Genomic DNA, 72,089 nt, shown 5'->3' with positions numbered 1-72,089 from the left:
ACCCCAGGCTGCAATACTGGTGAACTATCTACCTGTCTGGTAAAAGGACTAAGTCACAGAGGATTTCTACAGAGTTATATCTCCCAGAGAGGGACTTGTAAGGAAGTCTGGGAGCAACATTTGGTTTGACTTTACACTCTTTGGCTTGCAAGCTAACTAACCATTATACTTGCTTAGTTGTACTTGGTTTGGGGGGAATTTAGTAGTATTGTGATAAGATTGTAAACCCTGGTGTTACACCACCGGATGCCTGTGTCACACACACTGAATTGTTCCTGTGTAATAGGGTAATAACAGGTAACAGGCAGCTGCATAGGCGCAGCCTGCAGGTAGGTAAAAGCTTGGAGTATATTGAAGGCCACACTAGTGGGCACCGTGCTGTATAACACCAGGGTCCCAGCCTCTAGACTGTGTAAATGTAATACCTGGGAGTGTTCTTTTGGACAAAAGAGGTTATCTAAACTAAGTAAAGTCCTATCTTGGTTAAATTGAATTGGACTCACTTCCTTTGTTCGTGACTTCGCTGTATCCTGGGGAGCCCACCTCGGTACACGGCTTACACTAGCACCATCTGACAGTCTCTCAGCCAGTAGACAGTGGTAGATGGACACCTTACTGTACGGATGTCTCATATACTCTATAGAAGATGCTGAAAGCATCATCACAAGAGAGTTGCAGTAATGGTGGAGACAGTGAAGTGTCTGTGATTCATCTCACTGCATCATACAGAGCACTTTTCTGAAAAACAATGGGAATTCAAGCAATTACACAGGCAAAATAGTGATATAGGATAATAGAAGGGAGGTCAGAGCATGTGCTGCTGTTTGAGCTTTATTCCTGGTCTAATAAAGCATTACAGACAGGACGGTTATTTTTCATTGTTGATCTAATTTTGTCTGTCTGTTGTGCAATAGAGCAGTTTCATCTCTATACATTTTATTTTTACTGACAAAATCCTGTTAGCGAAAAGTTCTTTGTTAATGGCATTTTTTTGGGCAAGTTTTTTTCCCCCCATTAAATACATAGCAACTGCAGTCCTAACACAAAGCACTAATTCCGCCTGCACAGATCTGAAGCAAACACCTTTACTATAAGCAATTTTTTTTTTGTTCATTCAATATATAGTCTAGCTTGTGCTACTCTGAAGAAAGCTGGTTATTTAATGGGCTTTATATCATCTACTCTGCTCACCACCAAACACAGTGCAATGGAATGAAAAAAAATATTTAAATATTTTTTTAAGTGTTCTTTGCTGCATATATATATATATATATATATATATATATATATATATATATATATATATATATATATATATATATATATATATATATATATATATATATATATATATATATATATATATATATAGTGGGGAATCGCTCAGGTAGATGCTTGTAGCAGTGCAGGAAACAGGGACCCAGACACTGGATTGCACACAAGTTCAGGCTTTATTCACATGTAGCGCATTCACTGCTTTTGCAAAGCCACAGGATAAACAAAACAAAATCCTTCTTGCCTGAGAAACTAACTTAAACATAAGGAAACTTTTCCCTGACTATACAGGAGACTGGCTACCAGTCCCCCACCTTGGCAACAACAATGGGTGGCACAGTACCTGCTCTGTAGGTCCGGTTTAGACAGGTCAGCTCTGTCAGTGTGGTGCCACCCTGCTAGTCTTCACACTCAGACTGTTATTAGGGCCTGATTAGTCAGCTGACCTCCCTGGTGTGAGTCTTTACCAAACACCCTTTAGGTGCCTGGCTGGAATATACTTGTCTTCCCAGACCATACCCTTCACTCATACACCCCCCGCCCAGTTCTGACCCCTCGGGGCAAACTCCAGACACCAAACAATAAGTCCGGGACAAGGCATCCGCATTGCCTTGCAGTTTCCCGGCTCTGTTCTCCACTGTGACCTTAAAATACTGAAGTGATAAGAACCGCCTAGTCACCCTGGCGTTCTTGTCCATGGTCCTGCTCATCCAAGTGAGAAGCGAGTGGTCGGTCACCAGACAGAACTGCCTCCCAAGCAGATAGTACCTCAGGGCCTCTAATGCCCATTTTATGGCCAGGCACTCCTCCACTATGCTGTAGTTCTTTTCTGCTGGTGTGAGTTTCCTGCTCAGGTAGGTGACCGAATGTTCTTCTCCATTCACCTCCTGAGACAGGACAGCTCCCAGCCCTACATCTAATGTGTCCATCTGGACCACAAACTCCCTCCTAAAGTTGGGCGTAATGAGGACAGGTGATCCACACAAGGCCTGGTCATTCCACTGCACCATAATGGACTTCTTACCCTTTAGAAGGTCCGTCAGGGGAGTAGGTACTGTGGCAAAGTTGGGTATAAGCCGCCTGTAATACCCAACTATGCCCAGGAATGACCTAACTTGTTTGGTGCTCAGAGGTTGCGGCCATTCCCGGATAGCGTTGACCTTGTTGACCTGGGGTTTGATTATACCACGGCCAATCACATACCCCAAATAGCGTATCTCCTCGGTATAACAACTCCTGGTTAACAACCATGCAGGGGAACACCTCATCAGCGCCTGGGCGCTGAGACACACCATTGATAACACTAACATTTTCCCAGGCCCTTTGCAGAGTGGGATCCTGGTGTTGTGCAGTACCAAAGTTATCATGAGACACTTTCAAATCTGGCATCTAAAGTTCAGTACCAGCCTCCTCGGCTCCATTACCTCTAGCAGAGGCATAGAGCCACAATCCTCTTTTAACATGGTCACCCCTACGGCAGGAACCCTAGAGTCCTGGGCATTAGGTTCAGGCTCAAGGACCTGACCAGACAACACTTGTGGCATTCTTGGGGTTGAATCCTCTGACCCTTGCTTTCCCCGCCACAGAGTCCAAAATAGGGGAAAGTCCCGTTCCAGAATGAGGTCATGGGGCAAGTTCTTAACAACCCCTACCTCATGTCGGCTCTCTCCACAGGGGTCTGGATGGAGACAATCATGGTTGGGTAGTCCCTTATATCTCCATGTATGCACAGGACCCTGACTGTGTATCCAGTGACAGTCCCGTGGTCAATATAGTTCCCATTAACAAGGGTCACCCGACTGCCAGAATCCAGTAGTGCCACCACTAAGCACCTAGCCACGGTCACCTGGCACAGGCGGCGCTCATCAACAGTGTCTGGGGTGGGAGCAGTGTCTACAGATGCAGCATAGAGGGACACTCTCCGACCCAGGCTGCAGTCCACGGGTTCAGTGGCACGGGGACAATTAGCCACAACATGGCCCGGCTCGTGGCACTCCCAGCAGATGACAGTCCTTCTCCCCTGGGTCACTACCTTATCCTGGGGAGCCCGAGATAAATTGGCCCTCTGGGCCTTGGGAGTTTGTGGGATTTGGGGGTGCCCCTTCCCAAGGGACTGTGTAGCACAGTATCGCTCCACCAACTCCACCAATGCATTGGCGTTTCTTGGGTCACCATACTCCACCCACCTCTGGATCTTTAAGACCTACGGTACCGGTCTACAACAACCCGCTCCACAATCTGCGCTGGGGTCAATGTCTCTGGCTGGAGTCACTTTCGGACAAGTTGTACAAGGTGGTGCATTTGTGACCTTGGTGGTAACGCCTCCTGGTATTCCCAATCATGGACTCTTTGAGCCTGGACATTCTGGTCCACACCCAGTCAGGCCAGGATCTCTGCCTTCACGCGCTGGTAATTACATGCATCCTGTTCACTCAGGTCGAAATAAGCTTGCTGGGGCTCAGCAACTAAGAAAGGGGCCAGCACCTCTGCCCAGAGCTGCGGTGAAAGCCTCTCACGGGTGGCCACTTTCTAACCCAGTCAGATAGGCCTCTACGTCGTCCTCCGACGTCATCTTGGTTAGCGCTTTACGGACCTCTTTTTTGGCATCCTGCTCTGGCTTTGCTGGGTCGGCCATTTGCTGAGCAGCCAACAACATGGACATCTGCTTGGTCAAAAGACTGTTGGTCTCCTGTTGTGCTGCATTAGCTTGCTGCTGCTTCTAGGCCTCTGCATGTTTCTGCTGCAACAGCCTGTTAGCCTCTTGTTGCACTGCAGTAGCCGCCGCGTGTCTCTGCTGCTGCTGATTAGCCAGTACCAGCTGCCTCACAATCTCCTCCATAGCTGTGGCTTTCTATTTCAGCTTGTGTATGTCTCACTACACTTCTGCCCGCATCTGAAGCACCATATGTGGGGAATCGCTCAGGTAGCTGCTTGTAGCAGTGCAGGAAACAGGGACCCAGACACTGGATTGCACACAAGTTCAGGCTTTATTCACATGTAACGCATGCACTGCTTTTGCAAAGCCACAGGATAAACAAAACAAAACCCTTCTCGGCTGAGAAACTAACAAACGTAAGGAAACTTTCCCTGACTATACAGGAGACTGGCTACCAGTCTCCCACCTTGGCAACAATAACGGGTGGCACAGTACCTGCTTTGAAGGTCCGGTCTGGACAGTTCAACTCTGTTAGTGTGACACCACCCTAGTCCTACACACAGACTGTTATTAGGGCCTGATTACCCAGCTGACCTCCCTGGTGTGAATCTTTACCATACACCCCTTAGGTGCCTGGCTGGAATATACTTTTCTTCCCAGACTACACCCTTCACTCCCTCGCTATATATAATATAATTGTAGTCTCTGCTAATGTAATAAAATAATCTGTTATTAAAGTAGTTTCTTTTGTGTTGCTTACACAAGATACAGTCTAGCCTGATGTAATCTAAAAAAAAAAATTAAATAAATAAAAAAATAATAATTTAAAGCTGACTGTTCCGGAAATACTATTTTGTAAAAAAAACAAACAAACAAACAAAAAAACAACCCCCCTCCCCCCAAAAAAATAATGCCATAATTATTTCTTATCACTGTAATTAAATTAAGCAGTGGGTGCAGTAAAAAAATAAAAAATCACTGTAAAAAAAACAGGGCAGGAGACAAACAAGTACTAACAGAAGGAAAGTGGATGGTAACAGTTTCAGCAACAATACTTCTTCTGGTCTTCACAGCCTCACCCATAGCCATGGTGTTCTCCTACTTAACTCCTTCCCGACATGCGCCGTAATAGTACGGCGCATGTCGGGTCTGTAACTATGGTGACCGCCCGGGAGCCGGGCGGCCGCCATAGCCGCCGGGTGTCTACTGCTTTAAGCAGTGGACAACCGGCTCTAATGCCTCAGATCGGTCCCCGGACCGATCGGAGGCATTAACCCCTCCGGCGCCGCGGTCAAAGGCGCCGGAGGCGCCATTTTCCCGGTGGCGCATGGGCGCCGCCATTTTGGCCGGGATCGCCGGGGCTGACGTCCCATTGCCACGACAGCCGGGAGCCTTGTACAGGCTCCCAGGCTTGTCTGCAAATCCTCTCTTTTGCAGGCTGGTCTATGCAGCCTGCAAAAGAAAGGATGCTTTTTTGCAATGCATTAGCATTGTAATGCATTGCATTAGTGATCAGACCCCCTGGGGTTAACACCCCTAGGAGGTCTAATAAATGCCAAAAAAAAAAAAAAAAAAAAAGTTAAAAAAAAAATAAAAAAATATAAAAAGAATTAAAAGTTCAAATCACCCCCCTTTCCCTAGAACAAATATAAAAGTAGTTAAAAACTGTGAAACACATACATGTTAGGTATCCCCGTGTCCGAAATCACCCGCTCTACAAATCTATAAATATATTTTTCCTGTTCGGTAAACGCCGTAGTGGGAAAAATAGTTGAAAGTGCCAAACCGCCGTTTTTTCACTGTTTTGATTCTGATAAAAATTTGAATAAAAATTGATCAAAGCAATCGCATTTCCTGAAAATGGTAGAACTAAAAAGTACACCCGGCCCCGCAAAAAAAGACGCGCTATGCATCCCCGTACACGCACGTATAAAAAAGTTACGGCCGTTGGAATATGGCGAGTTTTAGAAAAAAAATTTTTAACACAGTTTTTGAATTTTTTTTTAGGGGTCAAAATGTCAATAAAACCATATAAATTTGGTATCCCTGGAACCGTACCGAAACACAGAATATAGAAGACATGTCATTTTGGCTGCACAGTGAACGCCGTAAAACCAAAGCCCGTAAGAAAGTTGCAGAAATGCATTTTTTTTTAAAATCCACCCCATTCTGAATTTTTTTCCTGCTTCCCAGTACATTATATAGAATAATTAATGGTGGCATCATGAAGAAAAATTTGTCCCGCAAAAATTAAGACCTCATATGGCCCTGGGAGTGGAGAAATAAAAAAGTTACGGAGTTTAGAAGGAGGGGAGTCAAAAACAAAAAACGAAAATCAAAAAATGCCATCGGCGGGAAGGGGTTAATGAGAATAAAGAAGTTTTTGAAAGCAGTGACCAACAAATATTGAGTGAGGGTTTTGCGTATTCCTCCACATCATGTAACTTACCATGCTGTCCTTCTGTACTGTCAACCATGTCTCCTTTATCCTCACCGAGATGCCATTCTCCAGTAGTCATGTGCCACCATTAATTTGAGGTAGAAGTGGAAGACATGAGTGTTGGCGGAGGTAGTAATGGCAAGGAGGGTGCTACTGATGGTAGTGGCACTAGGGGGAAATCTGTTAGGAATTGTCCCATTGCCATGATGAGTCACAAAAATAAGTGGGGAAGATGATGACATAACTGAATCTGATAATGAGATGATTACAGATAAGACCGGGCACCTGAGTCAGGGTAACATCAGAAATAGAGGGTGGGGACTGCTGCAATAGTATGAACTTGACCAATGCACAAATTGATGTTAAGGTACAAGATTTGCAACAATAAGCCATTGGTATACAGGATCACGTGTAGGAGCGAGGTCTCTCCACACTCATATGAAATGGCTTCAACAGCATTTTTTACAAAATGGAAGTGGGAGAGGAACCAAGTGATCCCTACCATTCCATTCATTCTTCAGCCGATCTACACGTCTTTGTCATCTAGAACATGGTCATCAGCATTATCATCTCATCTGCTTATCTTCTTCCTCCTCGTCCATACCAATATCAGACATCATCCATAAAGCAATCTGTGTCCAGTCATCCAACTGGTGTGCAACTTTACCCCCCACCTGACCAAGTGAACGGCGGTGCGGCACATACTGGAGCGTCACTGAACAGCAGTATATGGTGAACGATTCCTGCGTGCAGCAAAGCACAAGATACAATGGAGGATACACAGTAACGGAGAGGTGGTTGTGTCGTTAGTCATAATAATCACATTTACTTTAACTGAAATACTTTAGAGAACTAGAAAATGGAGAGATAAGTCTCCTAGGAACCTATCTATAAAACATAGTGTAGAATACTCTTAGGACTCCTAGGAACCTATCTATAAAACATAGTGTAGAATACTCTTAGGGCTCCTAGGAACCTATCTATAAACTATAGTGTAGAATACTCTTAGGGCTCCTAGGAACCTATCTATAAAACATAGTGTATAACACTGTCAGGGCTCCTAGGAACCTATCTATAAAACATAGTGTAGAATACTCTTAGGGCTCCTAGGAACCTATCTATAAAACATAGTGTAGAATACTCTTAGCACTGCTAGGAACCTATCTATAAAACATAGTGTAGAATACTGTCAGGGCTCCTAGGAACCTATCTATAAAACATAGTGTAGAATACTGTCAGGGCTCCTAGGAACCTATCTATAAAACATAGTGTAGAATACTCTTAGCACTGCTAGGAACCTATCTATAATACATAGTGTAGAATACTGTCAGGACTCCTAGGAACCCATCTATAAAACATAGTGTAGAATACTCTTAGAGCTCCTAGGAACCTATCTATAAAACATAGTGTATATACTCTTAGGGCTCCTAGGAACCCATGTTTTATAGATATTTTCCTAGGAGCCCTAAGAGTATTTTACACTATATTTTAAGTCAATTTAAGATGTGATTTGTACCAATTTTTTTTCGACCAAAATGAATGTGGGACCAAAGCCAAACATGAAACAAATCTTGTGAGGTTTCCCATGTCTAGTTCTCACCTCCCACAGATTTTATGACCAGGATATAAGCTGTAATTATGCAGCAGTCAGGATCACTCAGCCCCCAAGCAGTTATCTGCATTATTATTAGTGGATCTACAATAGAGAAAGTAGGGCAATATTCCAAATTAGAGGTGTCCCCCCGCCCATAGACAGTGGATACATTACTGATGCTAGGTTCACAGTAGCATGGGCCTTTCCATTATTCTGTCCGAGACTTCTCCACTCTTGCGGGACTTTGGCAGGTCGTCCCCCGCAGATGTTCCTACTGTTTGTTGACTCCAGAAGGTCACACTTTTTTCAGGAGCATTTCGGATGTTTCAGGAGCGTCATCAAATAAGTCATATCCAAATAGGGATAATAGCAACAGCTCTAAAAGCGAGACCAACAGGTTTGACATGGATTTTTGCAACCGTCGCAGAGGAACTGGTTTTCTGGGTGATAAGACCAGTTGATAGTATCTGGGACATGTAAATATAGCCCCTATTGTTGTACACTGCGCCGTAGTGAACTCTGTGAATAAAATGCGACAACTACAGTAAAGACTGACACCCAGGCAATCCTAGAATGCTAAGTAATTTGTCCTTCGGGCATTGAGGTAGGTGAATCAATATCGCTTATTGACGTCACAATCCTAGAGCAAAACAAACAGACGTCATACGAGAAGAGGACAACGCGAGGAGCAGCACTGACAGGTGCACATTACAGTAGTTTGCTAATGACCTCGGCAGCCATTATGGCATCATGTGACCGGCGGACGCCCCCCATTAGCACACAATTTAATGATTACAGTAATGAGACATTTCCGGGCTGCGGTTGCAGCAGTGGATGTGATTAGAGCAGATGTTCTCCGCTAATGACTGTTTTCCTGGCATATAAATGGGCAGAGTCTCCGCGAATAATTACATTGGTCAGAGACGACGATTAACCCTCTCCTGCACAATCCACAGCAGTATGTGGCGGATATAGGGCCCATATGCAGAATAGGTCTCCTGGCTTCCAGACTATTCGTAGTCTTTACATAAGGATTTGTTCTGCAGCTGACCCCAGGGCTAGGTCACCGCAGTCGCTTTAGTCGCGTGACCAAAAATATAATGACGGTCACAGGGTGACTGCTGCGTTGCAATGCAACCCCACTATCCATCAAATGACATGTCGACGTGTGCCATAAATATCACCGCAAACTATAAACTGCTTATGGGTTGTGTAGTTTACAACTGTGGCCACTGTGTGGCAGCATTCTATTGCGCAATGTTTGGTACAAAGGTCGGTCACCTGAAGCTCGGGAGCGGGCGTGCAGTGGTGTAAGGGCACATCATAGTAGTGCCCTCCATAGGGACTTAGAATGGTGCAAAGAAACCAAGATTCTACATAGTTTTTGCACCATTTTACACTTGCCCTATTTTATGTTTGATAACCCTATAAGTGTAATGTTACGCCCCTCCATAAATCATATAGAGCCCCTATATAAATTCACACCCAAGACCTGACTCCATAAACACCCCAGAAACGTATATAGCGACTTACACTCTGCCTTATAGCCTTTGCCCTCTGGCTTCAGGACAAAAATCAGGAGACCATAAGCAGCAGGTTCTACAGTAACAGGTCCTGCACCTATATAATCATGTGACCATAAGCAGCAGGTTCTACAATAACCGGTCCTGCACCTATATAATCACATGGCCATATGCAGCAGGTTCTACAGTAATAGGTCCTGCACCTATATAATCACGTGACCATAAGCAGCAGGTTCTACAATAACAGGTCCTGCACCTATATAATCACGTGACCATATGCAGCAGGTTCTACAGTAACAGGTCCTGCACCTATATAATCACATGACCATAAGCAGCAGGTTCTACAATAACCGGTCCTGCACCTATATAATCACGTGACCATATGCAGCAGGTTCTACAATAACAGGTCCTGCACCTATATAATCACGTGACCATATACAGCAGGTTCTACAGTAACAGGTCCTGCACCTATATAATCACGTGACCATATACAGCAGGTTCTACAATAACAGGTCCTGCACCTATATAATCACGTGACCATAAGCAGCAGGTTCTACAGTAACAGGTCCTGCACCTATATAATCACGTGGCCATATACAGCAGGTTCTACAATAACAGGTCCTGCACCTATATAATCACGTGACCATAAGCAGCAGGTTCTACAGTAACAGGTCCTGCACCTATATAATCACGTGACCATATACAGCAGGTTCTACAATAACAGGTCCTGCACCTATATAATCACGTGACCATATGCAGCAGGTTCTACAGTAACAGGTCCTGCACCTATATAATCACGTGACCATAAGCAGCAGGTTCTACAATAACAGGTCCTGCACCTATATAATCACATGGCCATATACAGCAGGTTCTACAATAACCGGTCCTGCACCTATATAATCACGTGACCATATGCAGCAGGTTCTACAGTAACAGGTCCTGCACCTATATAATCACGTGACCATATACAGCAGGTTCTACAATAACAGGTCCTGCACCTATATAATCACGTGACCATAAGCAGCAGGTTCTACAGTAACAGGTCCTGCACCTATATAATCACGTGACCATAAGCAGCAGGTTCTACAATAACCGGTCCTGCACCTATATAATCACGTGACCATATACAGCAGGTTCTACAATAACAGGTCCTGCACCTATATAATCACATGACCATATGCAGCAGGTTCTACAGTAACAGGTCCTGCACCTATATAATCACATGAGAATATGCAGCAGGTTCTACAATAACCGGTCCTGCACCTATATAATCACGTGACCATAAGCAGCAGGTTCTACAATAACCGGTCCTGCACCTATATAATCACGTGACCATATGCAGCAGGTTCTACAATAACAGGTCCTGCACCTATATAATCACATGACCACATGCAGCAGGTTCTACAATAACAGGTCCTGCACCTATATAATCACATGAGAATATGCAGCAGGTTCTACAGTAACAGGTCCTGCACCTATATAATCACATGACCATATACAGCAGGTTCTACAATAACCGGTCCTGCACCTATATAATCACGTGACCATATGCAGTAGGTTCTACAGTAACAGGTCCTGCACCTATATAATCACATGACCATATGCAGCAGGTTCTACAGTAACAGGTCCTGCACCTATATAATCACGTGACCATAAGCAGCAGGTTCTACAATAACCGGTCCTGCACCTATATAATCACGTGACCATATGCAGCAGGTTCTACAGTAACAGGTCCTGCACCTATATAATCACATGGCCATATACAGCAGGTTCTACAATAACCGGTCCTGCACCTATATAATCACGTGACCATATACAGCAGGTTCTACAGTAACAGGTCCTGCACCTATATAATCACATGGCCATATACAGCAGGTTCTACAATAACCGGTCCTGCACCTATATAATCACGTGACCATATGCAGCACGTCCTACGTATACTTTAATCCAGCGGTGCGAAACTGCAGGCAGTTTATCCGAATTCTGCAATAGTGACGAGAGTCCTGCTGTGTGACAGGCTGCACAGAACAAGGCCCCAGCTGTAAGTATATATATATATATCTTTATATATCTATTTATTTCAGAAAGGATTCAGAATATCTTCACATTTCAAAAAAACCCCAAAAATAACCTAAAGTTCATTCATGTGATTCTCAGACTCAGTCGCATAGATCCTAAAATAAAAAAAAAACAACCCCCCCTCCCCCCCAATATTTCACATATATCTACACATCCCCCAAAATATCTTGGCATATAAGGCACTTTGGATTGAAGTTAATACTGGTTATTGTTCCTTTGCATTCAAGTGTCTTCGCGTTCCTACGAGGTCCAAGAAAATATAAAAAGTTTCAGATTTTTTTTTTCTTTTTCATTCAACTCCCCCCATTCGTCCCCTCCCCCCCACCCCAAACAAAAAAAACTTTAGAAACTCCAAGTCTGACCGCGTCAGTCCACTCAAAGATCCGATAAGATTCCCGACCGAAGCGGAAAAAAAAAAAAAAAAAAAAGAAAATTCCAAAAATTGCACTTCTAGAAATGAGCCAAAGGGATGGACAGACCTCAGCACCGGAGGAGGAGGGGGGAAGCGCTCCGTAGCTATCTGCACAGCACGACAGCCATGGCCTCTGGCGGCTTACAGGGATCGGGTGGGTGGTGTGAGTGCGCTGACCTCTAGGGGCCAGGAGGTGTGGTTGCGGCTGCCGCGGGATCCAATCTTTGGTTTTGCAGGACTTGCTTACAGTATAGTAGAAAGATAGAGAAAATAGATTGATCTATTGCAATGTCTGGTCGGGTGTCAGGCCTCGCCCCCGTGGTTCCGATTGAGGGGGCTCTGCCTGGAGGATAGGGCACAGATGGTTGATGGGGAGCGGGGCGGTCTCACGTGTGTGGCCGCAGGCCTTTGTCTGTGCCGATGTCTACGGTGATGTTGGTGTAGAGAGGGAGCAGCTCCTTGGACATGAGTTTATACTGCAGCGAGTTCATTCCGTCTTGTTTCCAAGTCCGTCTCGTCTTGGCTAAGAGATTGAACCTGAAACGAGAAGGTGGTCAGAAGATTTGTTACAATGTGTCAGACCTCCGCCGTGCACCTGTGCTAGAGGGACATGGTCAAGGCTCATAACTGCTTAACATTTGTCTTGATCTAGTTCTGCAAACACAGCTGAAGATTTGTTACCATGTATCAGTGCAGCTAAATGCAAATCAGTGTGGAGTCCTGAGTGTTCATAGGAATGCCAACTGTAACAAAACCTCAGCTGTGAGAACTGGGAACCACCAACCTGCCAAATAGGAAGTCATGTGACTGGTTACCGCAGGACTTGGTGCAGGTGATTGGTGATCCCGGGGGGGGGGGTCAGGTGTCAGGTTAATGCCCTATATTGTTCCGTGGGGCGGGGGAGGGAGCGGCCGGAGCCCTGATCTCGGTAATAACGGTATAATCTCCGAGTGGTAAATCCTTTAATGCGACATTTTTCACATACTGGACAGAACAAAACAAAGAGATCAGCGGGAGGAATGCGAGGTGAAATCTACAGGGCGGGCCAAAGCACTTTGCAACCCATAAAGGGAACAGGGCGAGCAATCCTCAATGTGCGCCCCTCACTTCATGTATCGGGGTAGAAACAAGGGCGGTATGTATAGGAGGTGACAGGCCCAGAACAACTGCTGGGGACATCAACAACTCTGCGCACATTGTGGTAGCAAAAACAGCTGTTCTGTCAGCAGACCTCACACCATCCCTACAGCTCCAGACAGCAGACACCACAACCTCCCTACAGCTCACCTATCAGAAGACCCCACACCATCCCTACAGCTCCAGACAGCAGACACCACAACCTCCCTACAGCTCACCTATCAGAAGACCCCACAACCTCACACAGCTACCGTCAGCAGACCTCACACCATACCTACAGCTCCAGTCATCAGACACCACAACCTCCCTACAGTTCCCCTGTCAGAAGACCCCACACCATCCCTACAGCTCCAGTCAGCAGACACCACAACTTCCCTACAGCTCACCTATCAGAAGACCACACAACCTCACACAGTTCCCCTGTCAGAAGACCCCACACCATACCTACAGCTCCAGTCAGCAGACTCCACAACCTCCCTACAGTTCCCCTGTCAGAAGACCCCACAAACTCACACAGCTACCCTGTCAGCAGACCTCACACCATTCCTACAGCTCCAGTCAGCAGACACCACAACCTCCCTACAGCTCCCCTATCAACCTCACACAGCTACCCTGTCAGAAGACCCCACACCATACCTACAGCTCCAGTCAGCAGACTCCAGGAGTAGTATTATAGTAGTTATATTCTTGTACATAGGAGTAGTATTATAGTAGTTATATTCTTGTACATAGGAGCAGTATTATAGTAGTTATATTCTTGTACATAGGAGTAGTATTATAGTAGTTATATTCTTGTACATAGGAGGTAGTATTATAGTAGTTATATTCTTGTACATAGGAGTAGTATTATAGTAGTTATATTCTTGTACATAGGAGTAGTATTATAGTAGTTATATTCTTGTACATAGGAGTAGTATTATAGTAGTTATATTCTTGTACATAGGAGGTAGTATTATAGTAGTTATATTCTTGCAGATAGGGGGAAGTATTATAGTAGTTATATTCTTGTACATAGGAGTAGTATTATAGTAGTTATATTCTTGTACATAGGAGTAGTATTATAGTAGTTATATTCTTGTACATAGGAGGTAGTATTATAGTAGTTATATTCTTGTACATAGGAGTAGTATTATAGTAGTTATATTCTTGTACATAGGAGTAGTATTATAGTAGTTATATTCTTGCACATAGGAGTAGTATTATAGTAGTTATATTCTTGTACATAGGAGGTAGTATTATAGTAGTTATATTCTTGTACATAGGAGCAGTATTATAGTAGTTATATTCTTGTACATAGGAGCAGTATTATAGTAGTTATATTCTTGTACATAGGAGTAGTATTATAGTAGTTATATTCTTGTACATAGGAGTAGTATTATAGTAGTTATATTCTTGTACATAGGAGTAGTATTATAGTAGTTATATTCTTGTACATAGGAGGTAGTAATATAGTAGTTATATTCTTGTACATAGGAGTAGTATTATAGTAGTTATATTCTTGTACATAGGAGGTAGTATTATAGTAGTTATATTCTTGTACATAGGAGTAGTATTATAGTAGTTATATTCTTGTACATAGGAGTAGTATTATAGTAGTTATATTCTTGTACATAGGAGTAGTATTATAGTAGTTATATTCTTGTACATAGGGGAAGTATTATAGTAGTTATATTCTTGTACATAGGAGTAGTATTATAGTAGTTATATTCTTGTACATAGGAGTAGTATTATAGTAGTTATATTCTTGTACATAGGAGGTAGTATTATAGTAGTTATATTCTTGTACATAGGAGCAGTATTATAGTAGTTATATTCTTGTACATAGGAGTAGTATTATAGTAGTTATATTCTTGTACATAGGAGTAGTATTATAGTAGTTATATTCTTGCACATAGGAGTAGTATTATAGTAGTTATATTCTTGTACATAGGAGGTAGTATTATAGTAGTTATATTCTTGTACATAGGAGCAGTATTATAGTAGTTATATTCTTGTACATAGGAGCAGTATTATAGTAGTTATATTCTTGTACATAGGAGTAGTATTATAGTAGTTATATTCTTGTACATAGGAGTAGTATTATAGTAGTTATATTCTTGTACATAGGAGTAGTATTATAGTAGTTATATTCTTGTACATAGGAGGTAGTAATATAGTAGTTATATTCTTGTACATAGGAGTAGTATTATAGTAGTTATATTCTTGTACATAGGAGGTAGTATTATAGTAGTTATATTCTTGTACATAGGAGTAGTATTATAGTAGTTATATTCTTGTACATAGGAGTAGTATTATAGTAGTTATATTCTTGTACATAGGAGTAGTATTATAGTAGTTATATTCTTGCACATAGGGGGAAGTATTATAGTAGTTATATTCTTGTACATAGGAGTAGTATTATAGTAGTTATATTCTTGTACATAGGAGTAGTATTATAGTAGTTATATTCTTGTACATAGGAGGTAGTATTATAGTAGTTATATTCTTGCAGATAGGGGGAAGTATTATAGTAGTTATATTCTTGTACATAGGAGTAGTATTATAGTAGTTATATTCTTGTACATAGGAGTAGTATTATAGTAGTTATATTCTTGTACATAGGAGGTAGTATTATAGTAGTTATATTCTTGTACATAGGAGCAGTATTATAGTAGTTATATTCTTGTACATAGGAGTAGTATTATAGTAGTTATATTCTTGTACATAGGAGTAGTATTATAGTAGTTATATTCTTGCACATAGGAGTAGTATTATAGTAGTTATATTCTTGTACATAGGAGGTAGTATTATAGTAGTTATATTCTTGTACATAGGAGCAGTATTATAGTAGTTATATTCTTGTACATAGGAGCAGTATTATAGTAGTTATATTCTTGTACATAGGAGTAGTATTATAGTAGTTATATTCTTGTACATAGGAGTAGTATTATAGTAGTTATATTCTTGTACATAGGAGTAGTATTATAGTAGTTATATTCTTGTACATAGGAGGTAGTAATATAGTAGTTATATTCTTGTACATAGGAGTAGTATTATAGTAGTTATATTCTTGTACATAGGAGGTAGTATTATAGTAGTTATATTCTTGTACATAGGAGTAGTATTATAGTAGTTATATTCTTGTACATAGGAGTAGTATTATAGTAGTTATATTCTTGTACATAGGAGTAGTATTATAGTAGTTATATTCTTGCACATAGGGGGAAGTATTATAGTAGTTATATTCTTGTACATAGGAGTAGTATTATAGTAGTTATATTCTTGTACATAGGAGTAGTATTATAGTAGTTATATTCTTGTACATAGGAGGTAGTATTATAGTAGTTATATTCTTGCAGATAGGGGGAAGTATTATAGTAGTTATATTCTTGTACATAGGAGCAGTATTATAGTAGTTATATTCTTGTACATAGGAGCAGTATTATAGTAGTTATATTCTTGTACATAGGAGTAGTATTATAGTAGTTATATTCTTGCACATAGGAGTAGTATTATAGTAGTTATATTCTTGTACATAGGAGGTAGTATTATAGTAGTTATATTCTTGTACATAGGAGTAGTATTATAGTAGTTATATTCTTGTACATAGTAGCAGTATTATAGTAGTTATATTCTTGTACATAGGAGGTAGTAATATAGTAGTTATATTCTTGTACATAGAAGCAGTATTATAGTAGTTATATTCTTATAGATAGGGGCAGTATTATATAAAATCTACTTTCCCTTTAACACTGCCCCTTATAGCTCAGTTATGACAACATATGGTAATGATCATATAATCTGGTTTCCGTGGACTTTCCCACTGCACATTATTATTTCTGCATGTCGCCCTTACTGACATAGGAGTTTACTCCTGTCACGGTACGATACAGCTCAGGACAGACAGGTAACAATGAGTAGGATTTGTCATTACCTAAACAATCAGAGCGGCAGACAAGGTATGCGATTTATTTTTAGCACAGCCCTCATTGTTTAGATAAGGTACAGGTTTGGGACTCGGGTTACAGCTGCGCTTCAGGGTGGACGGCAAGGATGAGTAGAAGGAAATGTATTGTGTGACTTGTGAGACAGCGACACCAATCTGGACACATGAACAACTTTCCAGCTTGTAAGGACCGTTCTGGGTTTATAAAGGGGGTGGGACTGATAAGGGTGTGTAAGAAAGCGTCCTGTGGGGGGTTATCGCTAGCCCCCCTGATATTACTTCAGGGGATTCAATGTAAGACTAGATGCTCCACTCTCAGTATGTGTACTCACCATAGGTGACTCACAAGATTCCTGTACGGTTTGTGATGTCGAAAACCTGTGTGCGATACGTCTCACAGCTGAGGATTTGTTACAACTTTCCCCAGCCCTGACAATCCCCTGAGCTAAGCAGACAGACCGGCTCAACTAGAGATGAGCCAAACGGTTTGCTGCGAGAGGTTAGGACGTATCAGAAATTTGTAAGGGTTCGCCATCTACGAACTGTTATTATAATTTAGGGTCTCGACAGGCCCAGACGGGTCATGAGCTTTCACAAAACAAACCTCGCAAGCTTGGCCCATCTCTATGTACAGCCAAGTCACAGCCTGTCAGTAAATAGAGCACTGGAGACCCCTTTACTGGGACAGTCCTGAGCAGCGAGACCCCCACACCCTGGTCATTGGTCCTGGTCTTACCTTTTAGGATTTTGCTCGTTGCCTTTGTCGTGTCCGTGTTTTATCATCTTATACTTCCCGTGTCGTACGGACGGCCGAGATATTAGCTGCCCGCTGAGCGCCACCCTGACATGGAGGAGAAACACAGCGTTACAAGTCCTATACGTTCCTACCCATCAAAACGGCATTCGATTTCTGTAAACCTAAGCGATATAATCACAGAAACCAGACGGCGCCCCCTGCAGTGACTGTAGATATTAGTCATACAATTACGCAGAGCGCCTGACACGTTTCAGGACCGGGATTTCCTGCTCGGTGACTCTGGCCCTATTGATGTACGACTAAACAATACGAGATGAAGACCTATCACCTAATCCGCTGTGACCACAATTTCGCAAGTGAACCCCAGCCAAGATAAACCACTACCCACACAGCCGTCCCCATGTACCTGACTGCGATGTCGTCGTCCTCGCCGCCCCACCCCCAGTAGTTATTAGGAAATCCATTCATCTTCATGTATTGTTCGGGGGTGAGGGCGGAGACCCCTCCGAAGTACGACTTGTAAGGCAACCTGTGAAGGGGAACACACTGGGTTAGCTTAGCAATATGGGCAAGTTAAGGTCTGGATTGTCACACAGCTTTCCCAGACTCCTGAACGCCAAAACAAACCTTTACCTCTAGCCATTTGGCGATGCTTTACATCGTGTCTCCTTGGCATGTAACCCAGCTTTTCCAGATGCCTGAAATGTAAGCCAGCCTGACTATGCAGCCATGGATGATCTGTTAAAGTGTGGGTTGTTTTCCATTCAGGAACAAGGGAAAGATGGGTGTTTAGCACTCCAGGTGCTAATGCTGGTTTTATACTTCTATCTTAGATGGATTGGTATTTGGGAAAGCTGGGTGACAACCAATAGGCCCGCCATTACAGTGCCAGGCCAAAATTTGCAAGAGATGAAGATCATATGCGGCCTTAGTAAAAGCTGGGCAAGTGTTGTGTGTGGGAAACGCAACTGCATACTTGGCCCTAACAAATCCCATGGAGTATACATGCTACCTGTCAAGACGCAACGGCGTCTCTCCACGCTGGATTGAATGAGAATACATAGACAACCCCTTTAAGAAGGTCTGCTCACTCCTGATACAATTCTGAGCATCCTTTAAGCCTGCATTGTGCTGTTCCTCTGTTATTCCTCCTGGAAATGTATGACTACATTTATAAACGGCGCTTGCCATGTTCCGTAGGTAAAAGTGAGTGACACACTCCTAACCAGCTGACAAATTTGAACAAACTTCCAGGAGGAACAACAGAGTAACGCCACAGAGTTGTAACAGAAGATACTTCAGAATGGCCAATTAATGTGGAATATAAGGATTTACTACACCAGATATGTCACGAGAGGTGATATGAACTTGGCATACCCCTTTAAGACCCATCTGGGCAGGCAATGGAGCCGTACGGACCCCAGTGACTACAATACCCAATGCAGAGGTGAATGTAACCTTAGTTTCATCGTTCTTAAAGGGATTCTACCGTTAAACTACTTTTTTTTTCTAATTACCACGTCGGAATAGCCTTAAGAAAGGCTATTCGTCTCCTACCTTTAGACGTGGTCTCCGCCGCGCCGTCCCGTAGAAATACTGGTTTTAACCGGTATGCAAATGAGCTCTCCGCAGCAATGAGGGCGGGCCCCAGCGCTGAAAGGCCGACGAGCGCATCCCCATTGCTGCCCGAGAGCTCTTTCCTGCGCCTCCTCCTTGTTCTGCAGCAACTCCGCCTCTTCTGGCTTCTCTTGCTCTTGTAGTTCTATACAGGAGCATAGAGAGGCCACCCCAAAATGGCCGGCTCCTGTATTGAACTGCAAGAGCGGCTACCCAAAAATGGCCACCGGCTGGCTCCTGTATTGAACTGCAAGAGCGACTACCCAAAAATAGCCTCCTTCTTCTGAAGCAACTCCGCCTCTTCTGGCTTCTCTTGCTCTAGTAGTTCTATAGAGGAGCATAGAGAGGCCACCCCAAAATGGCCACCAGCTCCTGTATTGAACTGCAAGAGCGGCTACCCAAAAATAGCCGGCGGCCATTTTTGGGTAGCCGCTCTTGCAGTTCAATACAGGAGCCGGCCGCCGGCCATTTTGGGGTGGCCTCTCTGCTCCTGTATAGAACTACAAGAGCAAGAGAAGCCAGAAGAGGCGGAGTTGCTGCAGAAGAAGGAGGCGGCGCAGGAAAGTGCTCTCGGGCAGCAATGGGGATGAGCTCATTGGCCTTTCAGCGCTGGGGCCCGCCTTCATTGCTGCAGAGAGCTCATTTGCATACAATTTAAAACCGGTATTTCTACGGAACGGCGCGGCGGAGACCACGTCTAAAGGTAGGACACGAATAGCCTTTCTTAAGGCTATTCCGACGTAGTAATTAGAAAAAAAAAAAGTAGTTTAATGGTAGAATCCCTTTAAAGGGATTTCCCAGTCCTGTGTAAATAAAGCAGAATAATATCACGGAAAGTTCCGTCTAGTCCTAACAGCCTTTACTTTTTCTCCATTTGCATTCTTTCACAGTTTACAATGGTGTCACATGATCTGTTCATGGACAGATGGATGACAGAGAGGAATTCCTGAGTACAAGTCGTACTATTTAAAGGGTGTCTCTCATCACCTCCGTCTTTTTACATCCTTCAATAGACGCTTCTCTGCCGATTCCAGCCCAGTTGGAATTTTTTCTGTAGTCTTCACCGTTCCCGAGCAAACACGTCTGTTACTTTTAGCACAGTCGTGCTCTCTGCTGTCGGGTGGGCGGTGCCTGACACTCTGCTCCTGTCTAGGACCGCCCACTCGACAGCAGAGGGCATTACTGTGCTGAAAGTAATAAAAGCGATTGCCGGGGAATGGTGGGGACTACAGAAAAAATTCCAACTGCGCTGGAATCAGTGGAGCGGCATCTATTAAAGGACACATTTGGTGGAGGTGGTGAAAAGTCTTCTTTAAAAGGGATCTCTCCCATTGGCTGCCCCCCTAAACCATTGCACATACTTGTATCCGAACTTGTCCATGGCGATGGACGCGTGCTTTGGGAACCTGTCGCAGATGTACAAGTTGCGATCGTCCTCGGGAATGAGATCTACGTCGTGGAAGAACATGCAGTCCCAATCCTCGTCCTTCATCGCTTCCTTAAAGCCGATGTTCAGCAGCTTTGCCCGATTGAAGGTGTAATTACCTGCCTGGAAACAGAAGAGGGCATGGGTCAAGAGAGGAGCCCCGACATCATGGGGCGGTGGCACGTACACTTCTAGACAGGTGATAAGCGGCTGCTACTCCGGCTCTTACCGCTTATCTCTAGTTTTTACAGGACAGCCACATCTGCCCATATGTTTATGAGCCCCGCTGAGATTTACGAGAGGCGAGGACGTATCTATTTATAGCAATACTATTAAACTATTTGGAGGACACGTAGAGTGTAAAATAATCCTGCGCGAGTACACCGCAGCATCGCCGACGGCCACACGGGAGCGGAACATCTGACAGTGCAGAGACGGGAAGTCTGCCGGCTATCGGAGACACCGGGGTATCAGGTGTCTATGGTTAACTTGGGTTACACAGTGTGTACGTCTTAGAAGGCTGTTGTCTGAACACTTATCTATCCCTCGGCTATTCCTGTTGGCCGCTCATAGACATGTCTACCTTACTTGGCTGAGGGTGCAAGTTTCCCCCTCCTACAATAGAGGATGGAGGGAAGAAGGGTCGAGCTGCTGGATTTCATCTTCTTCTCAAGGGAGATAAGCTTCTTCCAGAGTGGTCTGGCAGTGGACTACGACTCTTTCCCTGCTCATAACACATGCATGCTCGGCCAGGCTCTTGGAATGACCATGTATGGCAGGGACCAAACATGAGATAGCTCCTTTCCATTACAGATTCCACCTCCTATACATAAGCTATGTAGTCATGTAGCCATCTCTACAGGTCGTCCTACACACATGCATTCTGGGCTCCGCCGAGCATGCATGTGTACCGAATGGAAAAAATGGAAGTAACCTGACATCTCTGGAGGAGAGATTCCCCAGCTCAGGACCATTCCCTTTCTTAAAGGGGTATCCTAGGACTATGATATTGAACACCACTTCTCACGTCCATTGGCCACATGACCATGCTGTAGCTCAGCCTCATTGGAATGAATTGGGTCAAGTTGCAATACTAAGCACAGCCACTGTGTACTGTACGGCGCTGTGCTTGGTAAGAAGTGACGAGGGTCAATATTGCAGTCCTGGAATACCCCTGTAACCAACAAGGAGGGTCAGATATCAATGCCTGGTGTTATCATATGGGGGGAGGGCGTCCAGATCTGTACCTGATGGATGATGTAGATGCCGTAGTTGAGCTGCTGCCTCTGCAGGAAGGGGTGCAGGTAATACAAGAGATACTTAAGGTGCTGCTCCCGGTTGCGGTGAGGGATGATGATGGCCGTCTTATGGTTAGACTCGCAGTCAGGGGGCTTGTATCGGCCTCCTTTGGTCACATATGGGTTCTTGTGGACCACGTCTTCAAGTGTCAAGACCTCTGGCAACTGGACTCGGATAGGTCCTCCTGGAAACAAGAAGAGGCAGCCTGGTCAGTACTGTAGATTGCGATTATTAACTTGAAAGGTGCATGGTTCTCCACTCCCTTCCAAAGCAGCATTCAAAATTCCACATCAAGATGGGACCTATCATTGTAGAAGCGGTGTATGATCTGATAAGGGTGGTCTTGTGAGCCTCTCCTACATTACTAATACTCCAGTCACATCCAGAGCTGCAGTCACAATTGCTGCATGCACGCTGCTGTTCCGCGTCTCCCGCACCGGTCTCTACTCCAGGACATGCCAAGTACCCGTGGTCTCTGACTGGGCGAGAACTACGACCCCTAGCCGTCAGCAAGGGGTGAATGAGAATGTAAAGCCAGAGTCAATCCTCGCTGCTGCTGTGGAAGGCACTGGAGTAGAAGACAGACCAGCATTGCCGTTCTATGACAATGTATATGAGGATTAGGACAATGCCGATCGCAGTCCTGTGGGTCGCTTTATTATAGCGCCCCCGCATATTAGGACAATTAGGCCGTTTTATGACCGCTGACATTATCGCAGCCATTACTTACACTCATCTCCTTGATGTGTTTTGGCTGCAGTCAGGGTTGTAGGAATTCAATATGAACAGGCGCCAACAGGTAATAAGGCAACCGGAGTGTTGGGTGGGGCTAATAGAGGTTAGGAAGAAGGGGGAGGGGAGGATTCACCTCTGACACACTTCTTCAGAAGTTCTCAGTGATCAGGAAGGAAAGGAAAAAGAAAACTTTACATAAGATGTGTCGATAAGGACTCCATTAATAAAACCTCACGGCGCTGACGGCCAGGAGAGAGAGAAGGAGACATCTTATTACAGGTGACAGGAGCCAATGTGCAACGCAAGGCCAACGTGCCGGCCAAAGAAGGTGCCATCTCTTATAGGACACCTCCACCTATAGAGAGTCTGAGATGAGGACGTTATAGCAGGACAGACCCCCCCCATCTGACAATCTGCTTACTATGGATACATAAATGAATGGAAAAGTCCAGTAACATGCCCCTAGCAACTGGACCACCCCAAAGGCAGATACCACTAAGGGCGGAGAAGAGGGGGCTTTATAGAGTTATACTGAGAACATTTTGCTGAAATTAACTGTAGGCTCCACTTTTATGAGCCAACGTATACATAAAGACAACCTGTATTATACTCCAGAGCTGCGCTCACTATTCTGCTGGTACAGTCACTGTGTACATACATTACATTACTTATCCTGTATTATACTCCAGAGCTGCGCTCACTATTCTGCTGGTGCAGTCACCGTGTACATACATTACATTACTTATCCTGTATTATACTCCAGAGCTGCGCTCACTATTCTGCTGGTACAGTCACTGTGTACATACATTACATTACTTATCCTGTATTATACTCCAGAGCTGCACTCACTATTCTGCAGGTACAGTCACTGTGTACATACATTACATTACTTATCCTGTATTATACTCCAGAGCTGCACTCACTATTCTGCAGGTACAGTCACTGTGTACATACATTACATTACTTATCCTGTATTATACTCCAGAGCTGCACTCACTATTCTGCAGGTACAGTCACTGTGTACATACATTACATTACTTATCCTGTATTATACTCCAGAGCTGCGCTCACTATTCTGCTGGTGCAGTCCCTGTGTACATACATTACATTACTTATCCTGTATTATACTCCAGAGCTGCGCTCACTATTCTGCTGGTGCAGTCCCTGTGTACATACATTACATTACTTATCCTGTATTATACTCCAGAGCTGCGCTCACTATTCTGCTGGTGCAGTCACTGTGTACATACATTACATTACTTATCCTGTATTATACTCCAGAGCTGCACTCACTATTCTGCTGGTACAGTCACTGTGTACATACATTACATTACTTATCCTGTACTGATCCTGAGTTACATCCTGTATTATACTCCAGAGCTGCACTCACTAATCTGCTGGTGCAGTCACTGTGTACATACATTACATTACTGGATCTGGGACTACCAATGAATTTAGTATAAACAAATGAAGTGCCCCCCAAAATGAAATGATTAAAACATCACTTTAAATAAATTCTGTTAAAATTGGGCAATATTGGGCCCCTAATGTATCAGTCACAATAAGGGTGTGGATACTATACACCTCTCCTAATGAGTGGCCGCCCTGCACTTAATTAGAAGGGAGTTCACAGTGACGCGTTGTTCCTGATCTGTGACTGTTTGGGGCGCACACTCGGATAATGATAGGTGTGCTTAATATCAACACATCACAGAGCCCACGTTTTATTATCAATGCTTGGATCTATTGAGGTCAGATTTTAGTATAAGATGCGCCCCTCTATTACACTCCAGTAGCAGAGCGATAATTCATTCACACTTACAACGTGTGGGCGTCTCAGGGGTGTCAGCACATTACATATCTCACATTCCCTATCTGCATTGGGATCAGTAGAATCGCGTCTCCGCTGCCCGCCCGCTCGGCGATGGCAGAGAAAATGGCAGCACCCATGCACCACCGGGAAAATGGTGCCTTGGTCAACTTTGATATGCATGATATTAAGGATGCTGCCCTCTAGACACTACATGTATGAGAAGATAACCCGACCACAATAAGGACATCATGGCTGGTTATCAGGAGGACACTACATGTATGAGAGGATAACCTGACCACAATAAGGACATCATGGCTGGTTATCAGGAGGACACTACATGTATGAGAAGATAACCTGACCACAATAAGGACATCATGGCTGGTTATCAGGAGGACACTACATGTATGAGAAGATAACCCGACCACAATAAGGACATCATGGCTGATTATCAGGAGGACACTACATGTATGAGAAGATAACCTGACCACAATAAGGACATCATGGCTGGTTATCAGGAGGACACTACATGTATGAGAAGATTACCTGACCACAATAAGGACATCATGGCTGGTTATCAGGAGGACACTACATGTATGAGAAGATAACCTGACCACAATAAGGACATCATGGCTGGTTATCAGGAGGACACTACATGTATGAGAAGATAACCCGACCACAATAAGGACATCATGGCTAGTTATCAGGAGGGGGCACTACATGTATGAGAAGATAACCTTACCACAATAAGGACATCATGGCTGGTTATCAGGAGAGGACACTACATGTATGAGAAGATAACCCGACCACAATAAGGACATCATGGCTGGTTATCAGGAGGACACTACATGTATGAGAAGATAACCTGACCACAATAAGGACATCATGGCTGGTTATCAGGAGGGGGCACTACATGTATGAGAAGATAACGGGACCACAATAAGGACATCATGGCTGGTTATCAGGAGAGGACACTACATGTATGAGTAGATAACGGGACCACAATAAGGACATCATGGCTGGTTATCAGGAGAGGACACTACATGTATGAGAAGATAACGGGACCACAATAAGGACATCATGGCTGGTTGTCAGGAGAGGACACTACATGTATGAGAAGATAACCCGACCACAATAAGGACATCATGGCTGGTTATCAGGAGGACACTACATGTATGAGAAGATAACCTGACCACAATAAGGACATCATGGCTGGTTATCAGGAGGACACTACATGTATGAGAAGATAACCTGACCACAATAAGGACATCATGGCTGGTTATCAGGAGGACACTACATGTATGAGAAGATAACCTGACCACAATAAGGACATCATGGCTGGTTATCAGGAGGACACTACATGTATGAGAAGATAACCTGACCACAATAAGGACATCATGGCTGATTTTATGACCTTAGAACGGTCCTGCATTAATGGTCGTATCCACTGTCAAGAAATCAAGACAACAGACTGTGACCACAAGATATTTAGTGAAAATCTTTAAAACTCTGCAAAATTTTTAGATTTTTTATATTGGCAAACATTTTTAACTTTTAATTATCTACAAATTTTACAATGGTTATGTTCGTTGGAATATCCCTTTAATGTGCTGGTTCTCCATGGTCAGAGGTGAGGGGCGGAGGAAAGAGTCCTCGGTAACATTAGACTAACTGTAGGTTACAATGTCACCTCCACCTAAATACACAATGTACCAGACGTCACTCCCCGCACCTGGCAGTCCTGATTTCGGTTCCCCAGTGCTCGGTATTGGGGTTGGCACACGCTGGGAGTCAGGGCACTTGGCCAGGGCTCCATATGAGAACTCCAGACACTAAGGAACTTCTGCAAATATTTGATCTGACTTGCAGTGTCTGGATGGAACTTTATATAGTATTGACAATGTCTACGATGGTGAGGTCTTCTCTTTATCACCCATTATGTACGCAGTGCCAGTCCCTGGGTCAGCGAGCTCACAAGCTGATCTCCTGGAGCCAGCGCCGTGTGATCCTGGGGCAGAAGGATAAGCGGTGCCAGGAGCGGCCACCTACAGCCCTAGATTATTGATCCAGCAGGACTGGAGGCTTAAAGGGCCCCCAAGATGAGAACGTCCATAGACTGTCAATAGAGAATGCACAGAAAAGTTAGAAGTTAGAAATTCTGGATCTTTGTGATCACTTGGAGCTGCACAGCGCGCCTATCGTGGGGGTCCTCCAGCCTTACGTCACTTTGTAAGAAGTTACACAAATACTGAACATTCTGCAAACTTGAAGAGGAAACTCCTCCTTACAGCTGAGACTTGTCACAGTTGCTTTCTGATGGGCTCAGTTTCTGAAGCTACAGCAATGATGTCACCGACTAGCTCGGCCAATGATTAGCTGGAGTGGAGTGGTAACTGATGATGTCATCACTGGAGCACCAGAGACCGGAGCTGTGCAGCTGGAACAGCCGAGGGAAACAAAGAGTTAAGGAACCTTTTTTTTTTTTTTTTTTTTTAAGAGATTTTTTTTGTACCCAGTAAGGAAAATCCCTTTAAGCAACATTTAAAGTGGCATTTCCATAGCTAGGCTAAACCATTATTTGGGGTGTGGTTGTGCTGCATCATGTTTTCTGCGGAACTGCAGCCGCCTTCCCTGTTCTCTGTACAGACAGGTTGCCAAGATGCAACTCTACTCCCTTTTCAGGACTAGGTGGGGGTCCCAAAGGATGGACCTTCATTGATCAAAAAGTAATGGTATAGCCTAGGGATGAGACTATACTGTAGTTAGCAGGGATTGAGGTGGATCAGATCTTATCGGCATGAATCTGTGTGTGAGACTGGTGAGAAGGTAAATAAAGCAAAGGTCAGTCTGGAGAGGAAAACAAAGAAGAAAGGAAGAGAGCAAAGGAAAAGGAAAAATAGGAGAGGAGAGCAAAGGGAAAAAATGGAGAAGAGGAGCGCAAAGGAAAAAGAGAAAAAGGAGAGAAAAGGAAAAAAAAAAGGAAAAGAGAAGAGCAAAAGGGAAAAAAAAGGAGAAGAGGAGAGCAAAGGAAAAAAGAGAAAAAGAAGAGCAAAGGAAAAAAAAAGAGAAAAAAGAGCAAAGGAAAAAAAAGAGAAAAAGGAGAGCAAAAGAAAAAAAAAAGGAGAAGAGAAGAGCAAAAGGAAAAAAGGAGAAGAGGAGAGCAAAGGAAAAAAAAGAAGAAGAGAAGAGCAAAAGGTAAAAAAAGGAGAAGAGGAAAGCGAAGGAAAAAAGAAAAAGCAAAGGGGAAAAAAGGAGAAGATGAGAGCAAAGGAAAAAAGAGTAAAAGAAGAGCAAAGGAAAAAAAAAGGAGAAGAGAAGAGCAAAAGGAAAAAAGGAGAAGAGGAGAGCAAAGGAAAAAAGAGAAAAAGAAGAGCAAAGGAAAAAAAAAGAGAAAAAAGAGCAAAGGAAAAAAAAGAGAAAAAGGAGAGCAAAAGAAAAAAAAAAGGAGAAGAGAAGAGCAAAAGGAAAAAAGGAGAAGATGAGAGCAAAGGAAAAAAGAGTAAAAGAAGAGCAAAGGAAAAAAAAGGAGAAGAGCAAAAGGGAAAAAAAAAAAGGAGAAGAGGAGAGCGAAGGAAAAAAAAAAGAAAAGAAAAGCAAAGTGGAAAAAAGGAGAAGAGGAGAGCAAAAGGGAAAAAAAGGAGAAAAAGGAGAGCAAAAGAAAAAAAGAAGAGAAGAGCAAAAGGGGAAAGGAGAAAAAGGAAAAAAAAAAAAAAGGAGAAGAGCAAAGGATAAAAAAGAGAAGAGGAGAGCGAAGGAAAAAGGGAGAAGAGAAGAGCAAAAGAAAAAAAAAAGGAGAAGAGGAGAGTGAAGGAAAAAAGGAGAAAAAAGGAGAAGAGCAAAAGGGGTAAAAAAGGAGAGGAGGAGAGCAAAGGAAAGGAGAAAAGAAGAAAGGAAAAGAAAAACAATAGGAGAGAAAATGAGAGGAGAGGAAAGGAGGAGAGGAGATCATAAGGAAAGCGCTCAGCACCATGATCAGGAGGAAGTCCAGGTAGTCAGCCTTGATATTAGGGTGCCCTGACCATCATGTGCCCCCCAAACACCCACCCACACTTAAATACACAAATACTGCAAACAGAAAAAAAAAACCAAAAAACAAAAGGACAAACATAAGTCCCCGAGCCCGCCCAGCACAGGCACGACCTTTGGAAGCCCGCACAATGTGGAGGTATTTCACCTTGTAAAATAAACAGGACCGGCCCAATGACACTGACAATGAAACTGGAACAAGCGATGTTCCCGGTGAGCAAACATTGCAAAATAATCAGACTGTGCCTCATCAGGATCATCTCTGCGATGGACTACAGGTCCCAGCACCCTCTGGACCCTCCCCATGCACTTGACCAATGGGAACCAAAATGATTATGGTTTTTGGCCCTGTGTGTATTAAAGGGGCCATTCTCGTTCAGACCTTCTACTTCTCACAGCTGAAGCTTTGTTACAATCTTCTAAACTAAACCAGACCAAACTTATTATGCATGAACTTCACTGAAACATTGTAACAAGATATCTGGTGGGGAGAGGTTTGTGCTGCGGATGTGTTCATGCTACGTAACAAACCCTCAGCTGTGAGAAGTGTTAGGAGTGTCCAGCGCCAGTCATTGACATGAAGCACTCGCTCTAGGATTACAGTTCTGAGGACTCGATGCAGCTGTATGAGGACTGGAGCAGTTAGCTGAGGACAAGGTCAGGCCCGTCATGGGGGCGGTATCATGGGTTCAGGGTGCCCTATAAAGGAACTACCCCCTAGGTTGGCATCTCCTTAAAATCTGGTGAACGGCTGCCCCCGTATAAACAGGTGGTATTACTGGAAAGCTGCCAGCAAGAGCATGACTCTCCAGGAACACCACTGTACGAGGAGAGCGCCCCTTTACACCCAGATATGTAATACAATTGTTACAATGTAGCAGCCTGGAATATTGTCTGTCTATCTCACAGAGCACTGGATAGAACTGTAACAAACCCTCAGCTGTGACAAGTCTTAGGTCAGGACGAGTTTTCAGCCTCTCAAGATGAACGAGAACATTCCCAATCCCTGACAGCAGGAAATGGTAAATCAGCTGAGGGTTTGTTACAATGGATTTCAGTCTATGCAATGTCATTGTCTCTTCTGTAGAGACGGTTTGTTACAATGTATCAGTGCAGGTGAAATGTATCTGCCTGGAATCCTGACTAAGGCTCGGTTCACCTCTACGTTCGGGTATCCATTATGTGGAAATCAGAGCGCAGAGGTGAATCGGGCCTGAGGATTGTTTGGACTGGATGCAACTGTGACAAATCTTCAGCTGTGAGAAGTCATAGGTCAGGACAGGTTTTGACAGCAAGCAGAGAGGTTGAAAGTCGTAAAAAAAGAAGCTGAGGGTTTGTTACAATGGATCACAGTCTTCACAATAGAACAATCTCTTTTCGGTACTGATGGTTTGTTACAGTGTATCGGTGCAGGTAAAACGTAAGCACTCCTAAGACTCCTCCTATGGGGCCCGTATATCAGCACATGCTATAGATAACATGAATGTGAGGTCACGTTCAGATTTCGGCAACAGGTTAAGTCACGTGACCACTTACCTATGTAAGGAGAGTTCTCAGGGCATAATGGCAGCAGATCCTCCCGCACGGCAGGCTTCGATATCAAACTAAGATTGGCGTAAACGTCACCAGGGAACGAGAGGTTGTGGGGGTTCAGGAGCACCAGAGATTGGGGTCCGTTCTTATAAAAAATACCAAAAAAATACGCCACCCGCCTCCGGTAACCTTCTTTGTAGAGCAGAGCCATGACCACCAGCTGGACGCAGAGGAACACCAGAAAGTACTTGCCTTTGGCGATGCCCATGATGTGTCACAAGTGGCGAACCCCCCCTCCCCCCAAAAAAATACAAAAACAAAATACTCCACGTGCCTCTGCCGGCTTAAGGTTTAGTAAGTGGCAAGTTTGTGCTCGTCTCCCGATCCAGTGAGATAAGATGATGTGTCATCTCTCCTCTCCAGGCTGCATCGCAACCAGATGGCGAAACTTCAGAAGAGCGGAGGAGAAGACTGCAAAAATATACTATATAGGGGAGGGAGGGGGGTGTAAGGCACATGAGCTACGTCCCGTTCTTCAGAGGTCGCCGGCGTCTCATCGGGGTTCGGGTCGGCAGGGGAACATGTTCAGGTGTTGGATTCTGTAAGACATAAATGAAGGTTGTTAGACGGCGGTCACGCGTTTTGGGGGGTTAGCAATAGGGGGCGCCTAGAATCACCTGGAGCCGTGTGAATATTGGATACAGCCTATACGCGGCCGGCACTCTCCCGCTATAGCTGAGCTTGTGGCACTCACTAGGAAGTGAAGAACAAGAGGAGGACGATGAAGAGGGGGGGGGATGGGGAGGAGGAGGAGGAGTGGTGCTACCGCCGCCGCTGTTCTCACACAGCCAGCAATTAGGCAACCAGTCCCAGGAATAAAAGGGAGAGAGGAGGGAGCGGGCGCAGACAAAAGGCAGGAACAAAGCAAATTCCTACAGCAAGGATCAAACTATAGAAGGAGAGTGACTGACGCGTTTCACACCGCACAGCTTCTTAAAGGGGAAGGCATAAAGATTGGTGGATTGAGCACAAAGTGAAGAGTGGGGGTCTCTATATCTACCCAGACAGGACTGGTTACTTTAAGTATGTTGCTCTACAGGTCTGACCTTCACCCTGTCCCCTATAATACCCTGTGGTCACTAAGGTGCGCTTGTGCCTTTATACTACAGGTCGGGGTGTTAGTAGTTGGGTTAGGACGGTATTACATGTGTGAAGCTGGTGGGGAGGCCGAACGGCGGTCAAGGATATTTGGCACTCGTTGCATTGGGTGGGACGAAGATACAAAGATTTGCCCCCCTGTACGAGAGGCCATTCATTGGTCAGCGGATAACAATGCCAACCAGCCCAACCATCAGTCCCTGCAGTCGGACCTTAAAGGTAAAATCTCCCACCCCAGGTCCGTCAGTGCATAAACCATTTTTCAGAGGGCCTGGGCTGCCCAGACCCAAAACATGCACAAACTCAGTGCGGCCAATCACTGGCAGTGATGTCATGTCACGTGATCAGTGCGGTCAGTGATTGGCCCTAGCAGTCACCTGATTTTCTGCACTTCCAAGCATGCTGGTCTGTGCACTAGAAGGTAAGGGGACATGATGTCCGAACAAAGCATCAGTTTGGTTTCCATTCTATACGACCCGCAGCCCCCAAGGAGTTCTCCCATGTGCCCTGTCTGCTCAGGGATGTAGGATGTGACCTCCTGCACTGCACTGGCCAAAAATAACTGCTTGGCGTAGCTGCAAATTTCGTAGTGGCTGACCCTGGATCTGTGCAGCAGGTATTGGTCTGACGTTAATCCACTACCTTTCTACTGTCAATATGCAAATTGCCTCTTCGGAGTAATGGCGACGTCCTTGTAACTCCAAAGAGCAGATTTACATATTCACAAAAAAAGAGCGACAACTCAGCAACAGAGGCAACGACTGACAGAAGGAAAACACAGATTGGTACTGGTGACAGTAACCTATCTATCTGCAGGGCTGGGGTGATATGCTGGTTCTGGTGACAGTAACCTATCTATCTGCAGGGCTGGGGTGATATGCTGGTTCTGGTGACAGTAACCTATCTATCTGCAGGGCTGGGGTGATATGCTGGTTCTGGTGACACTAACCTATCTATCTGCAGGGCTGGGGTGATATGCTGGTTCTGGTGACACTAACCTATCTATCTGCAGGGCTGGGGTGATATGCTGGTTCTGGTGACACTAACCTATCTATCTGCAGGACTGGGGTGATACGCTGGGTCTGGTGACAGTAACCTATCTATCTGCAGGGCTGGGGTGATATGCTGGTTCTGGTGACAGTAACCTATCTATCTGCAGGGCTGGGGTGATATACTGGTAATGCTGACAGTAACCTATCTATCTGCAGGACTAGGGTGATATGCTGGTTCCGGTGACACTAACCTATCTATCTGCAGGGCTGGGGTGATATGCTGGGTCCGGTGACAGTAACCTATCTATCTGCAGGACTAGGGTGATATGCTGGGTCTGGTGTCAGTAACCTATCTATCTGCAGGACTAGGGTGATATGCTGGGTCTGGTGACAGTAACCTATCTATCTGCAGGACTAGGGTGATATGCTGGGTCTGGTGACAGTAACCTATCTATCTGCAGGGCTGGGGTGATATGCTGGGTCTGGTGACAGTAACCTATCTATCTGCAGGACTAGGGTGATATGCTGGGTCTGGTGACACTAACCTATCTATCTGCAGGGCTGGGGTGATATGCTGGTTCTGGCGACACTAACCTATCTATCTGCAGGGCTGGGGTGATATGCTGGTTCTGGTGACAGTAACCTATCTATCTGCAGGGCTGGGGTGATATGCTGGTTCTGGTGCTCCCCTATCAGCAGGACGCGGGTATTTACCCTGGGTTTTCTGTGGATGTTTCGGTCACTGACAGCACCCAGAGGTCTAGAATAAATGGAGGATTGTAAAAGAGGCCATAAGTAAGTCGTAAAGTCCATCTAAAGTGCCATTTAAAAAATAAACAGAGCGATATATAGACCATTGTAAACCTGCATGAAGAGGAGAAATACTACCACAGGGTGTATGACAGCCCATCTGCTGTAGAATATCTGGGCTGGGGGCGACATCTTCTCCATAGTAGACTGACCATAAATAACCTCACATGGCATGTCCATCAGATTACAGACTACTGTATATGACAGTCCCTGTTATAAACCCCATCCCCCGCTGTATACACCTGACTCCTGAACATCCCGGCCCCAGTCACAGAAGAACATCCATTACTTCTAGATTTATCAAGACACAACACTAATTCACTTATCACAAGGCGACAAATATAATGCTCAACTGTTCACGGCTGAGCAGAGCCGAACAAACGCTGTAAGAAGTACAGTATCACCTGTCACACTGTATTACCGCCTGTATGTGCCAGACCGAGGAGGGAGAGAGAGTACAGAAATCACCGCACATACACTACTACTGCCACCGCACAGCACTGCTACATCTAGGATTATAGGAGTTATATACTTGTACATAAGGGTCAGTATTATAGTAGTTATATTCTTGTACATAGGAGCAGTATTATAGTAGTTATATTCTTGTACATAGGAGCAGTATTATAGTAGTTATATTCTTGTATATAGGAGCAGTATTATAGTAGTTATATTCTTGTACATAGGGGGCAGTATTATAGTAGTAGTATTCTTGTACATAGGGGGCAGTATTATAGTAGTTATATTCTTGTACATAGGAGCAGTATTATAGTAGTTATATTCTTGTACATAGGAGCAGTATTATAGTAGTTATATTCTTGTACATAGGAGCAGTATTATAGTAGTTATATTCTTGTATATAGGAGCAGTATTATAGTAGTTATATTCTTGTACATAGGGGGCAGTATTATAGTAGTAGTATTCTTGTACATAGGGGGCAGTATTATAGTAGTTATATTCTTGTACATAGGAGCAGTATTATAGTAGTTATATTCTTGTACATAGGAGGTAGTATTATAGTAGATATATTCTTGTACATAGGAGCAGTATATAGTAGTTATATTCTTGTACATAGGAGCAGTATTATAGTAGTTATATTCTTGTACATAGGAGCAGTATTATAGTAGTTATATTCTTGTACATAGGAGCAGTATTATAGTAGTTATATTCTTGTATATAGGAGCAGTATTATAGTAGTTATATTCTTGTACATAGGAGCAGTATTATAGTAGTTATATTCTTGTACATAGGAGGTAGTATTATAGTAGATATATTCTTGTACATAGGAGCAGTATATAGTAGTTATATTCTTGTACATAGGAGCAGTATTATAGTAGTTATATTCTTGTACATAGGAGCAGTATTATAGTAGTTATATTCTTGTACATAGGAGCAGTATTATAGTAGTTATATTCTTGTACATAGGAGCAGTATTATAGTAGTTATATTCTTGTATATAGGAGCAGTATTATAGTAGTTATATTCTTGTACATAGGAGCAGTATTATAGTAGTTATATTCTTGTACATAGGAGTAGTACTATAGTAGTTATATTCTTGTACATAGGAGCAGTATTATAGTAGTTATATTCTTGTACATAGGAGCAGTACTATAGTAGTTATATTCTTGTACATAGGAGCAGTATTATAGTAGTTATATTCTTGTACATAGGAGCAGTATTATAGTAGTTATATTCTTGTACATAGGAGCAGTATTATAGTAGTTATATTCTTGTACATAGGAGTAGTACTATAGTAGTTATATTCTTGTACATAGGAGCAGTATTATAGTAGTTATATTCTTGTACATAGGAGCAGTATTATAGTAGTTATATTCTTGTACATAGGAGCAGTATTATAGTAGTTATATTCTTGTACATAGGAGCAGTACTATAGTAGTTATATTCTTGTACATAGGAGCAGTATTATAGTAGTTATATTCTTGTACATAGGAGCAGTATTATAGTAGTTATATTCTTGTACATAGGAGTAGTATTATAGTAGTTATATTCTTGTACATAGGAGCAGTATTATAGTAGTTATAGTCTTGTACATAGGAGCCAGTATTATAGTAGTTATATTCTTGTATATAGGAGTAGTATTATAGTAGTTATATTCTTGTACATAGGAGCAGTATTATAGTAGTTATATTCTTGTAAACAATGGGCAGTATTATAGTAGTTCAGAGTAAAGTAATATTACACATTTTCCAGTGATCTCTACGATCTGTCCTTGTGTGCGGCGAGGTGCCAGGTCCTCCATGCTGACAGACGTTCTTTGCTGCCGCTCTGGCTAATAGATGACCAGGACCCCTCCTTTAATAAGTTACAGCTCCCTGGTAGGGAATATGATAATAGGTTTTTTGAATGCCGTTAAATTCCAGTCTCTTTTTTTGCCTGACTATAAGTAAGTGCAGGATGGGACTCCGGGGAGGTCGGCTATGAATGAGCCTATAACTCACTGCAGACAATCCTCTCATGCACATCTTCCCTTCCCAACTCACAGACTTGTTTTTTTTTTTTTTTAACCATTTGCATAATGGTAATCCATCCGGATGACAACCCATAAACATGGAGACCGCTTGTTGTCAGTCAAAACATGTATTCATTCTCTATTTTTTTTTTTAAAACCTGCACAGAGCTAAGACCAGGTTCACATGTCAAGGATTTGCACCCAGTGCTCCCTATGGGATTTCTGCCATTCCATACCCCGTTAATACAGAAGTCGCTTTACGGTTTTCAACATCTGACAAAGTGAGGTCTGAGCTTCACTTCATCTCCATAAGGTTTCGGCTGGACATGGAAGCCCCCTCCGAAACGTTCTCTGACCACATGTGACGGAAGAGTCTACACAGATGTTCTCAAGATGTCTTGGAGCGTCTCCGCTGGCCTACGATGAGAGGACGCCACTTACATATTTATGCAAATCCATCCATAGGAAAAGCCTGGACTGTCCGTCCCAGGACCGCCGAGACGTCTCGCTCAATAAACATTAGACATATACAGAGACAGTTAGAGCGTATTCTGGGAAAGCTGGGTGACATTCAAGCCAACCAGGACAACATGAATCCTAGCCTGTGTTATACATTATAGCAGTCACCTTCCACTACCTTTGCGCTCCAGTTAGATACAGGCGGTACATCCCGAGCCCTCAGGGGCTGCATATGGCTCCCCGACACATCTGTACACAGCGATGGGGAGGGAGAGGAAGCCACGAGGACATAATATCCATCACTACTACTAAAAACTGAGGTCTATCTCCTCTGTTGTGCTGATGGATTTTCTATTGTTCCCTGTTATCAGCCCTGACTGTAGGCTTCTTTTGCAGGACGACTGCCCATATCAGGCCCTGCACCTTGGCACTAGACGTTGGCGTCACAGACTAGAACAAGAATGAAAGATTACCCAAAACAATGGCACGCGTCAGTATAGAAGAAACCTACCCTGAGGAGGCCGAGAGGGGCACACGAGGGGTGTATCGTAGTCAGAGAGCTGGACGTCCATACAGAAGAGTCAGCAAGTGCAGCTACTTTCATACAGGGGGGGGGAGGGGGATCCATTAATGGGATGTCTAGGATTGGGCCACAGGCAGGGGACGGTGCCCTTTACACCCCCCAGGCTGTTGATATGTTGTGTGTTGTTAGCGTGACATCATCCTTGCAGGGCTGACAACAAACATCAGAAGGCAACAGTGAAAGGCCTGGGGGACGAGAAGGGGAAATACTGCTTGGTTGTGCAATTAAAGGGGTTGTCCAGGATCACAAAACGTAATGCAGCCCTGCCAGGCAGGTTCAGCGGCCTCTTCTACGACCATTTGTTCAGCAGTCTCAATACTTACCTGCATCCTCCGCTCTGTTGCGGATGGTATTGAGATCGCTGCGGTGGAGACGTCACGAGCATCACCTGTATACTGCATCGATATGATGTCACCACTCCTTATATAAACGGCAGCAGAGGTGATGGCCACCAGAGGAGAGGTGCAAGTGACAACATATTGTGGCCCTAGCACTACAGGACCTTCGTTTTATGATCCCGGAAACCCCTTTAAACCATCCCCTGCAGCCGAATAGTCAGAATCTCAGACAACCCCCTTGAAGGGTTTTCCTGGCCCTAGGCTACCCCTATCAGATTGACGGCGGTCCAAATTGCAACACCACCCCGACTTCTTGATGTTAGACACTGTCTATACAGAGACGGGAGCTGCTCGGGTCAAGAGGCCACAGAACCTGCCCCAGCAATTCGATACTAATGACCTATCCTAAGGGAAGCCCCATTAATCTGGCCGCAGCCCACCATATTGCAGGATCAGTTTTCCAAAGTGATCGTGAGATCAGACATGGCACCCCGCCGAAAAACGCTTCCGCTCCTCACCCCAATGACAAGTCATTTTCAGCCAAACCAAGCGTACGATTATATGGGGGGGGGGGTGAGAAGGACTATCACCTATCTATCTAGTGCTGGGAAAGTTCAGCTCTGAAGCCTGCCGAATTGTGAACGCAGCTAACTCCGAATCTATAGGATGACGCAAATGGTAAAGCGACAATTTTGCTAAGTGGCGGCGATGAATCACGGATACAATTTTCACCCATCGCTTCCGGCTAAAGTGCATTTCCCGTCCTTCCGATGGTAATAAATGAAGAGCTTTAGGAGATTTTCTGAAAACCGAGCTTTACCGGAAAGTCTGGGCAAGGGGGGGGGGTCATGAAATCGGCTCCATGGCCTCATTATCCCTCCTCCGGCATCTGCTGGAAATCTTATTATGAGCAATGGGCTGTGTTATGCACTGACCTGGATAGCCGGCGCTGGCCGTCATGAAGGGAGAGAGCGTTCATTTTTAATGCATGAGCTGCGGAGAATCTCTCCACTCAAGGGTTACGGCTTGCGGGAGGCACGGGGCACGATTCCTGGATATTTACAAAGTGAGAGTATGTAAGAGCTCGATGGACACCGGAGGCTCTTCCAGTTATGACCTGCGATTTATAGGAGGGGGAGGGGGGAGGAATCAGCAAACTAGGTGGCCCCCTTATTGGAGGAACCTCAGGGGTAGTCTACTTCTCCCCAAATATTTCCCAGGCCCATCAGATTCAATCCGCTCGGTCACATTACTTCTCTAAATATTCAGCCAAGACCAAACCTATCTGGCTCGACTGGCTTTTCTTCTTGCTCATTCCTGAGGTTTCAGAGCCAAACCGCTGACTACAACTACAAATGTTTGATGGCCAGGGTCAGACAGAAGCAGTAAAGCTCCAGGAACTGATTCCTATGAAAGTAAATAGGTAGCTTTGTATCTAGTGACATAATACCAATAAGTGTAGAATATCATTTACTAGAATTTTATGTTGAAGACGAGGATTGGTAACGTTTCTCCAACTACGAGCTGCCTCCTCCTCCAGCCCTTTTGGTCGGCCAAAGAGTGTAACATCGATGTAATTAATAATTCCTCCTTAAGGCTCTCTCTGCCATTAGTGGCCTAAGACTTCATGCAGACAACTGAGTGTCCTATAAAATTTCAGAACACCTTTGAGGCCACCTACCGGTTCACGTACATGAAGCCTTAGGCAAACAAGAAAGAGTCTTTAAAGGTGCTCTATTGCTGGATTTTTTGCTATTTTAGATAAACGTATGCCTGAATAGCCTTAAAAAGGCTATTCAAGTCCTGCTAATTGTTTGTTAATGAATTACCTTTTAAACGTATATGTAAATGACCCTCCGTGCACCGTCGGTGTTCCCGTGCACCCCTCACGTCATACGCTGTTCACACCCTCCTCTCTTGGTTCTTCTATGTAAGTCCCTCCTCCTGCTTTCGATTCAATGTCTTTTCCCTGCTTCTGGAAAAGGACCCGTGATGACGTCACTACAAGGTCCTTCGTCGTCTTCTAAGTAGTGAGCTATACAGAGCAGGGGCTGCAGCTCCCTGTGTCTATCATAGCATAGATCTACTGTGCACATGGAGATCTATGAAAGACACAGGGAGCTGCAGACCCTGTTCAGCATAGATCACTACTTAGAAGACGACGAAGGACCTTGTAATGACGTCATCACAGGTCCTTTTCCAGAAGCAGGTAAGAGACATTAAATCGAAAGCAGGAGGAGGGACTTACATAGAAGCACCAAGAGAGGAGGGTGTGAACAGAGTATGACGTGAGGGGTGCACGGGAACGCCCACGGTGCACGGAGGGCTCATTTTCATATACGTTTAAAAGGTAATTCATTAAAATGGGGGGGGTCTTTTAACAAACGATTAGCAGGACTTGAATAGCCTTTTTAAAGGCTATTCAGGCATACGTTTATCTAAAATAGCCAAAATCCAGTGATCGAGCCCCTTTAAAACCAAAAAGACACATATGATAGTGGCAGTACAATTTTCGATACCTCTGATGTGGAAATCACAAACCCCACCATCTGTTTCACAATGGCCAGAGTTGTATAAATTTGCAGTCTCAAGAAACTCTCTGTCGGGCAGGAACGCAAACACGTCTGGGAGCGCTGTCTGTCCTCTAGAGGCACCCTACGTTTACACGTCACTGTCAGTATCTGACTACGACTACGAATGGTTGATGGCCATGGGCTCCGATGACGTTCACTATTTTAGTAGTCCATTTGTCCGTTCTACTTGTCCAACGCAGATCTGAACTAGCATCAGCTGTGACACGAGACAGGTCTGTACAGTCTTCCTGCACGTTGCGTGTTATCTGGAGCGCTCGCTACACGGAAGAGAAGCCTCCATTATCTAGTCAATGTTTGCTCGGGATTTCTCTCATCAGCTTCGGAAAGCTGAATTTATGACCATAAGCCTGCCATTATAGTAAACTATACAGCACCATAATCTGTCTGGTTATCTTCTCGCTGAGATTTGCTTTATTCCAGACAGTCCTATCAGCTGGCCATAGAGATTAGATATAGGCCAAAATAGGGGAGCGGCTAATGTCTCTATACGATAAAGTCTATGGGTGTCTACCCTGAAGGAAGATACCATTAAAATAGGGAGGAGTGGAACAACCGGATTTCAACATGACATCATAAGCATTGCTCATGTGACCACAGACTAGGACTGGACTCGCTGGTATATGTAACTATATGAGCAATGGTTGTGTGACATCATCACTCCCAGTCCAGGTCCTTTAGCAGGCAATGGAGGTCCTTTCTTATTTTTATAGGGCTTTCAGCTCCCTGACCGATTTTGTAAAATCTCTGAACACCCCTATAAGATGTCCCTACACGTTAGACAACCTGACCTTGCCGACTTCATGTCCGTTGTTCACATGGTCATCAAATGAACGTTACTGAGCTGCAGTTCCATGAACAGCCACTATACAATGATGGCGCTGTCCTTGGTAGATCGTAAAGAGGCTGCAGCGATCAATAGCATAGAAATAATCACTTTAATACGGGATCATAGAATTTTGGGGAGAGGGCATTTACCTAATACCCAAATACATATATGTCTTATATATGTATTACTAGCACTACGCGCCGCCCTTAAGATGTATGTGTTTCACAGTATGTAATGAGTTTTTAATGTGTTCTAGGGAAAGTAGCAGGTTTTTTTTTTTTTGGAGGTTTTTATTTTTGGTCGTTTTTTTGTAAATTTTGTTTCTGCATTTATTGCACTCTCTAGGGGTCTGGAACCCCAGGGTGTGTGATTAGTAATGCATTGCATAAGACCAGCGCTTCTATTGCAGGCTACGTAGCATAGGGTGCGTAGGAGCAAAAGACCGACAGGCTGGGGACCCTGCGAAAGGCTCCCGGCTGCAATAGTAACGTGACGCCGGCCCCGGAGCTTGGTCTGGGTGCCAGCGCGAAGTAGGAACATAGCAGAGAAGGAACATGGCAGCGCCCACGGAGGACATGGCGCCTCGGTCAGCTGTGACTGAGGCACCGTTAGGGTTAATGGGGACGATCGTTGCGGACATCGGCCACCCCCACCCCACTGGACTCACCTTGTGCATGCTGTCTAGGCCGCAACATCACAGGCATGAGCAGTCCTGTGTAGCTGGTCGGCATGCCGGCACTGTGTAGGCGGCCTGGGATGGCAGAGGCAGCCGAAACATGCGGGCTGCCGCCATGTTGACTACCATCTTCCCTGGTCAATCGCCCCATCCACACTTCGCCGGCAACGTATGGTGCCGCAGCGCTGGCTCCAAAGCCCGCCCACACCCTGCCATGTACCAATAGGAGGTGCGTGGAAAGACCTGGGCTGGCGGAATGCCAGCGCCTACAGCAAAGCCGGAGTGAACTTTTGAGGGTCGCGGTGGCGATTTGGGGTGAGTGACCCACATTTAGAGTAGCCTATCCTTCCTTTCTGGGCAATATGACGGTGTGTGTGAAATTTCAACAAAATCCATTCAGCCGTTTGGCTGTGATTGAGGAACAAACACACAAACATCCAAACACACAAACTTTCACCTTTCTAATATTAGTCGGATGTGGTTGTCAGATGACGTCACGCCCGTGGTAAGGGTCAGCACGCACCTCTTTTCCCAGAACGCTCGTGAGACGGCTTAGGGTAGGAGAATGGAAGACAATTGTATCTAGAACAAACAGATAAGACTCAGAGACACCTCCTAAACTACACAGATAACAGAGGGGCCCACAGGGGTGCACAGAAAGGACAGACACACCCGAATACACCTATGTGGTCTCCATACTGGTCAAGTGCCTTGATCCCAGCCCCCCACCCCAGACAAGTTCATCCAGTTCCAGATAACAAGTGTAAATAACTACCACACCCGCCATCAGGCAATGCCACACTATAGCGATAGAACAGAGAGCCCAGTACCTAGAAATTCCAGAATATATACCCTATTATTAGCACCCACCCAACCGGACCTCTAATAGACACAGTAGGGTCATAACCCAGCTTTACACAAGACACACTGACGTAGATATTTGCATTATCTACTTCCTCCACTCATACACTTCTACAGTGTCAGTCTCCACTGTTCTAGAATTCCATTATTCAACCAAAGCTCTCAGAGAGTATTGGGCAAGAAGCGGCCATGATTAACTATTAATTGTTCCACATTAGCTAAGTTATGACTATTGACGCCTCTGATAGAAGCTGCCGAGGTCAGACTTTGACCAGTCAATTACAGAATATATATAATTAATCAACATAAAAACCTGAGTCATTGTGTACAGATATTATATATCCTATACTGAGTTACATCCTGTATTATACTCCAGAGCTGTGCTCACTATTCTGCTGGTGCAGTCACTGTGTACATACATTACTTATCCTGTATTATACTCCAGAGCTGTGCTCACTATTCTGCTGGTACAGTCACTGTGTACATATATTACATTACTTATCCTGTATTATACTCCAGAGCTGCGCTCACTATTCTGCTGGTGCAGTCACTGTGTACATACATTACTTATCCTGTATTATACTCCAGAGCTGCGCTCACTATTCTGCTGGTACAGTCACTGTGTACATACATTACATTACTTATCCTGTATTATACTCCAGAGCTGCGCTCACTATTCTGCTGGTGCAGTCACTGTGTACATATATTACATTACTTATCCTGTATTATACTCCAGAGCTGCACTCACTATTCTGCTGGTGCAGTCACTGTGTACATACATTACATTACTTATCCTGTATTATACTCCAGAGCTGCGCTCACTATTCTGCTGGTACAGTCACTGTGTACATACATTACATTACTTATCCTGTATTATACTACAGAGCTGCGCTCACCATTCTGCTGGTGCAGTCATTGTGTACATACATTACATTACTTATCCTGTATTATACTCCAGAGCTGCGCTCACTATTCTGCTGGTGCAGTCACTGTGTACATACATTACTTATCCTGTATTATACTCCAGAGCTGCGCTCACTATTCTGCTGGTACAGTCACTGTGTACATACATTGCATTACTTATCCTGTATTATACTCCAGAGCTGCGCTCACTATTCTGCTGGTGCAGTCACTGTGTACATATATTACATTACTTATCCTGTATTATACTCCAGAGCTGCACTCACTATTCTGCTGGTGCAGTCACTGTGTACATATATTACATTACTTATCCTGTATTATACTCCAGAGCTGCGCTCACTATTCTGCTGGTACAGTCACTGTGTACATATATTACATTACTTATCCTGTATTATACTCCAGAGCTGCGCTCACTATTCTGCTGGTACAGTCACTGTGTACATACATTACATTACTTATCCTGTATTATGCTCCAGAGCTGCGCTCACTATTCTGCTGGTGCAGTCACTGTGTACATACATTACATTACTTATCCTGTATTATACTCCAGAGCTGTGCTCACTATTCTGCTGGTACAGTCACTGTGTACATACATTACATTACTTATCCTGTATTATACTACAGAGCTGTGCTCACCATTCTGCTGGTGCAGTCATTGTGTACATACATTACAGAATGTAACAAGTTCTCTCGTGTACTGAGCGTTTGCTACAATGTATCAGTGCAGGAGGAGTGGAGATGGTTCCCCCTCAGTCCTTGCAGCCATTGCACCTCCATCTCCTCAGACTCTCTTAGTATTAGATATAGCAGAGCTCACCCTGTGTACATAGTAGAGGGTCCGGCCGCCATCAGCCTCGTGTCTCCCAGACTTCCATCGCCCGCTATATCCTGTATATTACACCCTGCGGTGCCGGCAGAGAGAACACCAGGACTCCCAAGCACTTAGAGGAAATGAGAAGTAGATTGGGCAGGACTCCGGGGACATGTGGCAGGCAGCGGTGACGCAGGGCCAAGGCGCTCAGGTTGCCAAGCTCTGGTACATGGAGACGGAGTACGACTGCTCTATAGGTGATGGCTCGTCCCCCCGCGGGAGTCACCTGTGATGAAGGACTTGTCACGGAAAGGGAGACATTACCTGCGATGTGCAGCCGCTACTGCGCCAAAATCAGGGGAGAAGGGACTACTAAAGATTGCAAGAAAGCGAGGGCTACAGAGGAATCAGTAGGGCCGCAACTTAAAGGGGGCAAATGGAGGATGTGAAAGGTCCCAGAGTCAGATCTCACCCTATTCCAAAGTCGGAATGCCCCTTTAATATCCTACTCACTAAAGCAACCATCAGAGACTGTAGGGGTGGTCACCCAGCTTTTCACAGGCCGGAAAAAAAAAAAGTGACTTCTGGGCATGCTCCGTAAAGGTCCTGTGTCATTAACCCTTTAACTAAGCCTATGAGACAGCCCTTAAAAGGGTCTATTCACACACGGCAGATTTCTTCCAGAATGATTAGCGCCCCCCTCAGGCCGGGCACACATTTGCATCGGAATCTCTATCTAAAATCACCCAACAAAGGCTTTTGCGTCCGGCAGTTTCGGTTAAAAAGATCGGACACCCAATGGATCCCATTATAGTCAACGGCGTCCGAAATTTTAGCGGTTTATTGTTGAGGTCCTCCGACGGTTTCCCCGCCCCCCAGCCCATGAATCAGGAGGATCAGGATGAATACAGGCTGTCTAGAGGTGCACTACAAGTCCCAGCGCAGCGAGGTCGGAAGATGCGAAGCCCTGGGAGGCGGACGCGTTCTCTGGCCTGATAACTGCGGGGCACTAGAGCGCACGCGGTACATAAATATATACATGTATACACAGTCTGTGTTGCCAAAGCCGGTGTCACGTTTCCCATTTATTAGGAAACAAGAGGCAACATTGAGTCATCGCACGAGATGCCAAAGGAGAAGACGGAGCTGGCAGCGGCGGGCTGAGCGCAACGTACAACAACTCCCAGCATCCCAATAGGTATTCTCTGCAAACCAAGACTCCGCCCAGCTCGAGGGCAATTCTGATAACGTAACGCTGCAGTGTAAAGCACGGGGGATGGATTCCATACTCCAATAGGCAACGCACATAGCTTAAAAGCCCAGCGCCTCCTCTGTCCTTGGGTTGTGTCTGGTATTGAAACTCAGCTCTAGTGAAGTTGTAATACTATGCGTAACCTGTGGAGAGGGGTGGCGCTGTTGCTGAAAGGTAGTCATGTTTTTCTAATACAGCACAAGCCCTTTATAATGTTGACCCCTCCTATCCAAATGAGGGGCTGCTGAAAGTTAGACCCCTACCATCGATCCAAAATAGCACAGCGCCATCTACCGTGCAGTGGACTTAAATGGTACTGCAGCTCTCTCCTATATCCCCATAGACAGTCCCTTCCATTGAGAGTTCCACGTAGGATTCGAGAGCCATTTGATCTGCTGACAGTCCGTTACAATGTATCGTTACAGATGGAGTGTTTAGGTTGCGTTCACCCAAAAAGCTGGGCAGAAAGAACGCCCAGTCCCATCATGGCAATCCAAGAGACCCCATACTCAAAAGCAAATGTAGGATGTGAACAGAGGCCTAGCTCGGATACAACTGTAACAAAACCTCAGACAGAACCTGTCCCGTCTCCAGTCACTGACAGCAAGCGACGGCAGCCATTCTGCTCAGTCTGCACAGTAGCGTATGACCGCAGGCGTTTGTTCTCTGGCGGTGACGTCGCAGACCTTCACCGTGTTTGCTCACCAGGCACACGCCCGCTGCTCCATATTTACCCCCATGGCAGATATTATTCCCAAGGCAAACATTTCGGCCGGAACAAAGATTTCGTAGAAGTTGGCGAATGTTACTAGAACAGAGAAATACCGAAGACGTTCCGTCCTGCGTCAGCGGGAGGCGCCGTGCGATTGGCTGCCTACCTGTGCCAGTTTCTGGCGACGGCGTCTCTCGTCTTAGCTACGCTGTGTGGATTAACAGATCTGCATGTCCCGGCAAGCTCAGGATCAGGGGCGCAACGGCTGCCGAAACGCCAGAAAGGTCATCTACAGTTTGCACTGCTGCAGTATTAAAGGAGCGCTCCAGCGTCACGTCTAGGTATAAGGAGATACTCCGCAGCTTTCTAATACCTTACGCCTCAAGATTTGTAGTAGACTAGTCCTGTTCACACAGCTGCAGTTTGTTACAATGTATCAGTGTGGACAATTCTCTCCGGCGTTAACAGAAACAAATCTCCGTCCGATCCTGAACTCCTACCACCAATGTTAGATTACAGAAGTAGTGTTGCAAAAAGAGCGCCCCTTCCCTCCAATGGCGAGGTCTGGAACTGCAGCTAAGACAGTGGTCACACAACAGCAGATGATTTTTTATTTTCTTCCAACTTCATTCTTAAAGTCTCCGGCTGCTATGAGGCATGCTTGAATTATGAAGAGTCTCCGGCCCTTTAATAGATCGGGCACGCTCCTGTGTTTCGCAATTGGCGTAGATTTCATGTATAATTCGGACCAGTTTTCTGGCGCGAGTTATAATATGTTTTTGGAGCCAACTCTTGGAGTGGTGAACAAGGCGTCAAACTAACACTGTGGGACATCTCTGGTGCGAGAAAGGGCCAAAAGACAAAATTGTGCAACACTTCTACCCATGTGTGCCAGGAAACTGGTGAAGAAGGGTTAATTATATTCTTCCAACATGTTTTTGGGCTGCGTTCACATGGGTTAATAAGTGCACCCAAAAACCTTTAGCAGTGTTTCGAGTGATTTCTGGGTTCCCTGTGGGCTCCTGGCATCTTCCTGTTCGGTTTTCCTACAAGTACCATGATGCATTGGGCTTCACTCAGGGCCGACTCCTTCCCCATCCCTTTCTCACTTACACCCCCTCCCTGTTTCCCTACCTAGCCCTCCACTACTAGCCTGCCCTAACTAATAGAGATGAGCGAGTACTGTTGGGATCAGCCGATCCGAACAGCACGCTCCATAGAAATGAATGGATGCACCTGGTACTTCCGCTTTGACGGCGGCCGGCCGCTTAACCCCCCGCGTGCCAGCTACGTCCATTCATTTCTATGCGAGCGTGCCACCACAGTAATCTAGGTAAATTTTTGGAACAATGGGTAATTTAGAAGGTTGGAGGAGGGGCAGGAGGGGTGCTTAGCTTAATTTCTAATTATCTGTTTATCCCCCGGACGATCCCTTTAACATACTAAAGGAACGGCCCATCAAAAAATAGAGCGTATCCTATTTCTGGGAGTTTTTTTGGCATCAAGGATGCCCAACTACGAGTTGGAGTAGATAGAGGTGGAATCGGCAGACAGTGCACCTGATATAGGAGGAGGCACCATCAGAAATGAGGTGCACCAGGGGGCAACACGGTGGCTCAGTAGTAGTGGACGGGCTAGGTAGGGAAACAGGGAGGGGGTGTGAGTGAGAAAGGGATGGGGAGAGAGTCAGCCCTAAGTAAAGCCCAAGGCATCATGGTACTTGTAGGAAAACCGAACAGGAAGATGCCAGGAGCGCACAGGGAACCCAGTAAGCACTAGAGATGAGCGAGTATCATTCGAAACAGCAGTTTCGAATAGCACGCACCCATAGGAATGAATGGAGCTGGCCGGCAGGCAGACGAGTCCGGTGTCCTGCCGCTTAACACCCTGCGTGCTGGCTGCGTCCATTCATTCCTATGGGTGCGTGCTATTCGAAACTACCATTTCAAATAGTACTCGCTCATCTCTAGTAAGCTCTGCAGCCTTGCAGCGCTGGAGCCCTGGGTTCAAATCCTCCCAGTTACATCTGCAAGGAGTTTGTATGTTCTCCCCGTGTTTGCGCAGATTTACTCCCATTCTACAAAGACATGCTGATAGGAAAAAAATGTACATTGTGATCCCGATATGGGGCTCACAATATACAAAGAAAAAAAAAAAAAAAAAGTAAAAAAAGAAATGAGGTGCAGCATCCGCCGACGCAGAATATATGAAGACCAACGTTGAATCCATCAGTCTCAAGTCTATAATAATGATAACTTATTTTATTTATATAACGCAGCACTGTACATAAGTCTATAAGAAATCCGTGAAAAAGCCCCCCTAGATAAGATGGACCGTTCCATCACTTCTTTACATTAGTCATGTGAATACAGCCTTATAAGACCATTGAGAACCAATGACTATGGAGGAGCAGAGTCCAAATATTCTGCAAATCCGACACTGGCCTGGAAGCAGAGGTAACGGCAGACGCTACATGAGAGCCAGCACTTCCTACCCGGGCACAGCGGATCGATGGCACATCCTTATCTACATCAAGTGCGGCCATGTCTCACAAGTTCATCGGATACAGAGGAAGCGCTGGCAGACATCCCCGAGGAGCCGCCAGCGACCACAGATCTATACAGAAATCAATGAGCGACGCCGTCTTAGGAGGAACGATCCTCAGACAAGCAGAACCAAGACATAACACAGAGACGTCACCGCCTGATACTCACATGTGGTCCGCGACACCGGAGCCAGACTATGACCAGGAGTCACGGGACCACCACCGAGGGGGGCCCTATAAAAGACCCCGAAGACGATCACCTTGAGGAGTAGGACCATTATAGGGCACAATACGGAAAGTGGATGAAACATGGGGCGGTCCGCTCCGGATGAGCCATGGGGTCTTTTGTGGTTGCAATGGGCATCCAAAAACGCGTCAAGGTAAAAAAAAAAGTAAAGACCGGATGACAGCGAATACTAATATAGTCAACGATAAATAGTGTCAGGTGGAAGCCCCACAAAACAAGTGAGAAGTACAAGGTGCTCCGCCTACAGGACTTACCACCACCGTCTATAGGAGTGGACTCGAAACGCGCAGGTTCACATCTATGAACGGTGTTATACAAGATGTAAGGAGTCAAGTGGAAGTCCTACTGCAAAAGTGAAGAACAGTAAGTCAGATGACTAGGAATACCATTCTAATTCTGTCTATGAAAAAGTGACTGAAAACGCGCTAGTATGAGTCCCATAAGACAAAGATCAATTGTAAGTCAATGTAGGGTCAAGTAGCTGTCCCACAAAACCAGTGAGAGAACAGGCTGATCGACCGCAACATTAATCATCGCCGTCTACAGAAAAAGTGACTCAAAATGCGTCAAGTCACATCAATAAAGAGGACCGCACAAGGTAGGAGATCAAACCATCGAGTCAAGCGGAAATCCTACAGCACAAGTAAAGAAGAGGCCGGCAAAGGCACTAGCCCGAGCCTGATAAGGTGGAGGGAATCAAAGGCGAGTCAAAACTGTGTCAAGTAGATGCATTACACAAGTGAAAGGTACAGGACTGAGCGACTGCAACATTTATCAGGGTTTGTATGAGCATGACTTGAAACGCGCAGGTCACACCTGTAACAGGGGTTATACGAGACAGAAGACCGAAAGAAGGAGTCAGGTGGAAGTCGTACTGCAATGTCAAAGAAAAGTAGAGGCCGGACGGCTGCAAATACTCATGTAGTCTTATGCAGGACAATGGGACTAAAAACGCGTTAGGAATAAGACAGGTGAGTCAAGAGACTACAACGTACATCGCCACTGTCTATACCAGAGTGACACGTAACGTGCAGGTTCACATCCACAGACATAGAAGGGGCTGCACTGAATGAATCGCAACACCAGGTCAAGGACAAGCAACAAAAAAACGCTCATTATTCCCTTTTACAGGCGTGTGGCTTGAAACGCAAAGGTTAAAGTTTTAACAACATTCACACATAACACAGTTCTGACTACACAAGCTGCGCGATGCTGGGATCACGTCTCTAAGCAGCTACAATTGTTCGCACACCCCGCCAGTATCGGAACGCACAGAAATGCTTACCCTAAGGGTGGCTGTAGATCATCCACATAACTTACAGACAAATTTACATAACCAGGGCGGACGACAGGGAGTGGAGTAATGCTCGAAGCGTGCAAAAAGTTATGAGGTAAGAGCCCTCCTGGGTCAAAACCGAGACAAAAAGAAATCCCATAGCCCAATTGGATGTCGAGACCAGACCGACGCGTTTCCAGTCCACTGACCGACAGCTCCAGCCTCTCTATATGGAGTGACGTAAACGGCAGCCATGCACAGAGACCCGGACTTTGCGCTAGTACAAAAGTTATGGAAAACGTTACTTCAAGTCAACACTCATGACCCACAAAGACGGCCCCTTTAACTACAAGCAGATAAGTAATGAATTCCAACAAGTTATATAAAGACGGGAGAGGGAGGAGGAAAGAAAACAGATAATCTGAGCAGAAGTGAGAACTCCCACCCACGTTACATCTGTGCGGAGAACACAAGCCCAAACTCACAGACAGAAAGTGCGAAGAGAGAAGACAGGAGCGGACAGCATGAGAGAAGTGTGAACAGAGCTCTGTAATGGCTGCACCAGGCTACAGGTGGTATACAGACAGATATAGGGGCGCTATCAGTTATACAATTACATGAAGGGAAAGAGGCTGCACCAATTAATCTACTAGTTACAGGTTATACAGTCCTATGAAAAAGTTTGGGCACCCCTATTAATCTTAATCATTTTTAGTTCTAAATATTTTGGTGTTTGCAACAGCCATTTCAGTTTGATATATCTAATAACTGATGGACACAGTAATATTTCAGGATTGAAATGAGGTTTATTGTACTAACAGAAAATGTGCAATATGCATTAAACCAAAATTTGACCGGTGCAAAAGTATGGGCACCTCAACAGAAAAGTGACATTAATATTTAGTAGATCCTCCTTTTGCAAAGATAACAGCCTCTAGTCGCTTCCTGTAGCTTTTAATCAGTTCCTGGATCCTGGATGAAGGTATTTTGGACAAACAATTCAAGTTCAGTTAAGTTAGATGGTCGCCGAGCATGGACAGCCCGCTTCAAATCATCCCACAGATGTTCAATGATATTCAGGTCTGGGGACTGGGATGGCCATTCCAGAACATTGTAATTGTTCCTCTGCATGAATGCCTGAGGATTTGGAGCGGTGTTTTGGATCATTGTCTTGCTGAAATATCCATCCCCGGCGTAACTTCAACTTCGTCACTGATTCTTGAACATTATTCTCAAGAATCTGCTGATACTGAGTGGAATCCATGCGACCCTCAACTTTAACAAGATTCCCGATGCCGGCATTGGCCACACAGCCCCAAAGCATGATGGAACCTCCACCAAATTTTACAGTGGGTAGCATGTGTTTTTCTTGGAATGCTGTTTCTTTTTGGACGCCATGCATAACGCCTTTTTTTATAACCAAACAACTCAATTTTTGTTTCCAAAATGAAGCTGCCTTGTCCAAATGTGCTTTTTCATACCTCAGGCAACTCTATTTGTGGCGTACGTGCAGAAACGGCTTCTTTCTCATCACTCTCCCATACAGCTTCTATTTGTGCAAAGTGCGCTGTATTGTTGACTGATGCACAGTGACACCATCTGCAGCAAGATGATGCTGCAGCTCTTTGGAGGTGGTCTGTGGATTGTCCTTGACTGTTCTCACCATTCTTCTTCTCTGCCTTTCTGATATTTTTCTTGGCCTGCCACTTCTGGGCTTAACAAGAACTGTCCCTGTGGTCTTCCATTTCCTTACTATGTTCCTCACAGTGGAAACTGACAGGTTAAATCTCTGAGACAACGTTTTGTATCCTTCCCCTGAACAACTATGTTGAACAATCTTTGTTTTCAGATCATTTGAGAGCGGGCTGTCCATGTTCGGCGACCATCAAACTTAACTGAACTTGAATTGTTTTGTAGAAAGAAATGGTCCAAAATACCTTCATCCAGGATCCAGGAACTGATTAAAAGCTACAGGAAGCGACTAGAGGCTGTTATCTTTGCAAAAGGAGGATCTACTAAATATTAATGTCACTTTTCTGTTGAGGTGCCCATATTTTTGCACCGGTCAAATTTTGGTTTAATGCATATTGCGCATTTTCTGTTAGTACAATAAACCTCATTTCAATCCTGAAATATTACTGTGTCCATCAGTTATTAGATATATCAAACTGAAATGGCTGTTGCAAACACCAAAATATTTAGAACTAAAAATGATTAAGATTAATAGGGGTGCCCAAACTTTTTCATAGGACTGTATATACACAAGGTGTCTACAATACTGATTACATCCTGTATTATACTCCAGAGCTGCGCTCACTATTCTGCTGGTGCAGTCACTGTGTACATACATTACATTACTTATCCTGTATTATACTCCAGAGCTGCGCTCACTATTCTGCTGGTGCAGTCACTGTGTACATACATTACATTACTTATCCTGTACTGATCCTGAGTTACATCCTGTATTATACTCCAGAGCTGCGCTCACTATTCTGCTGGTGCAGTCACTGTGTACATACATTACATTACTTATCCTGTATTATACTCCAGAGCTGCGCTCACTATTCTGCTGGTGCAGTCACTGTGTACATACATTACTTATCCTGTATTATACTCCAGAGCTGCGCTCACTATTCTGCTGGTGCAGTCACTGTGTACATACATTACATTACTTATCCTGTATTATACTCCAGAGCTGCGCTCACTATTCTGCTGGTGCAGTCTCTGTGTTGTACATGTGCTGTGCGGTATCGGGCACTTCTCCTTTATGACTATTATTGGGTTATTCTCTATATATAGACACCTGATACCGTATCTATATTTCGGCTATATATAGCAGAGCGGTCAGTGTTTGAGGTTTCATCATATTGGCTTATGACGAATCCGTCTTGAGTGTTGGTTGCGGTCTCTCCCAGCGCGCTGACGTTACTTGTACCTCACCCTCCTCTAGATGAGTCAGCCGTGCGCTCACACATTTCACAACTGATAAATGGGGGTGAGGGTGATGTCACTTAAAGAGAACTCCACGTGTCTATACCGGTGATAGCTCAGCTACTGGGGAATAACCAGCACCGGTTCTCACCCAGCTTTTCTAGAACCCTGAATGACAAAACTGTCAGTGATGTGGGAGCCACTGCAGGTAGTGCTGGAAAACTGGGTGATAGCCCCGGTAATGGTGGTCAGATTCAGTATCTACTTCTAGGAAAGCTGGGTTATTACACCACATGCTATCACAGCTCCCACATGGATTGGAACCCAACTTTCCAGCCCTTTGAAAGGCACATCCAGAAATGTAGGCAATGAGATGTGAACAAAGCAGAGCAGGCGGAGTAGCCGCACAGACGGCCGCACACCTGCAGGATACAGGACCGAGCCCCTGACCTGGCGCTTATAACGGGAAAATACAGAGAAGCTCAATATATCTAATGGAGGAGAGGACAAGTGTGAACAGCAGTCAAGTCCAGTCTGATGGAAAGAGGAAGTGTCCTCATGTGATATAAGTAACCCAGAAGCAGAATAGTGAGTGCAGCTCTGGAGTATAATACAGGATAAGTAATGTAATGTATGTACACAGTGACTGTACCAGCAGAATAGTGAGCGCAGCTCTGGAGTATAATACAGGATAAGTAATGTATGTACACAGTGACTGTACCAGCAGAATAGTGAGTGCAGCTCTGGAGTATAATACAGGATAAGTAATGTAATGTATATACACAGTGACTGTACCAGCAGAATAGTGAGCGCAGCTCTGGAGTATAATACAGGATAAGTAATGTAATGTATGTACACAGTGACTGTACCAGCAGAATAGTGAGCGCAGCTCTGGAGTATAATACAGGATATAACTCAGGATCAGTACAGGATAAGTAATGTAATGTATGTACACAGTGACTGCACAGGCAGAATAGTGAGCGCAGCTCTGGAGTATAATACAGGATAAGTAATGTAATGTATGTACACAGTGACTGCACAGGCAGAATAGTGAGCGCAGCTCTGGAGTATAATACAGGATAAGTAATGTAATGTATGTACACAGTGACTGTACCAGCAGAATAGTGAGCGCAGCTCTGGAGTATAATACAGGATGTAACTCAGGATCAGTACAGGATAAGTAATGTAATGTATGTACACAGTGACTGCACAGGCAGAATAGTGAGCGCAGCTCTGGAGTATAATACAGGATAAGTAATGTAAAGTATGTACACAGTGACTGTACCAGCAGAATAGTGAGCGCAGCTCTGGAGTATAATACAGGATAAGTAATGTAATGTATGTACACAGTGACTGTACCAGCAGAATAGTGAGCGCAGCTCTGGAGTATAATACAGGATATAACTCAGGATCAGTACAGGATAAGTAATGCAATGTATGTACACAGTGACTGCACCAGCAGAATAGTGAGCGCAGCTCTGGAGTATAATACAGGATATAACTCAGGATCAGTACAGGATAAGTAATGCAATGTATGTACACAGTGACTGCACCAGCAGAATAGTGAGCGCAGCTCTGGAGTATAATACAGGATAAGTAATGTAATGTATGTACACAGTGACTGTACCAGCAGAATAGTGAGCGCAGCTCTGGAGTATAATACAGGATGTAACTCAGGATCAGTACAGGATAAGTAATGTAATGTATGTACACAGTGACTGCACAGGCAGAATAGTGAGCGCAGCTCTGGAGTATAATACAGGATGTAACTCAGGATCAGTACAGGATAAGTAATGTAATGTATGTACACAGTGACTGTACCAGCAGAATAGTGAGCGCAGCTCTGGAGTATAATACAGGATAAGTAATGTAATGTATGTACACAGTGACTGTACCAGCAGAATAGTGAGCGCAGCTCTGGAGTATAATACAGGATAAGTAATGTAATGTATGTACACAGTGACTGTACCAGCAGAATAGTGAGCGCAGCTCTGGAGTATAATACAGGATAAGTAATGTAATGTATGTACACAGTGACTGTACCAGCAGAATAGTGAGCGCAGCTCTGGAGTATAATACAGGATATAACTCAGGATCAGTACAGGATAAGTAATGTAATGTATGTACACAGTGACTGTACCAGCAGAATAGTGAGCGCAGCTCTGGAGTATAATACAGGATGTAACTCAGGATCAGTACAGGATAAGTAATGTAATGTATGTACACAGTGACTGCACAGGCAGAATAGTGAGCGCAGCTCTGGAGTATAATACAGGATATAACTCAGGATCAGTACAGGATAAGTAATGTAATGTATGTACACAGTGACTGCACCAGCAGAATAGTGAGCGCAGCTCTGGAGTATAATACAGGATAAGTAATGTAATGTATGTACACAGTGACTGTACCAGCAGAATAGTGAGCGCAGCTCTGGAGTATAATACAGGATAAGTAATGTAATGTATGTACACAGTGACTGTACCAGCAGAATAGTGAGCGCAGCTCTGGAGTATAATACAGGATAAGTAATGTAATGTATGTACACAGTGACTGTACCAGCAGAATAGTGAGCGCAGCTCTGGAGTATAATACAGGATAAGTAATGTAATGTATGTACACAGTGACTGTACCAGCAGAATAGTGAGCGCAGCTCTGGAGTATAATACAGGATAAGTAATGTAATGTATGTACACAGTGACTGTACCAGCAGAATAGTGAGCGCAGCTCTGGAGTATAATACAGGATAAGTAATGCAATGTATGTACACAGTGACTGCACCAGCAGAATAGTGAGCGCAGCTCTGGAGTATAATACAGGATGTAACTCAGGATCAGTACAGGATAAGTAATGTAATGTATGTACACAGTGACTGCACCAGCAGAATAGTGAGCGCAGCTCTGGAGTATAATACAGGATATAACTCAGGATCAGTACAGGATAAGTAATGCAATGTATGTACACAGTGACTGCACCAGCAGAATAGTGAGCGCAGCTCTGGAGTATAATACAGGATGTAACTCAGGATCAGTACAGGATAAGTAATGTAATGTATGTACACAGTGACTGTACCAGCAGAATAGTGAGCGCAGCTCTGGAGTATAATACAGGATGTAACTCAGGATCAGTACAGGATAAGTAATGTAATGTATGTACACAGTGACTGCACAGGCAGAATAGTGAGCGCAGCTCTGGAGTATAATACAGGATATAACTCAGGATCAGTACAGGATAAGTAAAGTAATGTATGTACACAGTGACTGCACCAGCAGAATAGTGAGCGCAGCTCTGGAGTATAATACAGGATAAGTAATGTAATGTATGTACACAGTGACTGTACCAGCAGAATAGTGAGCGCAGCTCTGGAGTATAATACAGGATAAGTAATGTAATGTATGTACACAGTGACTGTACCAGCAGAATAGTGAGCGCAGCTCTGGAGTATAATACAGGATAAGTAATGTAATGTATGTACACAGTGACTGTACCAGCAGAATAGTGAGCGCAGCTCTGGAGTATAATACAGGATGTAACTCAGGATCAGTACAGGATAAGTAATGTAATGTATGTACACAGTGACTGCACAGGCAGAATAGTGAGCGCAGCTCTGGAGTATAATACAGGATAAGTAATGTAATGTATGTACACAGTGACTGTACCAGCAGAATAGTGAGCGCAGCTCTGGAGTATAATACAGGATGTAACTCAGGATCAGTACAGGATACGCACTGTGATGGTAAGAGGCTGGAGGACTGACCATGGTGTGACATCTAGGACAAATATCAGATGAGGTAGATATGAAGGGATATATGATCCGTAGAGATGTAGATCACAGTTACACAGCGCAGATATATGGGAGGTGGAGGTGGAGATGACGTACATACAGGATGTCAGGGTGTGAGATACAACCTGCGGTGACACAATACAGAGGATGTGGCAGGACAGAGACTTTCAAATCCTCCTTTACATAACTGGTTGGCGTTATGAGTTAGTGGCTTGGGAAAGTTGGGTTGCTGCCCATATTGACTACCCTACAGCTTTTCAAGAAGGAGCAATTCCAGTAACTGCCAGCAGAGGACGACTCAACTCAGAGCAATGAAAAAAGTAACAGCCCCCTCAAATAATGCAAAGGGGAACCGCAAAGTAGGGAAAGTAAACACACCCCAAAGTATAGGCTACAATATGGCTGCCGCACTATGTATGAGCTATAGGCAACGGGACACGGCAAATTATATATGGTGGATTCCATAACACATGATCGGCTTAGATACAGCGGCTCAACCGACAGTATCACATAATATAAGATTAGATACACTACTCTGCAGGCAGTATCGCACATGAGAGCTCAGATACAGCAGCTGAGAAGACAGTGTCACACCAGATATGATTAGATACAGCAGCACAGCAGGCAGTATAACACGACATGGTTATATATACTACTCAGAAGACCGTATCACATGAGAGGATTAGATACACTACTCAGAAGACAGTATACACAGGATAGGATTAGATACACTACTCAGAAGACTGTATCACACATGAGAGGATTAGATACACAGCTCAGTATACAGTATCACACAGCGTAGGATTAGATACACTGCTCAGTATACAGTATCACACAGGATAGGATTAGATACACAGCTCAGAAGACAGTATCACATGAGAGGATTAGATACACTACTCAGAAGACTGTATCACACAGGATATGATTGGATACACTACTCAGAAGACTGTATCACACAGGATAGGATTAGATACACTACTCAGAAGACAGTATCACATGAGAGGATTAGATACACTACTCAAAAGACTGTATCACACAGGATAGGATTAGATACACTACTCAGAAGACAGTATCACATGAGAGGATTAGATACACTACTCAAAAGACTATCACACAGGATAGGATTAGATACACTACTCAGAAGACAGTATCACATGAGAGGATTAGATACACTACTCAGAAGACTGTATCACACAGGATAGGATTAGATACACTACTCAGAAGACAGTATCACATGAGAGGATTAGATACACTACTCAGAAGACTATCACACAGAATAGAATTAGATACACATCTCAGTATACAGTATAGGATTAGATACACTGCTCAGAAGACCGTATCACACCAGAGGATTAGATACTCACGTCGGCCGACATTATCACACATTTTAAGATTAGATACAAGAGCTCGGCAAACACTATGACACGAGAGGATTAGATACACTGCTCAGTATACAGTATCACATGAGAGAATTAGATACACAGCTCAGTATACAGTATCATAGGATTAGATACACAGCTCAGTATACAGTATCACACAGAATAGGATTAGATACACAGCTCAGTATACAGTATCACACAGGATAGGATTAGATACACAGCTCAGTATACAGTATCACACATAATAGGATTAGATACACAGCTCAGTATACAGTATCACACATGGTAGGATTAGATACATCCGCTCAGCAGACAGTATCACACAGGATAGGATTAGATACACAGCTCAGTATACAGTATCACATAGGATAGGATTAGATACACAGCTCAGTATACAGTATCACATAGGATAGGATTAGATACACAGCTCAGTATACAGTATCACATAGGATAGGATTAGATACACAGCTCAGTATACAGTATCACATAGGATAGGATTAGATACACAGCTCAGTATACAGTATCACATAGGATAGGATTAGATACACAGCTCAGTATACAGTATCACATAGGATAGGATTAGATACACAGCTCAGTATACAGTATCACACAGGATAGGATTAGATACACAGCTCAGTATACAGTATCACATAGGATAGGATTAGATACACAGCTCAGTATACAGTATAACACATAGTAGGATTAGATACACAGCTCAGTATACAGTATCACATAGGATAGGATTAGATACACAGCTCAGTATACAGTATCACACAGGATAGGATTAGATACACAGCTCAGTATACAGTATCACACAGGATAGGATTAGATACAGCTCAGTATACAGTATCACATAGGATAGGATTAGATACACAGCTCAGTATACAGTATCACATAGGATAGGATTAGATACACAGCTCAGTATACAGTATCACACATGGTAGGATTAGATACATCCGCTCAGCAGACAGTATCACACAGGATAGGATTAGATACACAGCTCAGTATACAGTATCACATAGGATAGGATTAGATACACAGCTCAGTATACAGTATCACATAGGATAGGATTAGATACACAGCTCAGTATACAGTATCACATAGGATAGGATTAGATACACAGCTCAGTATACAGTATCACATAGGATAGGATTAGATACACAGCTCAGTATACAGTATAACACATAGTAGGATTAGATACACAGCTCAGTATACAGTATCACATAGGATAGGATTAGATACACAGCTCAGTATACAGTATCACACAGGATAGGATTAGATACAGCTCAGTATACAGTATCACACAGGATAGGATTAGATACAGCTCAGTATACAGTATCACACAGGATAGGATTAGATACACAGCTCAGTATACAGTATCACATAGGATAGGATTAGATACACAGCACAGTATACAGTATAACACATAGTAGGATTAGATACACAGCTCAGTATACAGTATCACATAGGATAGGATTAGATACACAGCTCAGTATACAGTATCACACAGGATAGGATTAGATACACAGCTCAGTATACAGTATCATACAGGATAGGATTAGATACACAGCTCAGTATACAGTATCACACAGGATAGGATTAGATACAGCTCAGTATACAGTATCACATAGGATAGGATTAGATACACAGCTCAGTATACAGTATCACATAGGATAGGATTAGATACACAGCTCAGTATACAGTATCACACAGGATAGGATTAGATACACAGCTCAGTATACAGTATCACACAGGATAGGATTAGATACAGCTCAGTATACAGTATCACACAGGATAGGATTAGATACAGCTCAGTATACAGTATCACACAGGATAGGATTAGATACACAGCTCAGTATACAGTATCACATAGGATAGGATTAGATACACAGCTCAGTATACAGTATAACACATAGTAGGATTAGATACACAGCTCAGTATACAGTATCACATAGGATAGGATTAGATACACAGCTCAGTATACAGTATCACACAGGATAGGATTAGATACACAGCTCAGTATCACACAGGATAGGATTAGATACACAGCTCAGTATACAGTATCACACAGGATAGGATTAGATACAGCTCAGTATACAGTATCACATAGGATAGGATTAGATACACAGCTCAGTATACAGTATCACATAGGATAGGATTAGATACACAGCTCAGTATACAGTATCACATAGGATAGGATTAGATACGCAGCTCAGTATACAGTATCACACAGGATAGGATTAGATACGCAGCTCAGTATACAGTATCACACAGGATAGGATTAGATACACAGCTCAGTATACAGTATCACACAGGATAGGATTAGATACACAGCTCAGTATACAGTATCACACAGGATAGGATTAGATACAGCTCAGTATCAATATCACACAGGATAGGATTAGATACACAGCTCAGTATACAGTATCACACAGGATAGGATTAGATACACAGCTCAGTATACAGTATCACACAGGATAGGATTAGATACACAGCTCAGTATACAGTATCACACAGGATAGGATTAGATACAGCTCAGTATCAATATCACACAGGATAGGATTAGATACACAGCTCAGTATACAGTATCACACAGGATAGGATTAGATACACAGCTCAGTATACAGTATCACACAGGATAGGATTAGATACACAGCTCAGTATACAGTATCACACAGGATAGGATTAGATACACACTTCTGTATCTGTATGACACAAGGCGGGGACACAGTTCTCTGCTCACACTCTGCACATGGGGCGGGCACTTCCCCTCCCTCCGCCTAGAACCGTTATGTGAGTTCCGTTACCTGAGGCCTCCTCCGCCCGAGCAGCCCTCGGGTGTCCCGGACTTCTCGTGTACCCCCACCCCCAGCCGCCGGGAAGGGGTGCAGCCCCCGGTCACGTGCCCCTGCTCAGGGTCGCCTATGGGCGGAGCTAAGAGGGGGGGATTCCAGTCACGTGTGCGGAGGCCCCTGTACCACGTGACGGCTCCCCCCTCCACCACATGTGATTCGGCGCGCTCCAGACATGGCGACATCCATGGTTGCTATAGTAACGCATTACAGGCGCCCGAGTCACTCGTCCGCTGCCCTACTGACCTGTGACCTGTGACCTGTGACCGCACCGGGTGGGATTAGATACAGAGACGTCCTGCACACGGTGTAGCTACAGGACTGGGATTAGATACCCCCTGAGGGATTAGATACAGTCTCACATTATTAGTATTTCATATCATAAGATTAGATACACAGCGCAGACGGCAGTATCACAGACCAGGCTTAGATACACAACTCAGCCGACTGTATCACACACCATAGGATTAGATACAGTGGTATACCGCCCACGTACTGAAAAGGGGGACAGACTGTGCGTCACCCCGAATGTAGCCGCACCCGCTTCCAAAATGACTTCACCCATTCCCATCCATTTTTCTGTATTGAGTATAGCACCCCTACATGGCCCTGACATGGTATGGCCCCACAGTATAATGTCCCCTCCAGCTGTCCCCACAGTATAATGTCCCCTCCAGCTGTCCCCACAGTATAATGTCCCCTCCAGCTGTCCCCACAGTATAATGTCCCCTCCAGCTGTCCCCAGGGTATAATGTCCCCTCCAGGTGTCCCCACAGTATAATGTCCCCTCCAGCTGTCCCCACAGTATAATGTCCCCTCCAGCTGTCCCCACAGTATAATGTCCCCTCCAGCTGTCCCCACAGTATAATGTCCCCTCCAACTGTCCCCACAGTATAATGTCCCCCCCAGCTGTCCCCACAGTATAATGTCCCCTCCAGCTGTCCCCACAGTATAATGTCCCCCTCCAGCTGTCCGCACAGTATAATGTCCCCTCCAGCTGTCCCCACAGTATAATGTCCCCTCCAGCTGTCCCCACAGTATAATGTCCCCCTCCAGCTGTCCGCACAGTATAATGTCCCCTCCAGCTGTCCCCACAGTATAATGTCCCCTCCAGCTGTCCCCACAGTATAATGTCCCCTCCAGCTGTCCCCACAGTATAATGTCCCCTCCAGCTGTCCCCACAGTATAATGTCCCCTCCAGCTGTCCCCACAGTATAATGTCCCCTCCAGCTGTCCCCACAGTATAATGTCCCCTCCAGCTGTCCCCACAGTATAATGTCCCCTCCAGCTGTCCCCACAGTATAATGTCCCCTCCAACTGTCCCCACAGTATAATGTCCCCCCCAGCTGTCCCCACAGTATAATGTCCCCTCCAGCTGTCCCCACAGTATAATGTCCCCCTCCAGCTGTCCGCACAGTATAATGTCCCCTCCAGCTGTCCCCACAGTATAATGTCCCCTCCAGCTGTCCCCACAGTATAATGTCCCCCTCCAGCTGTCCGCACAGTATAATGTCCCCTCCAGCTGTCCCCACAGTATAATGTCCCCTCCAGCTGTCCCCACAGTATAATGTCCCCTCCAGCTGTCCCCACAGTATAATGTCCCCTCCAGCTGTCCCCACAGTATAATGTCCCCTCCAGCTGTCCCCACAGTATAATGTCCCCTCCAGCTGTCCACACAGTATAATGTCCTCTCCAGCTGTCCCCACAGTATAATGTCCCCTCCAGCTGTCACCACAGTATAATGTCCCCTCCAGCTGTCCCCACAGTATAATGTCCCCTCCAGCTGTCCCCACAGTATAATGTCCCCACAGTATAATGTCCCCTCCAGCTGTCCCCACAGTATAATGTCCCCTCCAGCTGTCCCCACAGTATAATGCCCCCCCCCAGCTGTCCCCACAGTATAATGTCCCCTCCAGCTGTCCCCACAGTATAATGCCCCCCCCAGCTGTCCCAGCAGTATAATGTCCCCTCCAGCTGTCCTCACAGTATAATGTCCCCTCCAGCTGTCCCCACAGTATAATGTGCCCTCCAGCTGTCCTCACAGTATAATGTCCCCTCCAGCTGTCCGCACAGTATAATATCCCCTCCAGCTGCACCCACAGTATAATGTCCCCTCCAGCTGTCCGCACAGTATAATATCCCCTCCAGCTGCACCCACAGTATAATGTCCCCTCCAGCTGTCCCCACAGTATAATGTCCCCTCCAGCTGTCCCCACAGTATAATGTCCCCTCCAGCTGTCCGCACAGTATAATGTCCCCTCCAGCTGTCCCCACAGTATAATGTCCCCACAGTATAATGTCCCCTCCAGCTGTCCCCACAGTATAATGTCCCCTCCAGCTGTCCCCACAGTATAATGTCCCCTCCAGCTGTCCCCACAGTATAATGTCCCCTCCAGCTGTCCCCACAGTATAATGTCCCCTCTAGCTGTCCCCACAGTATAATGTCCCCTCCAGCTGTCCCCACAGTATAATGTCCCCTCCAGCTGTCCCCACAGTATAATGTCCTCTCCAGCTGTCCCCACAGTATAATGTCCCCTCCAGCTATCCCCACAGTATAATGTCCCCTCCAGCTGTCCCCACAGTATAATGTCCCCTCCAGCTGTCCCCACAGTATAATGTCCCCACGGTATAATGTCCCCTCCAGCTGTCCCCACAGTATAATGTCCCCTCCAGCTGTCCCCACAGTATAATGTCCTCTCCAGCTGTCCCCACAGTATAATGTCCCCTCCAGCTGTCCCCACAGTATAATGTCCCCTCCAGCTGTCCCCACAGTATAATGTACCCTCCAGCTGTCCCCACAGTATAATGTCCCCTCCAGCTGTCCCCACAGTATAATGTCCCCTCCAGCTGTCCTCAAAGTATAATGTCCCCACAGTATAATGTCCCCTCCAGCTGTCCCCACAGTATAATGTCCCCACAGTATAATGTCCCCTCCAGCTGTCCCCACAGTATAATGTCCCCACAGTATAATGTCCCCTCCAGCTGTCCTCACAGTATAATGTCCCCACAGTATAATGTCCCCTCCAGCTGTCCTCACAGTATAATGTCCCCACAGTATAATGTCCCCTCCAGCTGTCCCCACAGTATAATGTCCCCTCCAGCTGTCCTCACAGTATAATGTCCCCACAGTATAATGTCCTCTCCAGCTGTCCCCACAGTATAATGTCCCCACAGTATAATGTCCCCTCCAGCTGTCCCCACAGTATAATGTCCCCTCCAGCTGTCCCCACAGTATAATGTCCCCTCCAGCTGTCCCCACAGTATAATGTCCCCTCCAGCTGTCCCCACAGTATAATGTCCCCTCCAGCTGTCCTCACAGTATAATGTCCCCTCCAGCTGTCCCCACAGTATAATGTCCCCTCCAGCTGTCCCCACAGTATAATGTCCCCTCCAGCTGTCCCCACAGTATAATGTCCCCTCCAGCTGTCCCCACAGTATAATGTCCCCTCCAGCTGTCCCCACAGTATAATGTCCCCTCCAGCTGTCCCCACAGTATAATGTCCTCTCCAGCTGTCCCCACAGTATAATGTCCCCACAGTATAATGTCCCCTCCAGCTGTCCGCACAGTATAATGTCCCCCCCAGCTGTCCACACAGTACAATGTCCCCTCCAGCTGTCCCCACAGTATAATGTCCCCTCCAGCTGTCCCCACAGTATAATGTCCCCTCCAGCTGTCCCCACAGTATAATGTCCCCTCCAGCTGTCCCCACAGTATAATGTCCCCTCCAGCTGCTCCCACAGTATAATGTCCCCTCCAGCTGCTCCCACAGTATAATGTCCCCTCCAGCTGTCCCCACAGTATAATGTCCCCTCCAGCTGTCCCCACAGTATAATGTCCCCTCCAGCTGTCCCCACAGTATAATGTCCCCTCCAGCTGTCCCCAAAGTATAATGTCCCCTCCAGCTGTCCCCACAGTATAATGTCCCCTCCAGCTGTCCCCACAGTATAATGTCCCCTCCAGCTGTCCCCACAGTATAATGTCCCCTCCAGCTGTCCCCACAGTATAATGTCGTCTCCAGCTGTCCCCACAGTATAATGTCCCCACAGTATAATGTCCCCTCCAGCTGTCCCCACAGTATAATGTCCCCTCCAGCTGTCCCCACAGTATAATGTCCCCTCCAGCTGTCCCCAGGGTATAATGTCCCCTCCAGGTGTCCCCACAGTATAATGTCCCCTCCAGCTGTCCCCACATTATTATGTCCCCTCCAGCTGTCCCCACAGTATAATGCCCCCCTCCAGCTGTCCGCACAGTATAATGTCCCCTCCAACTGTCCCCACAGTATAATGTCCCCCCCCCAGCTGTCCCCGCAGTATAATGTCCCCTCCAGCTGTCCCCACAGTATAATGTCCCTCTAGCTGTCCCCACAGTATAATGTCCCCTCCAGCTGTCCCCACAGTATAATGTCCCCTCCAGCTGTCCCCACAGTATAATGTCCCCTCCAGCTGTCCCCACAGTATAATGTCCCCTCCAGCTGTCCGCACAGTATAATGTCCCCTCCATCTGTCCCCACAGTATAATGTCCCCTCCAGCTGTCCGCACAGTATAATGTCCCCCCCAGCTGTCCACACAGTATAATGTCCCCTCCAGCTGTCACCACAGTATAATGTCCCCTCCAGCTGTCCCCACAGTATAATGTTCCCCTCCAGCTGCCCCCACAGTATAATGTCCCCTCCAGCTGTCCCCACAGTATAATGTCCCCTCCAGCTGTCCCCACAGTATAATGTCCCCTCCAGCTGTCCCCTCAGTATAATGTCCTCTCCAGCTGTCCCCACAGTATAATGTCCCCACAGTATAATGTCCCCTCCAGCTGTCCCCACAGTATAATGTCCCCTCCAGCTGTCCCCACAGTATAATGTCCCCTCCAGCTGTCCCCACAGTATAATGTCCCCTCCAGCTGTCCCCAGGGTATAATGTCCCCTCCAGGTGTCCCCACAGTATAATGTCCCCTCCAGCTGTCCCCACATTATAATGTCCCCTCCAGCTGTCCCCACAGTATAATGCCCCCCTCCAGCTGTCCCCACATTATAATGTCCCCTCCAGCTGTCCCCACAGTATAATGTCCTCTCCAGCTGTCCCCACAGTATAATGTCCCCTCCAGCTGTCACCACAGTATAATGTCCCCTCCAGCTGTCCCCACAGTATAATGTCCCCTCCAGCTGTCCCCACAGTATAATGTCCCCACAGTATAATGTCCCCTCCAGCTGTCCCCACAGTATAATGTCCCCTCCAGCTGTCCCCACAGTATAATGCCCCCCCCCCAGCTGTCCCCACAGTATAATGTCCCCTCCAGCTGTCCCCACAGTATAATGCCCCCCCCAGCTGTCCCCGCAGTATAATGTCCCCTCCAGCTGTCCTCACAGTATAATGTCCCCTCCAGCTGTCCCCACAGTATAATGTCCCCTCCAGCTGTCCTCACAGTATAATGTCCCCTCCAGCTGTCCGCACAGTATAATATCCCCTCCAGCTGCACCCACAGTATAATGTCCCCTCCAGCTGTCCGCACAGTATAATATCCCCTCCAGCTGCACCCACAGTATAATGTCCCCTCCAGCTGTCCCCACAGTATAATGTCCCCTCCAGCTGTCCCCACAGTATAATGTCCCCTCCAGCTGTCCGCACAGTATAATGTCCCCACAGTATAATGTCCCCTCCAGCTGTCCCCACAGTATAATGTCCCCTCCAGCTGTCCCCACAGTATAATGTCCCCTCCAGCTGTCCCCACAGTATAATGTCCCCTCCAGCTGTCCCCACAGTATAATGTCCCCTCTAGCTGTCCCCACAGTATAAAGTCCCCTCCAGCTGTCCCCACAGTATAATGTCCCCTCCAGCTGTCCCCACAGTATAATGTCCTCTCCAGCTGTCCCCACAGTATAATGTCCCCTCCAGCTATCCCCACAGTATAATGTCCCCTCCAGCTGTCCCCACAGTATAATGTCCCCTCCAGCTGTCCCCACAGTATAATGTCCCCACGGTATAATGTCCCCTCCAGCTGTCCCCACAGTATAATGTCCCCTCCAGCTGTCCCCACAGTATAATGTCCTCTCCAGCTGTCCCCACAGTATAATGTCCCCTCCAGCTGTCCCCACAGTATAATGTCCCCTCCAGCTGTCCCCACAGTATAATGTACCCTCCAGCTGTCCCCACAGTATAATGTCCCCTCCAGCTGTCCCCACAGTATAATGTCCCCTCCAGCTGTCCTCACAGTATAATGTCCCCACAGTATAATGTCCCCTCCAGCTGTCCCCACAGTATAATGTCCCCACAGTATAATGTCCCCTCCAGCTGTCCCCACAGTATAATGTCCCCACAGTATAATGTCCCCTCCAGCTGTCCTCACAGTATAATGTCCCCACAGTATAATGTCCCCTCCAGCTGTCCTCACAGTATAATGTCCCCACAGTATAATGTCCCCTCCAGCTGTCCCCACAGTATAATGTCCCCTCCAGCTGTCCTCACAGTATAATGTCCCCACAGTATAATGTCCTCTCCAGCTGTCCCCACAGTATAATGTCCCCACAGTATAATGTCCCCTCCAGCTGTCCCCACAGTATAATGTCCCCTCCAGCTGTCCCCACAGTATAATGTCCCCTCCAGCTGTCCCCACAGTATAATGTCCCCTCCAGCTGTCCCCACAGTATAATGTCCCCTCCAGCTGTCCTCACAGTATAATGTCCCCTCCAGCTGTCCCCACAGTATAATGTCCCCTCCAGGTGTCCCCACAGTATAATGTCCCCTCCAGCTGTCCCCACAGTATAATGTCCCCTCCAGCTGTCCCCACAGTATAATGTCCCCTCCAGCTGTCCCCACAGTATAATGTCCCCTCCAGCTGTCCCCACAGTATAATGTCCTCTCCAGCTGTCCCCACAGTATAATGTCCCCACAGTATAATGTCCCCTCCAGCTGTCCGCACAGTATAATGTCCCCCCCAGCTGTCCACACAGTATAATGTCCCCTCCAGCTGTCCCCACAGTATAAGGTCCCCTCCAGCTGTCCCCACAGTATAATGTCCCCTCCAGCTGTCCCCACAGTATAATGTCCCCTCCAGCTGTCCCCACAGTATAATGTCCCCTCCAGCTGCTCCCACAGTATAATGTCCCCTCCAGCTGCTCCCACAGTATAATGTCCCCTCCAGCTGTCCCCACAGTATAATGTCCCCTCCAGCTGTCCCCACAGTATAATGCCCCCTCCAGCTGTCCCCACAGTATAATGTCCCCTCCAGCTGTCCCCACAGTATAATGTCCCCTCCAGCTGTCCCCACAGTATAATGTCCCCTCCAGCTGTCCCCACAGTATAATGTCCCCTCCAGCTGTCCCCACAGTATAATGTCCCCTCCAGCTGTCCCCACAGTATAATGTCGTCTCCAGCTGTCCCCACAGTATAATGTCCCCACAGTATAATGTCCCCTCCAGCTGTCCCCACAGTATAATGTCCCCTCCAGCTGTCCCCACAGTATAATGTCCCCTCCAGCTGTCCCCAGGGTATAATGTCCCCTCCAGGTGTCCCCACAGTATAATGTCCCCTCCAGCTGTCCCCACATTATTATGTCCCCTCCAGCTGTCCCCACAGTATAATGCCCCCCTCCAGCTGTCCGCACAGTATAATGTCCCCTCCAAGTGTCCCCACAGTATAATGTCCCCCCCCCAGCTGTCCCCGCAGTATAATGTCCCCTCCAGCTGTCCCCACAGTATAATGTCCCTCCAGCTGTCCCCACAGTATAATGTCCCCTCCAGCTGTCCCCACAGTATAATGTCCCCTCCAGCTGTCCCCACAGTATAATGTCCCCTCCAGCTGTCCCCACAGTATAATGTCCCCTCCAGCTGTCCGCACAGTATAATGTCCCCTCCATCTGTCCCCACAGTATAATGTCCCCTCCAGCTGTCCGCACAGTATAATGTCCCCCCCAGCTGTCCACACAGGATAATGTCCCCTCCAGCTGTCACCACAGTATAATGTCCCCTCCAGCTGTCCCCACAGTATAATGTTCCCCTCCAGCTGCCCCCACAGTATAATGTCCCCTCCAGCTGTCCCCACAGTATAATGTCCCCTCCAGCTGTCCCCACAGTATAATGTCCCCTCCAGCTGTCCCCACAGTATAATGTCCTCTCCAGCTGTCCCCACAGTATAATGTCCCCACAGTATAATGTCCCCTCCAGCTGTCTCCACAGTATAATGTCCCCTCCAGCTGTCCCCACAGTATAATGTCCCCTCCAGCTGTCCCCACAGTATAATGTCCCCTCCAGCTGTCCCCAGGGTATAATGTCCCCTCCAGGTGTCCCCACAGTATAATGTCCCCTCCAGCTGTCCCCACATTATAATGTCCCCTCCAGCTGTCCCCACAGTATAATGCCCCCCTCCAGCTGTCCCCACATTATAATGTCCCCTCCAGCTGTCCCCACAGTATAATGCCCCCCTCCAACTGTGCGCCCAGTATAATGTCCCCTCCAACTGTCCCCACAGTATAATGCCCCCCCCAGCTGTCCCCGCAGTATAATGTCCCCTCCAGCTGTCCCCACAGTATAATGTCCCCTCCAGCTATCCCCACAGTATAATGTCCCCTCCAGCTGTCCCCACAGTATAATGTCCCCTCCAGCTGTCCCCACAGTATAATGTCCCCTCCAGCTGTCCCCACAGTATAATGTCCCCTCCAACTGTCCTCACAGTATAATGTCCCCTCCAGCTGTCCCCACAGTATAATGTCCCCTCCAGCTGTCCCCACAGTATAATGTCCCCTCCAGCTGTCCCCACAGTATAATGTCCCCTCCAGCTGTCCCCACAGTATAATGTCCCCTCCAGCTGTCCCCACAGTATAATGTCCCCTCCAGCTGTCCCCACAGTATAATGTCCCCTCCAGCTGTCCCCACAGTATAATGTCCCCTCCAGCTGTCCCCACAGTATAATGTCCCCTCCAGCTGTCCCCACAGTATAATGTCCCCTCCAGCTGTCCCCACAGTATAATGTCCCCTCCAGCTGTCCCCACAGTATAATGTCCCCTCCAGCTGTCCCCACAGTATAATGTCCTCTCCAGCTGTCCCCACAGTATAATGTCCCCACAGTATAATGTCCCCTCCAGCTGTCCCCACAGTATAATGTCCCCTCCAGCTGTCCCCACAGTATAATGTCCCCTCCAGCTGTCCCCACAGTATAATGTCCCCTCCAGCTGTCCCCACAGTATAATGTCCCCTCCAGCTGTCCCCACAGTATAATGTCCCCTCCAGCTGTCCCCACAGTATAATGTCCCCTCCAGCTGTCCTCACAGTATAATGTCCCCTCCAGCTGTCCCCACAGTATAATGTCCCCTCCAGCTGTCCCCACAGTATAATGTCCCCTCCAGCTGTCCCCACAGTATAATGTCCCCTCCAGCTGTCCCCACAGTATAATGTCCCCTCCAGCTGTCCCCACAGTATAATGTCCCCTCCAGCTGTCCCCACAGTATAATGTCCCCTCCAGCTGTCCCCACAGTATAATGTCCCCACAGTATAATGTCCCCTCCAGCTGTCCCCACAGTATAATGTCCCCTCCAGCTGTTTCCACAGTATAATGTCCCCTCCAGCTGTCCCACAGTATAATGTCCCCTCCAGCTGTCCCCAGGGTATAATGTCCCCTCCAGGTGTCCCCACAGTATAATGTCCCCTCCAGCTGTCCCCACATTATAATGTCCCCTCCAGCTGTCCCCACAGTATAATGCCCCCCTCCAGCTGTCCGCACAGTATAATGTCCCCTCCAACTGTCCCCACAGTATAATGTCCCCCCCCAGCTGTCCCCGCAGTATAATGTCCCCTCCAGCTGTCCCCACAGTATAATGTCCCTCCAGCTGTCCCCACAGTATAATGTCCCCTCCAGCTGTCCCCACAGTATAATTTCCCCTCCAGCTGTCCCCACAGTATAATGTCCCCTCCAGCTGTCCCCACAGTATAATGTCCCCTCCAGCTGTCCCCACAGTATAATGTCCCCTCCAGCTGTCCGCACAGTATAATGTCCCCTCCAGCTGTCCCCACAGTATAATGTCCCCTCCAGCTGTCCGCACAGAATAATGTCCCCCCCAGCTGTCCACACAGTATAATGTCCCCTCCAGCTGTCACCACAGTATAATGTCCCCTCCAGCTGTCCCCACAGTATAATGTCCCCCTCCAGCTGCCCCCACAGTATAATGTCCCCTCCAGCTGTCCCCACAGTATAATGTCCCCTCCAGCTGTCCCCACAGTATAATGTCCCCTCCAGCTGTCCCCACAGTATAATGTCCTCTCCAGCTGTCCCCACAGTATAATGTCCCCACAGTATAATGTCCCCTCCAGCTGTCCCCACAGTATAATGTCCCCTCCAGCTGTCCCCACAGTATAATGTCCCCTCCAGCTGTCCCCACAGTATAATGTCCCCTCCAGCTGTCCCCAGGGTATAATGTCCCCTCCAGGTGTCCCCACAGTATAATGTCCCCTCCAGCTGTCCCCACATTATAATGTCCCCTCCAGCTGTCCCCACAGTATAATGCCCCCCTCCAGCTGTCCGCACAGTATAATGTCCCCTCCAACTGTCCCCACAGTATAATGTCCCCCCCCCAGCTGTCCCCGCAGTATAATGTCCCCTCCAGCTGTCCCCACAGTATAATGTCCCTCCAGCTGTCCCCACAGTATAATGTCCCCTCCAGCTGTCCCCACAGTATAATGTCCCCTCCAGCTGTCCCCACAGTATAATGTCCCCTCCAGCTGTCCCCACAGTATAATGTCCCCTCCAGCTGTCTGCACAGTATAATGTCCCCTCCAGCTGTCCCCACAGTATAATGTCCCCTCCAGCTTTCCGCACAGTATAATGTCCCCCCCAGCTGTCCACACAGTATATTGTCCCCTCCAGCTGTCCCCACAGTATAATGTCCCCTCCAGCTGTCCCCAGGGTATAATGTCCCCTCCAGGTGTCCCCACAGTATAATGTCCCCTCCAGCTGTCCCCACATTATAATGTCCCCTCCAGCTGTACCCACAGTATAATGCCCCCCTCCAGCTGTCCGCACAGTATAATGTCCCCTCCAACTGTCCCCACAGTATAATGTCCCCCCCCAGCTGTCCCCACAGTATAATGTCCCTCCAGCTGTCCCCACAGTATAATGTCCCCTCCAGCTGTCCCCACAGTATAATGTCCCCTCCAGCTGTCCCCAAAGTATAATGTCCCCTCCAGCTGTCCCCACAGTATAATGTCCCCCTCCAGCTGTCCCCACAGTATAATGTTCCCTCCAGCTGTCCCCACAGTATAATGTCCCCTCCAGCTGTCCCCACAGTATAATGTCCCCTCCAGCTGTCCCCACAGTATAATGTCCCCTCCAGCTGTCCCCACAGTATAATGTCCCCTCCAGCTGTCCCCACAGTATAATGTCCCCTCCAGCTGT

At 45.9% G+C, this 72,089-nt stretch overlaps 1 protein-coding gene across 4 annotated transcripts; it reads right to left on the bottom strand.

The window, feature by feature from the left end:
* Positions 1 to 11,546: 11,546 nt before the first annotated feature.
* On the bottom strand, positions 11,547 to 60,777 carry LOC142209013 (beta-1,4-galactosyltransferase 3-like). Of its 4 annotated transcripts, none has more exons than XM_075277946.1 (7): positions 60,671 to 60,777; positions 30,248 to 30,843; positions 22,089 to 22,324; positions 20,777 to 20,964; positions 18,205 to 18,327; positions 17,778 to 17,882; positions 11,547 to 12,516 (listed from the first exon to the last, which is right to left on the bottom strand). In XM_075277946.1, exons 2-7 carry the CDS (start codon positions 30,510 to 30,512, stop codon positions 12,366 to 12,368), a joined length of 1,068 nt encoding a protein of 355 aa, XP_075134047.1. In that variant the 5' UTR covers positions 30,513 to 30,843; positions 60,671 to 60,777; the 3' UTR covers positions 11,547 to 12,365. The 4 variants fall into 4 exon arrangements, with proteins under 4 accessions (XP_075134047.1, XP_075134050.1, XP_075134049.1 ...); XM_075277949.1 differs by lacking the exon at positions 60,671 to 60,777 and adding an exon at positions 56,458 to 56,479; XM_075277948.1 differs by lacking the exon at positions 60,671 to 60,777 and adding an exon at positions 43,747 to 43,768.
* Between the last annotated feature and the right edge of the window lie 11,312 nt (positions 60,778 to 72,089).

Source organism: Leptodactylus fuscus, chromosome 6, assembly GCF_031893055.1.
Source record: "Leptodactylus fuscus isolate aLepFus1 chromosome 6, aLepFus1.hap2, whole genome shotgun sequence".
NCBI classification, from domain to species: domain Eukaryota; kingdom Metazoa; phylum Chordata; class Amphibia; order Anura; family Leptodactylidae; genus Leptodactylus; species Leptodactylus fuscus.
Note: the sequence above shows the minus strand (reverse complement) of the source record. Positions and strands in the feature narration are given on the sequence as shown.

What these genes read in the sequence shown, in the direction of transcription:
- LOC142209013 (XM_075277946.1), bottom strand. Translation starts at nt 30,512, where the DNA reads ATGGGCATCGCCAAAGGCAAGTACTTTCTGGTGTTCCTCTGCGTCCAG. An exon ending in GACGACGACATCGCAGTCAG is followed by an intron (nt 17,883 to 18,204) that starts GTACATGGGGAC and finishes CCTCCATGTCAG; the next exon opens with GGTGGCGCTCAGCGGGCAGC. An exon ending in AACGAGCAAAATCCTAAAAG is followed by an intron (nt 12,517 to 17,777) that starts GTAAGACCAGGA and finishes TTCTCGTTTCAG; the next exon opens with GTTCAATCTCTTAGCCAAGA.